Raw genomic sequence first — 72,089 nt, forward strand, 5'->3', positions numbered from 1 at the left:
CGCTAACTGTTTAGCACACCCGTGCTAAACAGTTTGCACCGCTTTGTGAATCAGGCCCATAGGCTTGCGTGACTTACCAAGGGTGAAAAGGAATAATTTGCATATTTAGTAGCGGTGCATTGTGGGTAACCACAAATGTTCACTTATAGCTGAATTATTGCAGATTTTCTTCTGTTTTAAGAAGCCAAATTACACCAAGCTTTGATTTTTTTAGTAGAAGGTCTTTTTTGGTCCCTTTTATCCCCCTATACATTCCGAGTGGTTTGGGTCGCCCTGAGCTGCTTGGTTACTCTGTTGTACTGGTCCAAGCCCTATCTCATACAGCCATATCAATCCCTGCCATGTGCTGATGAGGGCCAAAAGCAGGGCCGGATTTCGGCCAAGGCCACCTAGGCCATGGCCTAGGGCACCAAAGGAACAAGGGCACCAAATCAGCAGGCTAAACTAGTGCAGCATTTGCAAGCTTGCAAATGTTGCAGTGCAGGAAGATTAGGCAAGTGCCTGATCGCGGTATTCTGCTGCCAGCCACCTGTGCAGTGGCCGCCCGGCTCTCTCTGCACATTGGAGCTGTGGCCGGCGGCTATGGACTTGGGCAGCATTGCAGAGTTACAAGGGGAAGAGGTGGAATAGCAGCCACCAGTCGCTCACATCTATGCTCGTCTCCAACGTAGAAGCTTCCTCTTTCCGTCTGGCTCGATGGTAACATGCCGGCAAGTCACAAGTGAGAGATGCTGGTTGGAGGGACAGATGTACAGCAACGGCTGATAGAGACAGAGGGGGAGGGGAAGAGGAAGCTTCTGTGCTGGAGACGAGTGGAGAGGTGACACTGATGGCTACTGCGGTGTGGAGGCAAGCTGGCTACCTATACTGAAAGGTGGGAGTGGGAAAGGGAGGGATTAAGGGAGTCCTCTAGCTACCTATACTGGAGGGGAGGGGTCATCGGGCTACTTACACTAGAGGGAAAGGGGGAGGGGTCATCTGGCTACCTATACTGAAGGGGGGCGGCTGGTGACAGTGGCCTTGGGCGGTAAAAAGTACAAATCCGGCACTGGCCAAAAGTCTGAAACAGGCTGTCACATGTGAGTTTGATATGGCTATGTCAAATTTAAAGCTTTATGCTTGCTATACACCAATGGTTCTGGATGCTTGCTTGGGTTACTAAGGGTGAAAAGGAATAATTGGCATATTTAGTAGCAGTGCATTTTGGGTAACCACAAATGTTCGCTTATAGCTGAATTATTGCAGATTTCCTTCTGTTTTAAAAAGGCAAATTACACCAATACAGTGGGCGATATTGCAGGAAGAGACAGTGGAAAGCATGCTGGAACATGGAGGAGGTGAGGCATCCCCGCCCGCTGCCTCTTACTAATAGTGGCAGCTGCTACTGTGCTTAAAGGGATACTGTAGGGGGGTCAGGGGAAAATGAGTTGAAGTTACCCGGGGCTTCTAATGGTTAGAGTTGGGCCGAACGGTTCGCCGGCGAACCTGGTTCGCGCGAACCTAGGTGGTTCGCGTGCGGGTACCGCACGCGAACTTTATTGCGGAAAAGTTCGCCCCATTGCGGTTCGCCCCATAATGCACTGAGGGTCAACTTTGACCCTCTACATCACAGTCAGCAGGCCCAGTGTAGCCAATTAGGCTACACTAGCCCCTGGAGCCCCACCCCCCCTTATATAGGCAGGCAGCGGCGGCCGTGGCCACTCGTGTGCCTGCATTAGTTAGAGTAGGGCGAGCTACTGCAGTCTCTCATAGGGAAAGATTAGTTAGCCTTAGCTTGTCCCTGGCTGCATACCTGTTCATTGATCCTGCCACTGCATACCTGTTCATTGATCCTGCCACTGCATACCTGTTCATTGATCCTGCCACTGCATACCTGTTCATTGATCCTGCCACTGCATACCTGTTCATTGATCCTGCCACTGCATACCTGTTCAGTGATCCTGCCACTGCATACCTGTTCATTGATCCTGCCACTGCATACCTGTTCATTGATCCTGCCACTGCATACCTGTTCATTGATCCTGCCACTGCATACCTGTTCATTGATCCTGCCACTGCATACCTGTTAATTGATCCTGCCACTGCATACCTGTTCAGTGATCCTGCCACTGCATACCTGTTCATTGATCCTGCCACTGCATACCTGTTCTGTGAACCCACCACTGCATACCTGTTCTGTTCAGTGGACCCGCCACTGTATACCTGTTTAGTGAACCCGTCACTGCATACCTGTTCTGTTCAGTGGACCCGCCACTGTATACCTGTTCAGTGGACCCGCCACTGCATACCTGTTCTGTTCAGTGAACCCGCCACTGCATACCTGTTCTGTTCAGTGGAGTTTGGTGTGTCAGTGTGAAGCAGTACCTTAATTACACTCCCTGATTGATGTATACACATGCAAGATGTTTTAAAGCACTTTAGGCCTGTCATTTAGCATTCAATGTGATTTCTGCCCTTAAAACGCTGCTTTGCGTCAAATCCAGATTTTTCCCGGTGACTTTTGGCGTGTATCCCACTCCGCCATGCCCCCCTCCAGGTGTTAGACCCCTTGAAACATCTTTTCCATCACTTTTGTGGCCAGCATAATTTTTTTTTTTTTTCAAAGTTCGCATCCCCATTGAAGTCTATTGCGGTTCGCGAACTTTAACGCGAACCGAACCTTCCGCGAAAGTTCGCGAACCCGGTTCGCGAACCTAAAATCGGAGGTTCGGCCCAACTCTACTAATGGTCCCCCGCAGACATCCTGTGCCCGCGCAGCCACTCACTGATGCTCCGGCCCCGCCTCCAGTTCACTTCTGGAATTTCAGACTTTACAGTCTGAAAACCACTGCGCCTGCGTTGCCATGTCCTCAATACCGCTGATGTCACCAGGAGCGTACGGCGCAGACACAGACCATACTGGGCCTGTGCATTATGCTTCTGGTGACATCAGCGGGATCGAGGACACGGCAACGCAGGCGCAGTGGTTTTCAGACTTTAAAGTCTGAAATTCCAGAAGTGAACCGGAGGCGGGGCCGGAGCATCGGTGAGTGGCTGCGCGGGCACAGGATGTCTGCGGGGGACCATTAGAAGCCCCGGGTAAGTTCAACTCATTTTCCCCCGACTCCCCTACAGTGTCCCTTTAAGCAGGAGGGGGAGCGCACATGGGGGACCCAGGTGAGGGAGGGGGGTTCCTGCTGAGCTTAAGCTGGAGGGGGAGCACACATGGGGACCCAGTTGAGGGTGGGGTCCGACCCCCTCCCTGCCCCTGTGCCCAATACCCGCTTCCTGCCCTCTACCCCCTTATGCGGCGTATGCTACGCCGGGGGTCAGCTAGTATTGTTTATAACGATGATATAAATATAACTACATTCGTAATAAGTGTTGTAAAACATTAGTAAGTATTACTAAAATTTTACTAAAACTATACCTAACCCTACTCTCACATTAAGACCCCCCCTGGTGGGGCCTAACCCTAAGACCCCCCTGGTGGTGCCTAACCCTAACCACCCCCCTGGTGGTGCCTAACCCTAACCACTCCCCTGGTGGTACCTAACCCTAACCACCCCCCTCTCTGATCGCTTTATTATGTGGATAATAATGTTTTACAAATAGTGACTGTAAAAAATATATTGCAATTTACGTTTCGTACTAATTACTTTATTTTGTGAATAACCATGTTTTACAAACAGTAAGGGATAACATTTTAAATAATGTTTTAGTTTAATACGATAAATATGTTTAGTATTATTATAAACGTTATTTGTCACGGGCGCATTTTCTAAACTTAAATCATCACAAGCACAGTTATAAAACATTAAAAATCTCCGGGCGCCGTTTGTAAAACGTTAATAATCTCCGGCGCCCTTTTTTCCTGTTCTGCGGCCATTAAACATTATTTATTATGGGAGTGAATGGCAGCGCCCTTTTTGTCCACTAGCTGTTGACGCCCTTTTTCCTGTTACCTCCTGTGACAGTCAGGGATGCAGAGTGACATTTCCTGGTGTTGGTGTTGTGGTCAGTGTTGAGTTTTTATGTTTCATAAGAAATATCTTCTCCACCACAGCAAGGATGAGAAAAAACAAAACAAAAAATGTAGCAATGACCAACATGTAAATCACCATCCTCTGGAAAAGAGAAAACAAAGAAAACAATTAGTTGGCAGAATTAGGAATTGCCCTTTTTTTTCCTCTGTGATTCCCTAGCAGATGTATTATAGTGCTGCAGAATGGAGGACGGGCACTGCCAGATAGTGGTCCCAACCCTACATGTCTACAGTTAGTGATCCTCAAGTCCATAACTACGTCTCATGGGACCTCCATCTACATGCAGACCCCCTTCTGTGCCCACTCCCTCACTGTGATTTATTCTTCTGTCCCCTTCACCAGAACCCCCCTGTCAAGCTCCCCTGGCTGTGTCCATTTATTCAGACCATCGGATAAGCATGGTGGTAGTGATGCCCATGGCTTATCTCTTCCACTTATCAATTTCCAGCTGCACTCACCATCAGAAAGTACAGTTCCTACAAAAGGCAAAAACACTAATATAGCATGATTTTGTATTTAAAAAAAAGTCCAACATGCAGGGAGAAAGCCACAGTGTGGAGTATCCCAGATTCTCATAAGTAAAGCACCACACATGTAAACTGATACAGGGGACTCCCTCACCAACAGTGAAGGGCAGTGGTGCTCATCTGGATTCTGGCTATCCGGGTAACCCGGATATCCGAACTTTTTTCAGCTATCCGATTCGGATTTGGATTCCGGATTTCTGTGCAAATCCGGAAAGCAATCCGCGGATATTTGGTCGCATACCCGGATATCTGCGGATATCCGGCAGATATCTGAATCCGAATACTGTAACTAAGGAGATTACATCATTGAGCCAATCAGAGGGCTCCCTGCCGAAGCCCTAGCAACCAATCACAGAAGGGAACCTTGGCCAGCCCCACCTGATCTCATTGAGCAAATCAGAGGGCTCCCAGGCTAAGCCCTAGCACCCAATCACAGAAAGGAACACTGGCCAGGCCCCCCTGTATAATAAGGGGGCTGCCATGATGAGAAATCTGGTACTTGCTTGTGAATGCTCACTGAGAGACATGCTCCAGTGCTGCTGGCCTAGCAAGTGCTGCATACAGTGATAAACCTAAAGCTGTTCAGTGATTAACCCCTTCACTATCACTACACTATTGTTATATTGTTAATTAGGTAGCAGCCAGCTAGCTTGATTTCATTCAGAGACGTGACAGTCAGAGTGTGTGCTGCAGGGCTGCTGCAGCTGCTATGTGTCTGTGTGTTTGCTGTGCCTGTGCACAGACCAGTCCAGCTGCTGCCTGTTGGCCAGCTAGCCTTAGCTACAGTATAGGTTAAGTTAGGTTAGGGAATAGGATTACTGTGTTATTGTGTAGTTAGTACTGTAGTACTGCAGTCAGTGCTAGTAGTTGTTAGAGTAGTAGTACTACTGTGTTAGCTTACTACAGAACTGCTGTGCTATGAGCAGTGCCAGTGTGACAGTTAGTGTGCACTAGTGTCTTCTCCTCTGCTGTCGGACTGTCACTCGACACTTGGCAATTTGCATTTGGCACTTTGCACATGGCACTTTGCACTTTGCACATGGCACTTTGCACTTTGCACGTGTCGCTTTGCACTTTTCACGTGACACTTTGCACTTTGCTCGTGGCACTTTGCACATGGCACATGGCACTTTGCACGTGGCACTTTGGACTTTGCACATGGCACTTTGCATGTGGCACTTTGGACTTTGCACATGGCACTTGGCACTTTGCACGTGGCACTTGGCACTTTGCACGTGGCACTTGGCACTTTGCACTTGGCGCTTTGCACGTGGCACTTTGCACGTGACACTTTGCACGTGCCAAGTGCCACGTGCAAAGAGCAAAGTGCCATGTGCCATGTGCCAAGTGCAAAGTGCCAAGTGCCACTGCCAAGTGCCACGTCCGGCATGCTCCTGGCAGACGTTACACCTGCTGCTGCTGCATTGCCCTGCATTTGCTGCTCACACCACCAGGGTGCCACAGGCCACTTCTGCTGTGCTGATACCAGCTATATTTAACCCAAAACACAATTGCTCTATAATTTTTTGGAGGTGTCTTGGCTGAAAACTGCCATGTCCCAGTTGTGCGGTTGGACTTTGGACGCAATGTGGGCTGCATGACCGCTGTCTGGAACCTAGTCCTGATGTTAACTGACAGCCATTTTTTTTTGGGGGGGGGGGGATTTTAAGTCCCCACATCATCAATTAGTGTTTCCCTTAAAAAAAACATGATTCTACATGCCTCATTTACCCTTAAAAACATTTTAAAAGCAATTTAAAGGCCACTTCCGGTTTCCCTATCCAGATATCCGAATCTGCCCGGATATCCCGGATACTAGGGTCGGATATCCGATTCTATTCGGATACCCAAAAGTTCAGATCCGGATATCCAATCCGGATCAATTTGAATTTTGAAAAGGGGTATCCGAGCATCCCTAGTGAAGGGGCATACTGGATCGTTGCCACCTCACCAGGTGGATCTAGCCTGTGTTTCAATATGGTTGGGAATGAGTCCCAGGTTACAGAAAAGGAACTCTTGTTAGTATAATGATCCACATTTGAGCACACCACTATGCTCATATAGTACCAGGTTTCTTTATAGGAGGATCGATTTAAATCAAGTGAAGCCACAAAATAGCGATCTGCTTCCAAAATTTTAGTTTCACACTTTATTATGTTCACAAAAAAATATTTTTCTTCTTCAAAAAGGTAGAAAAATTATTTGTAAAGCAGCAGAAGAATTTGTGGTACAGACATATAAAAAGCAATACAAAAAGCAGATCATAGACACTGTGTGCTTTGTTTGATGAAAAAATGTAATTTTAGTTCAGGCGAGGACACTAGTCCGTTTCGGGTTATTGACCCTTTGTCAGGCCTTTACAAAGCATAGAGAATTATCTTGTTTGCAGCTGAGTTTCCCTATGTCAGCCATCAGTCAGGTGCCGGGTTGTGTCTGGTTGGAACAGATACCTCTTTACTAATCAAATTCATTTTTGGTCTTTTATGACTGTACATATTCTCTGGTCAAGATAATTCTCTATGCTTTGTAAAGGCCTGACGAAGGGTCAATAACCCGAAACGGACTAGTGTCGTCGCCTGAACTAAAATTATCTTTTTTCATCAAACAAAGCACACAGTGTCTATGATCTGCTTTTTGTATTGCTTTTTTTTATGTCTGTACCACAAATTCTTCTGCTGCTTTACAAATAATTTTTCTACCTTTTTGAAGAAGAAAAATAATTTTTTTGTGAATATAATCAAGTGGGAAACTAAAATTTTGGAAACAGATCGCTATTTTGTGGCTTCACTTGATTTAAATCGATCCTCCTATAAAGAAACCTGGATCTAGTCTGTGTGCATATATATCACATTCAGGTTTTCCAACAACAAATGAATCAACTCCTCTTCATTGTATTAAATTTCTATTTAGTCCAAAAGCATGCATGAACATGATAAAAACAAACACCATCATGTAATTCAATGTTACTGAGCTCCTCGCGCTAAATTAAATTGCACTTTCACGACAGGTTGTTGTCAGCGCTTGTAATAAATTTCTCCGCCGTCCAACTGGGCACTACTGGGGGGATTAGCATGCTGCATCCCGTTTAGTTCTCCCGCTCCCACTCCTGCTCTTCTCTTACTTCAAACTTAAAACGTTCACATTATATCCACCTGGGAACTTTTTACTGTCAATGCCACCATGCTGACCTTGGGGTCTTGATGAATGGAGACGGCCAAGGAAGCCAAGGAGAAAAGCCCTGGTGGAACAGGAAGGAAGAAGTCTAGGCCCCTCCTCCCTGCCACACCCATATGATTACGTTGTTGGCTGCTACCCCATAGTTATGCCACTGGTGACCCCATGTTCGATTCTTTGTTTATGGTAATTATACTGCTGAATTATGATAAAGCTGAGCATACCTGTTGGACAGTGATTCTGGCCACTGGGTACAAAACATACAATATGAGGGAGTATTGTAAAGTTTTAATTATCACCCGGAATTTATTATGCTATGTGGATGAAATTTTGTCAGTACCATCATGGGTTCCTAAGTGCATGATGTAGAGTAGTGGTGCTCGGATACGGCCGATCACGGATTCGAGTAAATCCGGCAAAGGTGGAATCGAAATCCAGATCAGCTGTGATTTTGATCCGGATTTGAAATGGACTTACAAATTCGATGTGTATTTTCCCCGTGCTTGCCTGTAAAATCCGCGATCACAGCCGTGATCACGGATTAGACTTTAACGTTAATAGAAAGCCCCCATGCATGCTACAACCCCCAAAATTGAATGGATTATAAGGGTGAGAAGGGGCTACAACTTAAAAAAAAAATTCAAGAAATTTTCGTTTTTGAGAAAAATCGATTTTGAAGTTACTGTAAATTAACACCTTAAATGTGGATATTAATTGGTAATAATTGGTTTTAAACACAGAAATATACTTTAAAGGGAGTATCCAAGCAAAATAAAAAAAAAGATCCACTTATCTGGGGCTTCCTCCAGCCCGTGGCAGCCGTCCTGTGCCCTCGCCGCAGCTCCGGAGGCTCCCGGTCTTCTCCGCTGCAGAACCCGACCTCGCTAGATTGGGTTCCGGGTAGGCGTCTTCTGTGTTCCACTGCGCGGGTCACGTGGTCCAGGCGACGTCATCAGGAGGGTACTGCGCAGGCGCAGAAGACTATCGCACTGTCACTGGTGGTACCACAGCATAATAATGCTGCCCAAAAATTATATGCATCTGTGGACCCTGGCGGTGGGAACACAGACTGCAGTAGAGAAACTCAGCGGAAGCAAGAGGAGGACTAAGCAGTCAGTGGGGCAGCACAGAACGACCTTGGCACCTCACTGGTGATACCACAGCATGGTAATGCTGCCCAAAAATTGTATGCATCTGTTGACCCTGGCGGTGGGAACACAGACTGCAGTAGGAAAAATGCAGCAGTAAGAGGAGCAGCGTGTCAGCAGCAGCAGCATATGAGGCCATGGGTTCAAAAGATTCCTCCGCACACCTTCCATAGGATAAAAGCAAATTATTTTATTGAATCTTCATAAAAAAGAGCAAAAACAGGACAACATACAAGCTGACTCATTTCTGACCCTACCGGGTCCTTAGTCGCAGCTATCGTAATATACTTCAAACCGTCTTAAATACCTAGAGACCACACCCCCTTACCTTACCTAGGAGGCCATAGGAATTGACGGGTGTCACCACAGCAAGAAAAATGAAATGAACCAGGCCAAGCAGTGCTGCTCGGATACCCCTTTTCAAAATCCGGATCCGATTCGGATCCGGATACCCAGATATCCGATCCGGGTCAGATATCCGATTTCAAAAATTTCCAATCCGAATCGGATATCCGACCCTAGTATCTGGGAGATCCGGGCAAATTCGAATATCCGAATAGAAAACCGGAAGTGGCCTTTAAATTGCTTTAAAAATGTTTTTTAAGGTAAATGAGGCATGTAGCATTTTTAAGGGGAACACTTATTGATGATGTGGGGACTTAAAATCCCCCCCACCCCCTCAAAAAAAAAATTGGCTGTCAATTAACATCAGGCCTAGGTTCCAGGCAGCGGTCGTGCAACCCACATTTGTCTCAATTCACTAAGCTTATCTCCTGTCTTTAATAACTCTTCTGAGCTGTTTCTACGGTTATCACCATGGTGATAACTGTAGAAACAGCTCAGAAGAGTTATTAAAGACAGGAGATAAGCTAAGTGAATTGAGGCCATTTTGTGTCCAAAGTCCAACTGCACAGCTGGAACATGGCAGTTTTCAGCCCAGACACCTCCAAACAATTACGCAGCAATTGTGTTTTGGGCTAAATATAGGTGGTATCAGCACAGCAGCAGTGGCCTGTGGCACCCTGGCGGTGGGAGCAGCAAAGACAGCAGGAGCAGGGCAATGCAGCAGCTTTGGCACTTGGCACGTGGCACTTGGCACTTTGCATTTGGCACTTTGCACGTGCCACCTGCCACGTGCAAAGTGCCACGTGCAAAGTGCCACGTGCAAAGTGCCACATCACGTGCAAAGTGCTAAGTGAAAAGTGCCACGTGCTAAGTACACTTTGCACATTGCACGTGATGTGGCACTTTGCACTTTGCACGTGGCACTTTGCACGTGACCTGGCACTTTGCACGTGACCTGGCACTTTGCACTTTGCACGTGGCACTTTGCACGAGATGTGGCACTGTGCACTTTGCACGTGACGTGGCACCTGGCACGTGGCACGTGCCGAGTGACAGTCAGACAGCAGAGGAGAAGACACTAACTGTCACACTGGCACTGCTCACAGCACAGCAGTTCTGTAGTAAGCTAACACAGTAGTACTACTACTCTAACAGCTACTAGCACTGACTGCAGTACTACAGTACTAACTACACAATAACACAGTAATCCTATTCCCTAATTCCTAACTTAACCTATACCTAACCTAAGGCTAATAGCTGGCCAGCAGGCAGCAGCTGGCCTGCTGGTCTGTGCACAGCACACACAGACACGTAGCAGCTGCCTGCAGCACACACTCTGACTGTCACACAATAACATTAAGCTAATTAATGATTTAACAATAGTGTAGTGATAGTGAAGGGGTTAATCACTGACCAGCTTTCAGTTTATCACTGTGTACAGCACTTGGTAGGCCAGCAGGCCTGCAGCACACACTCTGACTGTCACACAATGACATCAAGCTAATTAATGATTTTACAATAGTGTAGTGATAGTGAAGGGGCTAATCACTGAACAGCTTTAGGTTTATTACTGTGTACAGCCCTTGCTAGGCCAGCAGCACTGGAGCGTGTCTCTCAGTGAGCATTCAGCAAGCTAGGACGATATGTCTCATCATGGCAGCCCTCCTTAAAATACAGGGGGTCTGGACAGTGTTCCTTTCTGTGAATGGGTGCCAGGGTTTAGGCTGGGAGCCCTCTGATTGGCTCAATGAGGTCAGGTGGGGCTGGCCAGGGTTCCCCTCTGTGATTGGTTACTAGGGCTTCTGCTGGGAGTCCTCTGATTGGCTCCAGGACGTCATCTCCTTAGTTACAGTATTTCGGATCCGGATATCCACGTTATGCGCCCAAATATCTGCAGATAGCTATCCGGATTTGGGCCCAGGTATCCTGAATCCGAATCCGGTCGGATAGCTGAAAAAAGTTTGGATATCCGGGTTACCCGGATATCTGGAATCCTGATGAGCAGCACTGATTAGGTGTACTAGGTTCTATGTTGCGTTGGAAAGGCAGGCATTATAAAAATTCCTAGGCAGCCACTTCATGTCCCCCTGTGGCTGACAGCAGGGGCCAGAAACTCACCTTCCACCCAAGCCTGGTTAATTTTGAGGAAGAAGAGTTTGCCCAAAGACTCGTTGGACAGGCAAGAGCGCTTCTCGGTGACCACGCCACCAGCCGCACTGAAGCATCTCTCTGAGAGGACACTGAAAGGGGACCAGGACAGAACTTCCAGAGCGTACTGGGCAAGCTCCCTCCAGATCTCCAGTCTCTTGACCCAGTACTCCATGGGGTCCACAGGGCTGTCCATGTCAAGCCCCCTGAATGACTCCATGTCATCAGACACCATGCTGGTCAGTCGCTGGTGCTGGATGGAGGAGGATGCTGTGGCTGGCACCTCTGCTCTGGGCAGATCACCTGCATACAGGCTCTTCGTCAGGCTCAGCAGGTCTCTGTGCCAGCTGCTGCTGGTGGCTGTAGGCACCTGTTGCTGTGTTGGCAGAACAGCAACAGTAGGGGTGAAAGGCTGGGGGAATGCTTCCTGCAGTCTGTGCACAAGGGCCTCCTGCAACTCCCGAGCAAGCGCTCGGTGGTGGATGGCAACATGAACTGTCCCAGCTTCCCCTTCAGACCTGGGTCCAAGATCAAGGTGATCCATATGTCCTCCCTTTCACACATCTGGATCAACCGGGGGTCCCTGCAAAGGCAGCGCAACATGTGTGAGCCATGTGGAGAGGCAGGCATTGGCAGGCACATCTTCGTCTTTGTCCCCCCTCGAGAGGACATGCCTGTTCTCCTCTTCCTGCGCCATGTCGTCCTGAAACCGCCACCCCCGCACAACGGCAGTGGCACTCTGCTGCTCCCTCGTAGCATTCAGGTTAGGGACCCCCAACTCCTCCACTACCTGTAAGTCGTCGTCCTCATCCTCCTGTGAGGTGGACTGTGCTGCTTGCTCTTGATCCAACTAGCTCAGGGCTGCCTCCCCCTCTGCCATCAGATCACACATTGCCCTGTCCAGCAGGCAACCCAGGGGCACCCACTCACAGATGGATGCCCGCTCCCGGCTCACCATCTTGGTTCCCTGCAGGAAGGGAGTCAAAACCAGGCACACTTGCTGCATGCCTGTCCACTGAGCTATGGTGATTAGCGGCAGCGGGTTGGTGGAGCCGTAGACGTTTTGGTCATGGATGTACCACTTAAGAGGCATCCTGTGCTGCCACAGCCGATCTAACATCACCAGAGTTGAGTTCCAGTGAGTTGGGACATCAATGATTGGTCGGTGTGATGGCAGGCCCGCGCGCTGCTGTAGGTCGGCCAGGGTTGCAGAGGTAGTGGTGGAGTGGTGGCAGGGCAGTTTCTAGGCTAAATTTCACCCAGGGCGAGAGTGTAAAAATCGCCCCCCCCCCCCCCACCATGGAGCCAGGTATAGGTGCCCACAGTATAGGTTAGCTACGTAGGTGCCACCAGTATGTGTTAATTAGCCAGGTGCCTGCAGTATAGGTTAGATAGGTAGATGCCCCCAGTATAGGTTAGATAGGTAGGTGTCTGCTGCATAGGTTAGGTAGGTAAGTGACTGCAGTATAGGTTAGATAGGTAGGTGACTGCAGTATAAGTTATATAGGTAGGTGACTGCAGTATAGTTTAGGTAGGTAAGTGACTGCAGTATAGGTTAGATCGGTAGGTGACTGCAGTATAGGTTAGGTAGGTAAGTGACTGCTGTATATGTTAGATAGGTAGGTGCCAGTATAGGTTAGGTAGGTAAGTGACTGCTGTACAGGTTAGATAGGTAGGTGACTGCAGTACAGCTTAGATAGGTAGGTGCCAGTATAGGTTAGGTAAATGACTGCAGTATAGGTTAGGTAAGTAAGTGACTGCGGTATAGGTAAGGTAGGTAAGTGATTGCAGTATAGGTTAGGAAGGTAAGTGACTGCAGTATAGGTTAGGTAGGTAAGTGATTGCAGTATAGCTTATTAGGAAGGTGACTGCAGTATAGCTTAGATAGGTAGGTGCCAGTATAGGTTAGAAAGGTAGGTGCCTGCAGTATATCTTAGATAGGTAGGTGACTGCAGTATAGGTTAGGTAGGTAAGTGACTGCTGTATAGGTTAGGTAGGTAAGTAATTGCAGTATAGGTTAGGTAGGTAAGTGATTGCAGTATAGCTTATTAGGAAGGTGACTGCAGTATAGCTTAGATAGGTAGGTGCCAGTATAGGTTAGAACGGTAGGTGCCTGCAGTATATCTTAGATAGGTAGGTGACTGCAGTATAGGTTAGGTAGGTAAGTGACTGCTGTATAGGTTAGGTAGGTAAGTAATTGCAGTATAGGTTAGGTAGGTAAGTGATTGCAGTATAGGTTAGGTAGGTAAGTAACTGCTGTATAGGTTAGGTAGGTAAGTGACTGCAGTATAGGTTAGGTAAGTAGGTGCTGCAGTATAGGTTAGGTAGGTGCTGCAGTATAGGTTAGGTAGGTAGGTGCTGCAGTATAGGTTAGGTAGGTGCTGCAGTATAGATTAGGTAGGTAGGTGCTGCAGTATAGGTTAGGTAGGTAGGTGCTGCAGTATATGTTAGGAAGGTAGGTGCTGCAGAATAGATTAGGTAGGTACTGCAGTATAGGTTAGGTAGGTACTGCAGTGTAGATTAGGTAGGTAGGTGCTGCAGTATAGATTAGGTAGGTAGGTGCTGCAGTATAGATTAGGTGGGTGGGTAGGAGCTGCAGTATAGATTAGGTAGGTAGGTAAGTGCTGCAGTACAGATTAGGTAGGTAGGTAGGTGCTGCAGTATAGATTAGGTAGGTAGGTGCTGCAGTATAGATTAGGTAGGTAGGTGCTGCAGTATAGATTAGGTAGGTAGGTGCTGCAGTATAGATTAGGTAGGTAGGTGCTGCAGTATAGATAGGTAGGTAGGTAGGTGCTGCAGACTAGATTAGGTAGGTAGGTGCTGCAGTATAGATTAGGTAGGTAGGTGCTGCAGTATAGATTAGGTAGGTAGGAGCTGCAGTATAGATTAGGTAGGTAGGTAGGTGCTGTAGTATAGATTAGGTAGGTAGGTAGGTGCTGCAGTATAGATTAGGTAGGTAGGTGCTGCAGTATAGATTAGGTAGGTAGGAGCTGCAGTATAGATTAGGTAGGTAGGTAGGTGCTGCAGTATAGATTAGGTAGGTAGGTAGGTGCTGCAGTATAGATTAGGTAGGTAGGAAGGTGCTGCAGTATAGATTTGGTAGGTAGGTGCTGCAGTATAGATTAGGTAGGTAGGTGCTGCAGTATAGATTAGGTAGGTAGGTGCTGCAGTATAGATTAGGTGGGTGGGTAGGAGCTGCAGTATAGATTAGGTAGGTAGGTAGGTAAGTGCTGCAGTATAGATTAGGTAGGTAGGAGCTGCAGTATAGATTAGGTAGGTAGGTAAATGCTGCAGTATAGATAAGGTAGGTAGGTAGGTAGGTTCTGCAGTATAGATTAGGTAGGTAGGTGCTGCAGCGTGGTGGGAGCGGGCATAATAGTAATAACTCACCTTTTACTTTAGCAGAATAGCCGATCTCATGCTGCTTCAATGTACTTCCTTTCCCGACATCTGTCTCAGTAACAGCGCCCCCTGTGTTGACATGGGGAACATCAACACAGGGGGCGCTGTTACTGAGACAGATGCCAGGAAAGGAAGTACATTGAAGCAGCGTGGGACGAGATCGGCTATTCTGCTGCACGAAGGTGAGTTATTACTATTATACCGGCTCCCACCGCCACAGCGCCCCCCTCGGGCCACAACAATACAGCGCCCCGGGCGATTGCACGTATCGCACGCCCATAGAAACGGGGCTGAGTGGCGGAAATGGTGCACCAGCGTCTGCACAGCTTCCAGCAGCTTGTCCATCCCCGGGTAGGTGTACAGGAAGTGCTGCAACACCAAATTGAGGACGTGGCCAACTGACTTTGAGGCCTCTAGGGGTCAGCCACCTCTGCTCCTGCTCCCTGAGGGTGGCCAGGGTGTGGGCGGCTGTAAGCTTATCCTTCCCCAGCCTGACCAATTTCAGAAGCCCTTGGCAGTGATGAGGCTTTGTGCTGCTGCTGATGAGACAGGCTTTCTTGCTGCAGGGTGTGGAGGGAATGGGACCAGAGGAGCCTGCTGCATCCACCCTGATCCCGCGTGGTGGTGGCACCACCAGCTGGCCTGCTCCCTTGTCAGTTACCACTGCTGCATTCTTCTCATCTCCCCTTCAACCAATGTCACCAATGTCAATGTGTGCGGTAAAGGACAGGTAGCGGCCTGTCCCAAGTCGGCTGCTTCAGGAGTCCATGGTGATATGGACCCACTCGTCCATGACGTGGTCAAGCAAATGGGCCACGTTTTCCACCACAAACTCATGCAGCACTGGGATGGCGGTCCTTGAAAAGTAGTGGCGTCTGGGAATTCGCCACTCTGGGATCCCAAACTGGAGCAGCGCGCACATATCACCCCCCTCCTGCACCAGGGAGTACGGAAGGAGCTGGGAACACATGGCCCGGGCCAGCAAGCCATTCAGCTTCTGGATCTACCTGTAACCAGGAGGCAGAGGCTTGGTCAAACCCTGAAAGCTGTCACTCAGCAGGGTCTGTCGATGTCCTGCAGGGGAAGTCGAGGAGGCCAATGAGGACTGGCTGGCCTCACCAGCCTCAATGGGCTTGATTCACAAAAGGGTGCTAAGTGTTAGCACGCCAGTGAAAAGCCGCTTAGCACATGCAAAGTGCCTTTGCATGCGGTAATATGCGCGCGTTAAGTTGGTGCGCCCGAAACGTTGCACCGGTGCGCGCGAAACGTCGCAACGTCCGCATGTAGAGTAGCCTGATAAGCTCGCACCGGTGCGACGTTTCGGGCACAACAACTTAATGCACGATCAGTAACAGCTTTGCCCATGCAAACTACTTAGCACCCTAGTTTGCACGTGCAAAGCTTTTAGTCGTGCTAACTATGTTAGCACCCTTTTGTGAATCAAGCCCTATGTCTGTGGCATGAGCTGCCAAAGGCGCACTGGAGGGAGAAGTGCGTTTTCGTGCTGCTGCAGGGGCTTGAAGACCATGAGGGAGGGATGATGCTGCTGATGATCCTGAATGCCGCATGGTGGGTCTCCTGCTCTGACCACCCCCTTCCTGGTCCTTCAGCCTCTTAAACTCTACAAAATCATTACAGTGATAGCCCTTCAGGTGGGCCTGGAGGGATGAGGTACTGATCTTGGCCGCGTTGCGCCCATGGCCCAAGTTTTTTTTTGCAGGAGTTACGCACTGCATAGCTTGCATCCAGGGTGGACACATGGAAAAAAATCCATATTGGGGATGTAAACTGCCCCCTACATTGTGAAGAGGGTGTGGTGGCTCTCTCTGTGGTTGGGGGTTGCATGGTGGTGGTGGTGCTGCTGCTGCTGCTGATGCCGGCTGAAGCAGCGGCCTGTGGTTCCTGGCTTCCACGCCCATTGCTAGACCTGCCTCTGCCTGACATGTGGCGATACAATTGCCTACGCCCCTGTGCCTCATCTCTGAGCTGCCTTCAGAGACCTCAGGCTCATAAGGACGGTCCTCCTGCCAATCATCCTTGTCGTCAGATTGAAACACCTCGTCTCCTGATCCCCCCACCACCTCTTCTGCCCCAACATCCCCAGACACAGACCCTCCTCATCCTCAAAATCTGCTTGTGCTGGCCCGTGCACAACCTCCTCCACATCAGGCCCCATCATGACCTCATCATAGGTAGACGCTCTGAGCCGGACTGAGGGACAGAACACTCTCGTCCAGGGAGGGCTGACCAATGGCTGCTGGGGTGGATGTCACAGCTAGTGGGGGGCATTGGCTGCTGCTGCTGCTGGGAGTGCTGGTAACAGGGTAGGTCTGGAAACAAGTAAAAATGGGCTGCTTCTCCGTCACCATCTCCATCAATGCCTGTGGCTGCGAGTGACTCTCCTGAATGACCACACGCAGGGGCATAACTAGAAGTCCCTGGGCCCCCCTGCAAGAATTTGAGCAGGCGGGCCTCCCCCCCACCCTGGGGCCCGCTCATGGCCGTTTTAGGGGGCAGGAGGGGTCGCAGCATGAGGGGAGAGCTTGGTAGCACCTCGGGCTCTCCCTCTGCGCTCCCCTCCTGCCTCTATGTAAGTGTTAGCAGCGGCGACGGCAGCAGCTATAATTACCTCCATTCACCACTGGAGGTCGCCGATCTGCAAGGGCTTCACATTACTTTCACATTACTTCCTGTTACAGGAAGTAATGTGAAGCCCTTGCAGATCGGCAACCTTCATGGTGGATGGAGGTAATTATAGCTGCTGCTGCCGCCGCTGCTGCTAACGCTTACATAGAGGCAGGAGTGGAGCGCAGAGGGGAGAGCCCGAGGTGAGGGGTGGGGGACCGTCCCCCCTCCCCACCTCCCCACCGACGTGCTACCAAGCTCTCCCCTCATGCTGCGACCCCTCCTGCCCCCCCCAAACGACCATGAGCAGGCCCCAGGGGGCAGGGGCTGCTTCCCCTATTGTTACGCCAGTGACCACACGGCGATCCAAGGTGCTGAAAATAAGTGCCACTGCCAACGGCATCGGCTTTGCTGCTGATGGACGCCTCTCTGCTGCATCCCCTGCAGCAGAGCACCCTCTCCCTGGCCAGGGACCAGTCCCAGAAGCAGCGAAGGTGATGCCACTCCATCTCCTGCCACGCCCACAACCCCTGCCAGATATTCTCTGTGCACAAGATTTGAAGGTGGAAAGTTTGCTGCTTTTTACTGTCAATAATATGTTTGTTACCCTGAGGACAGATGGAATATAACAGGGGGCTTTCTTTATTGATTTCTTTTTTTAAACAGAAAAGAAAAAAAATGCAGAGAGCGCAAATACTGAATACAGTAATAGAGCAGTAAAATCAGTGAACACTTACCTGCCTGCTCTACGCACAGCAAAGTAACTGCACTGTTTTTTTTCCGAAGTTACCCACTGCATAGCTTGCATCCAGGGTGGACACTTGGAAAAAATTCCATATTGGGGTTGCAAACTGCCCCTATGGTGTGAAGCGGCTCTCCCTGTGGTTGCGAGTTGCATGGTGGTGGTGGTGGTGCTGCTGATGCAGGCTGAAGCAGCGGCCTGTGGCCCCTGGCTTCCACACCCACTGCTAGACCTGCCCCTGCCTGACATGTGGCGATACAAGTGCCTAGGCTTCTGTACCTCATCTCCGAGCTGCCTTCGGAGACCTCAGCCACATAAGGACGGTCCTCCTGCCAACACGTACCTGCCTACTCTATGCACAGCTAAGTAACTGCACATTAGCACTATACAATGCCACTGGCTATGCTGAGTGACAACACAACTAACTTTAGTTGATCACTGGCTAGCTAATACAAGTATCAAATACAGTAATAGAGCATAAAAATCAGTGAACATGTGCCTCTGGCACAGTACACTGTCACTGATTACCAGGCCCGGATTTACATCATAGGAGCCTATAGGCACAGATGTCCTGGCACCATAAACTATGTCCTCCATGAATCTACAAACCCCCACTGAAGCTCACCACAAGTGTGCAGGCTGGCCTTGTCACTTCTCCCTTACTTCCCTTACTTATCATAGGTAGCTACAGGTGTCCCATAGCATTAGCTAGCTAGAAATACCCTCAATATTAAGTAACTAGAGGTGCCTCCTACTGAAGTGAGATCTCATCAGTGGAATGCCGAGAGCTGGGTGAGTAACCTCATTTACAATCAACTTGAGATTTTGCATAAGGAAGGAGGGAAGCACTAGAGGAGGGGATTGAGTCACCTTTCCATCATCAGGTGCCTGTAGGCACGTGCCTATGTGCCTTATGGTAAATCCGGCCCTGCTGACTACACTGAGTGACTGAGTGACTACAACTAACTGAAGTTCATCACACCTGGCTGGCTAGCTAATTACAGTAATACAGCAGTAAAATTGTAAAATTATTGAACCTGCCTGCCTGCACTAAGCACAGTACTTAGTACACTGTCACTGACGAGTCTACACTGACTACCACTGGCTAGTTAGCTAAATACAAGTATAATATACAGTAATAGAGCAATGAAATGAGTGAAAACACTGGTTTTACACCAAACAAATGCTCTTGCTTTGGAACAATATAGACTGGAGATGCTCTCAGTCCACAGAATCTTGCAGGGACGGATATTTTAACATGGCAGCTGCTTTATATACAGGAGGGGAGGGCAGAGCCTATCCTCATATGACTGGTTGCTCAGGGCCTATGCTTGGGGCTTCTGATTGGCCCAGGGACACCATTTCCACCAATCACGACTTTCCGTTGTGGAATTTCATTTGTGATGATGGGCCGAATACACATAACCATGGCGGAATCCGTGATGGATACCTGTGATCGTCATCCGATCACGTATTCAGATCACGGTGTCCAATAGAGGAAAAATGGTCATGAATCACGGCGCCATGGAGAGCACCACTGATGCAGAGAAAATCAGCTTACTGTATCCTTTATTTCTTTTGCCAAAAGTGACTTAAAGAGAAACTCCGACCAAGAATTGAACTTTATCCCAATCAGTAGCTGATATACCCCCTTTTACATGACAAATCTATTGCATTTCACAAACAGACCATCAGGGGGCACTGTATGACTGATTTTGTGACGAAACCCCTCCCACATGAAACTCTGGTACCGCGGTACTCTGGGCAAACTGCCACAATGTAACAATGTTCAAAGACAGGAATTAGCTGTTTACAGCTGTCTCTAACAGCCAGAACAGCTAGCAGCAGCTACATAACCTGCCCACAGTAACAATGTCACCATGTAATAAATGTCAGAATGTAAATCTGGGAGAGGAAAGATTTTACAATGAGCAAACACTGACTAAATCATTTATACATAATTATTGTAAAAATGAAGCACTTTTTTATTACATTATTTTCACTGGAGTTCCTCTTTAAGGTGTACCTGAGATAGGAATAAAATATATATACATACATGTCACGGACGATTGCGGGGGCGCAGGCGCGTCCTGGAACCGCCCGTGAAGAAAAGAACGATCGCACTCGATTCCTGCGTCGATTGCGCTTCAAATCGGTACAATCTGGATTTATTGTGTAGGAGGTCTGCAGTCCCTTCTTAGCAGAGGAATAGCATCACCTTAACTGCAGGATGGCTCTTTTGATATGCTAATGAGCCTGGGCCCAGAGAGTCCCTGGCTTCAAGCTGTGCTGATGGCCCATCCATCAGGTATAAGGTGACAAACACCATGTCTGAACCAGCCCTTAGAGTGAGGGAACTCAGACACTCCGACTCCTTTTCCCAGCAGGGAGCCGACATGTGGCTTGCTGCTGCCAACTTCAAAGAACCTTTGCCTGGGAATGACCTGGTATAAATCCCAGGGGTCTCTCATATTCCATAAATTGCTATATGTATCATATTTTCTGTGTTGCCAGGCTGGCAGACCCTCCAAACTAACAGAGCAGGTAGGGCCCTGCCTGGCGTTGGTTCTGAGCACATTTCAGAACCTTCTGAGGTAAAGACTGCCCGTTAGGCAGTCCAACAGTGCCCTAATGGTACCACAGGGGTCCCACCCCTCATGTTTGGTATCAGACTGCTGGGTACATCGAGGCAGATCTGGAAATATTAGTAAATCTGCCCTGACCTGTACGGTTCTGTGAGATAGAGCCCATATATGGGTAGATATGATTTCTAGCCCCAGTACAAGAGGAGGGCTCATCTCATCTTTGAAGGAGGTGTATAGCTCCCCGCCCTCACTCCCTCCTACTGAAGCAGGGGCATAAGAATGGCTGAGGACTAAAACTCAGTGTCCTCCACACTGAAACATCTTGCACTCATCAGATGCCAGCTTGAGGATATGCTGGCATCCACCTGGTCTGAACTCTGGACTTTGAAACCAAGGACTTTATGATTCTTCCCACAATAAGGACATCTTTCCAGAACTAAGTATTTTTTCTCCCTTCTTTTATTTTTCATACTGGCTATCACTGTTTTCATAATTGTTGATTTTAAATAATTGTCTGTATATATTAATTATTTATATTGCGTGAATAAACGACTTTCCTAAGTCATTCACTGTTCCGCTACTCTGCTTATCAGCACACACAGAATTGATCCCGGGTCTCTGAAGATACGCTACTGTTTGTTTGTTGTTGGCTAGACAGAATATCGTGTGTTTAACCGTTTTATTCGCAGGACTAGTCAGTTAGTGAGTTCCTCTGTCTCAGGAAACAGAGGTGGTGGCAGATCCCATGAACTAGTGTGTGAGTTGTAATCACCCGTGTCTCACAGGCTCCCTTCGGAGTTGTCTGCGGCTAATTCTTAACGGTTCCTTGCGCATTGACTGCGACCAGAGTTCGCACGATCTGTGCGCTGGCACCGTTTAGAAGGCTAAGTGCGGTCAGCCACTGAGGGCTCCTGTGACAGTGCGGTCAGCCACTGAGGGCTCCTGTGACAGTGTTAGGCAGCGGTTGGGACCTGTGTTGTGCTGAAAGTATCTGCGATAGCGCTAGCGCTATCGAGAAACGAACTAATTCGTTGGTGTAGCTGGAAGGCAATATTTTTTTTATATATACAGAGAGACTGTGTAGCCAGTACCCCTCCCCAAAAGTTTTATTTTATTTGGCGTGGAAATGTCCGGGAACTACAAGAAAATGTGCCTGGCGGACCTGCAAAATCTTTGCCAAGAGAGAGGCATTGATGTCGGCCGCAAGAAACAAGGGGACCTGGTAACGGAATTGTTTCAATGGGATACCCAGCAACTGCAGGAGCTGGATGTGTCTGCTGAGGTAGACGCTGACCCATCTGACTCAAGGCAAGGGGAACCAGAGACTGAGACTCCTGACCGTACAGAGGTTGTGCATCCTGAGGGCCCTGCATCAACAGTTACGCAGGAGAATGTCAGTGTGGACCCCAACCCCAGAGTTTCTGAAAGTACTCGCCTGGAACCGGCCAGTACTGGACTGTCCGTTTGTACTGATCCGCTAATGCAGCAGGCATTACAAAAGCTGATGGACACTGACCTGGACAAGTACCTGCAGTACATGCGTGAGGAGCGGGAACGCCAACGACAGCATGAGCTAAACATGGCAAAAGTGCAACAGGCCAGCCGGAGTTCACCGCCCAGCCTCCCTGCTGAAGGAGCTGCACCACCCGTAAGTGCAAAATTTAAATTTGCTAATATTGAAAAAGACACAGACATTGACTTGTTTTTGCGGTCTTTTGAAAAAGCATGCCGTCAGTATCGTCTGTCCCAAGACCAGTGGGCCAGACATCTGACACCGTTGCTGCGCTACAAAGCGCTTGATGCCTTCGCAGAATTGCCTGCGGAGAAGGATAATGATTATGCTGCTATAAAAGACGCTATCATTACTAAGTACCAGCTGACGCCAGAAGCCTATCGGAAAAAGTTCAGGGCCTGGCAGAAAAAGTCTTCTGATTCGTACCGAGATGTGGTCAGCAGCTTGCTCACCACACTCCGCCAGTGGACACTAGGCCTCACCAAAGGGTCTTATGGCGTCCTGGAGGACTTGATAGTCCTGGAACAATTTCTGAACATTTGCCCTGCTGATGTACGACAGTTTGTGTTAGAACGCAGGCCGGCTTCAGCCACTGTCGCTGCAGACCTTGCTGAGACTTTTGCAACTACCCGGGTGGCTGATACACGCAGAACTGTCCCATCCAGCTGGAGAGGAGGTCAGCCCAATACCTCGGCAGACCCTCCTGCCCCTGTGAGCCGTCCGCCACAGAGGCCACCCAGCGCAGCTGCTGCACCCAGGCCTGCAGCGCCTGGAGAGGTCATCTGTCACTACTGCCGCCAGCCCGGACACATGAAGTTCGACTGCCCGGAGCGGAGACAGACACCACCAGCACCTGGATCATCTGCATCACCTGCACCTCACCCACAGCAGAGGCATCCCGCCAGCGAACCACAGCCTGGATCATCAGATTTTGTCCTGTTTGCCCGCGGAAAGGAAATCCGCGACCGAACCGACCAGCAGCAACTTGTTAGAGTGAACGGCAAAGTTGTCACCGGATTCCGAGACACCGGAGCTGACATCACGTTAGTTCACTCACACCTTGTGCCAAAGGAGAGCATCAACTCCAGCCGATCCCTTGCCCTTACTGGAGTAGAAGGCACCCTTTTTCACATAGCCCACGCCAGGGTGAAGCTGGATTGGGGAGTGGGAGGGGTCCAAGAAAGGGTTGTTGGGGTTATGAAGGATCTCCCAGTCCCTGTGTTGCTAGGGACTGATTTGGGCAAGCTTGTGTCCTACTATGAACCTGCCACGACCGCCTTGTCGCTCACGGAAGGAGACGGACTCTCCACCCACCACCAGGTACTTTATACACTTGGGGGAGCACCAGGGGGAGGCGGGTTGAATGTGCCCAGTTCAAGGGTACCAGGTTCAATAGTGCCTGCTTCAAAGGCACCTGAGTTTGATGTACAGACTGTCTGTTGTGAGGATGCTGTAACTGTACCTGAGTTTACTGTACAAACTGTCCGTGATGAAAATGTTCCTGTTACTGTTATAAATGCTTGTGACAATGATGTAGGTAATGCCAATATGTGCCATTCTGACAGTGTACCTGTGCTAGCAATACCGCGCAGCTGCACTGCTCAGAACCCGAGCTCAGAACAGGTGGAGGGGGTTCCGGCCTCCTCCCCCTCCTCTGACCGCAGGGATGAGACCTTTCAGCCGCTGGCCTCGTGTGACATGAGCCAGTTGGCTGAAACTGACAGCGCCGTATTCTCAGCCGCACTACAAAGTGACCCAAGCCTGGAGGTGCTCATGCAGCAAGCCGCTGAGCCCCTCGCAGACGGGGCCGCTTTCAAGGTGTACTGGGAAGGTGGGAGACTGTACAGTGAGTCTGCACAGCCCCCTACAGGTAGATCCCACGCGAATACCAAATGGCTTGTGGTCCCGAGTGCGTTCAGGGGACATGTGCTGAAATCCGCACATGGTAATCCTCTGACCGGGCACTCGGGTGTCCGCAAGACACTCGCCGGTATTCGGAAACAGTTTTATTGGCCCCGGATGAACAGGGATGTAGCCAACTACTGCAGGGCATGTGCCGTCTGTCAGGAGCTGGGAAGGTCCAGGGATTCCCGCGGGGTTCCCTTAGGTCCACAGCCACTCAGCAGGGGAACCCTGCGTGGGCTGGCTGTTGACCTAACCAACCCACTGCCCGTTGTCCGCAGTCCCGGCAGACACCACGTCCGACTGCAGTGGCGCAAACGCCCTGTCCAGAACGGTCCATGTTGGGTCAACCCTGAGGGTAGCCGACCGCGACCGGTCCAGGGGAACCGAGCCACAGGCTCCAATAGGTTTTCCCGCCGTACCGGCAACTCGAGACCCGTCAGCCAGGCTAGCGGCGCCGCCACACATCTTGCGGATGAGTGGCTAAGCCACGGACAAGGGGGGGGGCTGTCACGGACGATTGCGGGGGCGCAGGCGCGTCCTGGAACCGCCCGTGAAGAAAAGAACGATCGCACTCGATTCCTGCGTCAATTGCGCTTCAAATCGGTACAATCTGGATTTATTGTGTAGGAGGTCTGCAGTCCCTTCTTAGCAGAGGAATAGCATCACCTTAACTGCAGGATGGCTCTTTTGATATGCTAATGAGCCTGGGCCCAGAGAGTCCCTGGCTTCAAGCTGTGCTGATGGCCCATCCATCAGGTATAAGGTGACAAACACCATGTCTGAACCAGCCCTTAGAGTGAGGGAACTCAGACACTCCGACTCCTTTTCCCAGCAGGGAGCCGACATGTGGCTTGCTGCTGCCAACTTCAAAGAACCTTTGCCTGGGAATGACCTGGTATAAATCCCAGGGGTCTCTCATATTCCATAAATTGCTATATGTATCATATTTTCTGTGTTGCCAGGCTGGCAGACCCTCCAAACTAACAGAGCAGGTAGGGCCCTGCCTGGCGTTGGTTCTGAGCACATTTCAGAACCTTCTGAGGTAAAGACTGCCCGTTAGGCAGTCCAACAGTGCCCTAATGGTACCACAGGGGTCCCACCCCTCATGTTTGGTATCAGACTGCTGGGTACATCGAGGCAGATCTGGAAATATTAGTAAATCTGCCCTGACCTGTACGGTTCTGTGAGATAGAGCCCATATATGGGTAGATATGATTTCTAGCCCCAGTACAAGAGGAGGGCTCATCTCATCTTTGAAGGAGGTGTATAGCTCCCTGCCCTCACTCCCTCCTACTGAAGCAGGGGCATAAGAATGGCTGAGGACTAAAACTCAGTGTCCTCCACACTGAAACATCTTGCACTCATCAGATGCCAGCTTGAGGATATGCTGGCATCCACCTGGTCTGAACTCTGGACTTTGAAACCAAGGACTTTATGATTCTTCCCACAATAAGGACATCTTTCCAGAACTAAGTATTTTTTCTCCCTTCTTTTATTTTTCATACTGGCTATCACTGTTTTCATAATTGTTGATTTTAAATAATTGTCTGTATATATTAATTATTTATATTGCGTGAATAAACGACTTTCCTAAGTCATTCACTGTTCCGCTACTCTGCTTATCAGCACACACAGAATTGATCCCGGGTCTCTGAAGATACGCTACTGTTTGTTTGTTGTTGGCTAGACAGAATATCGTGTGTTTAACCGTTTTATTCGCAGGACTAGTCAGTTAGTGAGTTCCTCTGTCTCAGGAAACAGAGGTGGTGGCAGATCCCATGAACTAGTGTGTGAGTTGTAATCACCCGTGTCTCACAGGCTCCCTTCGGAGTTGTCTGCGGCTAATTCTTAACGGTTCCTTGCGCATTGACTGCGACCAGAGTTCGCACGATCTGTGCGCTGGCACCGTTTAGAAGGCTAAGTGCGGTCAGCCACTGAGGGCTCCTGTGACAATACATACCTGGGGCTTACTGCAGCCACTTCCAGGCTCATAGGTAAACACAGGGGGAGGGGGGTTACAGCTGCCCAGAATTCCCCCTCAGACCAGGGCTGGTGCAGTATCTAGGGACACCCACAGGCTGAGACACCAGAATATCTGCAGGCAACCGGCAGCTCACAGCACTGCCCCCTTTCTTTCCCTGCTACAGATGACTTTGTGTGGAGCAGCAGTGTGTGTACAGAGCATAGAGCAGCAGCGTGTGTACAGAGCATGGAGCAGCAGTGTGTGTACAGAGCATGGAGCAGCAGTGTGTGAACAGAACATGGAGCAGCAGTGTGTGTACAGAGCATGGAGCAGCAGTGTGTGTACAGAGCATGGAGCAGCAGTGTGTGTGTACAGAGCATGGAGCAGCAGCGTGTGTGTACAGAGTATGGAGCAGCAGCGTGTGTACAGAGCATGGAGCAGCAGCCTGTGTACAGAGCATGGAGCAGCAGTGTGTGTACAGAGCATGGATCAACAGCGTGTGTACAGAGCATGGAGCAGCAGTGTGTGTACAGAGCATGGAGAAGCAGCGTGAGTACAGAGCATGGAGCAGCAGTGTGTGTACAGAGCATGGAGCAGCAGTGTGTGTACAGAGCATGGAGCAGCAGTGTGTGTACAGAGCATGGAGAAGCAGCGTGAGTACAGAGCATTTAGCAGCTCTGGGGAACTTAACAGAGTCAGATATGAGCACAGCCCTGTGCCCCTGTTGGGTGAATGCTTTACTTTCCCCCTCAATACAAATGTCAGCTGTCCTCATTATTATCTGTATCCAAACTGCTCCTGACCGATCCTGTTGTTGAACAGCAGCAGATTGGATATTTAGGAAATAATTGTCAGATCCTGTCAGTCAGGTTGGAAATTGCATTATGTGTACCCAGCTTGATGTCCTTACATATTATTATACTGTATTTTGCATGGCTGAGGGAGACCTTTCAGGAATCCTCCTCTTGAAAATCCTGGGTTTGCCCCTGATGGCTGATCACTCCCATGCCATCCTCCTCCCCCTCCTGATTTATCCGCAACTGGTTACAGAAAATCCTCCAATCAAGGCCATCGGTAAAGACACAGCCCAGCAATGTGCATTTATCTGTTGCGCTCCCATCGGGCGCAGAATACTCCCAGTAACAAGAGTGTGGCTGGCCGCACATGCGCAGTTGGCCATGGATGGGAGGACTTTTAATCGCAGAAGAACCAGGAGGCGGAGAAGTAAGGCAAGGGAGTGATCAGCCTAGAGGGGGCTGGAGGAAGCCTCAGGTATGTATATTTTTTATTTCCTGCCCCATCTCAGGTTTACTTTAAGTGTGCGACGGAAAGGATTGAGGCTCGCAGCGTGATAAAGTTCCTGCATTTAGAATAGTGAGGCAGCTTCATAGCTCAATTTTTTTCTGATTAAGGCTCAATACTTGTCAGCACCCCATCATAGCTTTATTGTTGGGTTGATCCCTTTCCTACTGTTATAACACCATTACATTAGTTGTGCCTTACACGTATCACCTGGAAAACGTTTTACTTACCCATAATAATCTTCGGTGGCGAGCTGTGGAAAAAAAATGACATGTTATATAAATTGAACAAGAAAACAACATAAAGGCAATATTCATAATAATCATAATTCATAATAACTGAAATACTAAAATCTGAAGTGAAAAAGAAACTGATTGTATCTATAGTCCTAATCCTAAATAGGACTTTCCTGAAATCCCATAGTCTTATTTTGAATTTAAAGGACAAAAAAAGTGTAGATTTGACAGGCAGCGGCCTATTGGACCAATCAAAATACAGGGTTGACGCGCGGCTGATGTGACATCATGGAAGCGGAAATAGAGCCAGGCGGAGACCCAGGAAGAAGAGATCACGCTGGAACGCAAGCGGCAGACGCCGAGAGGTGAGTAGTAACAGCCCAATTAGCATGTGGATAAGTAAAGAGGCAGGCAGAAATGAAACAAAATAGAGGTAGTTGGCAGCCACCAAAAGGAGACAACAATACATCTACACATACTGTAATACCATAATTCAGCGCAGAAGTGTATACACTACAATATATATTTCTATAGATCTAAATAAGCAATTTAAATTAGAAATGAATAATTACAATGGCAAATAATATATATATATATATATATATATATATATATATATATATATATATATATATATATATATATATATATATATACAGTGGCTTGCAAAAGTATTTGGCCCCCTTGAAGTTTTCCACATTTTGTCACATTGCGGCCACAAACGTGAATCAATTTTATTGGAATTCCACGTGAAAGACCAATACAAAGTGGTGTACACGTGAGAAGTGGAACGAAAATCATACATTATTCCAAACATTTTTTACAAATCAATAACTGCAAAGTGGGCTGTGCGTAATTATTCAGCCCCCTTTGGTCTGAGTGCAGTCTGTTGCCCATAGACATTGCCTGATAAGTGCTAATGACTAAATAGAGTGCACCTGTGTGTAATCTAATGTCAGTACAAATACAGCTGCTCTGTGACGGCCTCAGAGGTTGTCTAAGAGAATATCGGGAGCAACAACACTATGAAGTCCAAAGAACACACAAGACAGAACAGTGATCAAGTTATTGAGAAATTTAAAGCAAGCTTAGGCTACAAAAATATTTCCAAAGCCTTGAACATCCCATGGAGCACTGTTCAAGCAATCATTCAGAAATGGAAGGAGTATGGCACAACTGTAAACCTACCAAGACAAGGCCGTACACCTAAACTCACAGGCAGAACAAGGAGAGCGCTGATCAGAAATGCAATCAAGAGGCCCATGGTGACTCTGGATGAGCTGCAGAGATCTACAGCTCAGGTGGGGGAAGCTGTCCATAGGACAACTATTAGTCATGCACTGCACAAAGTTGGCCTTTATGGAAAAATGGCAAGAAGAAAGCCATTGTTAACAGAAAAGCATAAGACGTCCCGTTTACAGTTTGCCACAAGCCATGTGGGGACACAGCAAACATGTGGAAGAAGGTGCTCTGGCCAAAACGCTATGTGTGGCAGAAAACTAACACTGCACATCACTCTGAACACACCATCCCCAGTGTCAAATATGGTGGTGGCAGCATCATGCTCTGGGGGTGTATCTCTTCATCAGGGACAGGGAAGCTGGTCAGAGTTGATGGGAAGATGGATGGAGTCAAATACAGGGCAAACTTGGAAGAAAACCTCTTGGAGTCTGCAAAAGACTTGAGACTGGGCTGGAGGTTCACCTTCCAGTAGGACAATGACCCTAAACATAAAGCCAGGGCAACAATGGAATGGTTTAAAACAAAACATATTCATGTGTTAGAATGGCCCCTCAAAGTCCAGATCTAAATCCAATCGAGAATTTGTGGCAAGATCTGAAAACTGCTGTTCACAAACGCTGTCCATCTAATCTGACTAAGCTGGAGCACTTTTGCAAAGAAGAATGGGCATGGATTTCAGTCTCTAGATGTGCAAAGCTGGTAGAGACATACCCTAAAAGACTGGCAGCTGTAATTGCAGCAAAAGGTGGTTCTGCAAAGTGTTGACTCAGGGGGCTGAATAATTACGCACACCCCACTTTGCAGTTATTGATTTGTAAAAAATGTTTGGAATCATGTATGATTTTCGTTCCACTTCTCACGTGTACACCACTTTGTATTGGTCTTTCACATGGAATTCCAATAAAATTGATTCATGTTTGTGGCAGTAATGTGACAAAATGTGGAAAACTTCAAGGGGGCCGAATACTTTTGCAACCCACTGTATATACATATACCTATATATCACATCAATTGACCAGTAACCAAACAAGATAGGGGGTGATGTCACATCCGGTTGAGGCGCGGTGACTCCTGGGGCGCCTGCCCGCTCTCTAGCCTTCTTATTTAAACGCCGATCTGGCGTCTACCAGCACGGTATCCCTCTCCTCTCCTTCCAAAGCGGGGTGACGCACGCGGAGCTTGCGGGACTGTCTTGAAGGGACTCCCATTGATCTTCAGCTGCACTGTTCCAGCCTCCCTGGTCTTCCCGGGCTAAGTATCTCCTTTTCTAGCACTCTTCATTTCACTTTATTCAAATGCTGCTCCTAGGTTTTGCAGTTTAGCAGCCCTGGCTGGTTTGCACAATACACTTATATATTGAAATAGCATTTTTGGCACATTTTTTATACTGTGTTTGTATATATTTATGTTTGTCACTTTGTTGAACACGGGTTCAACCTTGAGTGTGCTCTGAATAGATGCACACTGAGGTGGTTATTTAGGCATATATTCCCACAATTGTGATTATATATATATATATATATATATACCATATATGACATATGGTCGGTTTTAATTGATTTTAACCTTTGAAACTCAAAGATGTCAAATCATTTTTGTATTAGTATTATTTTTGAATAAAATGTTATATTATCATATTTGAGTAATGCAATCTATATGGGCTTTCTTTCTCTTAATTGTGGTATGTATTATTTTAAAGCTGTAATGGCCGAAAACTGAAAAATAATGATTTTTTTTCCATTTTTTCTTAATTTTCTTGTTAAAATGCATTTAGAAAAAAATAATTCTTAGCAAGATGTACCATCCAAAGAAAGCCTAATTAGTGGTGGAAAAAAACAAGATATAGATCAATTCATAGTGATAATTAGTGATAAAGTTATTAGCTAATAAATGGGAGGTGAAAATTGCTCTGTAGCTAGAATTAACATGCTTTAACGATCGGTGTAACACAGAGAGGGTCTGATTACCGGTGAACTGCAGTATCACCGAGAATGCAGAATATACCCGATTATTGATGATCTGCAGTATCACCGATAATCATATATATTTACTAACCTCCGGACATCTGAGATATGAGAGTGTTGGTGCAACAGTAATACTTTGAGGAACGCACCCGAAATAGGTGCTAGACAGTAAGAGAAACAACAATGGAACAGATTCCTTCCACAGGTCTGGAGCTCCCCAAGGGGCGGAGCAAGGCTGAGAGGGGGAAGGACAGAAGGTGAATGACACCAATGGTGCAGTGTCACTGACCGATGAGCGAACTATCTCCTAACTGGGAAGATGGTTCTCAAGGTCAGACAGGCCAGGTCGGCAACAGATAGACAGATACGGTACAGAGACAAAAGGCAGAAGCAGATTCCAGGGACTAGCCGAGGTCAGCAACAGAGTATCAGAAATGACAAAGTACAAAATCAGAGATCAGAAGAATGGTCAGGAAAGCAGAAGGTCATAACAAATAATCAACAATGCCTAAGCTTGAGTGTGAGTGCCAAGTTACTCACACTCCAGGAGCTCGTCTAAAATATGATAATCTACAGATGATACTGAATTCCTAGACTAAGGTGTGAGTTCCTTGGCCATCAACACCTTGGAAACTGTACTAAGAATACACAAATAATAACAGATTTCCTAGACTAAGGTGTGAGATCCTTGGCCATCAACACCTTGGAAACTGGTCTAAAGAACACAGAAACTGACAAGGTCTGAGTGCTACCACATAGTGATCGCAACGCCAGACACCAGATGAATGACCAGCACCCAGTATATATACACTAGCGGTCTCCAGCGCCTCCCCTAAGTGCTGGACCAATGATGTTTGCTGAAATTGTCAGCTGACCGGCCTGGTCAGCTGACCCCCTAATGACTGCCATAAAGTCCCTGCCTCTCTGCGCGTGCGCGCGTCCTCCTAAACCAATGTGGACTATCAGTCCCAGCCACACCAGTCAAGCGTTGTAATGTTTCTGCTGAGTTGGATGCGGAATCCGCCGCACCACTGTCTGTGCTTGCGGCGTTCATTCCGCATCCCACATTACTGAGAACCGCAGGGTCATGCGTGCAACTAGCCGCATCGGACGCGGAATCCGCCGCTCTGCTGTCAGAGCATGCGGCGGTTTCTCCGCACTCCGACTGCGCGTCAGCCGCCACGTTAAACGCGGAATCAGCCACCTCACCTTGAGTATTGGCGGTGGCTTTTCCGCGTTTTCTCACAGTACCCCCCCCCTCCTGAGGAGTGGACTCCGGACAACTCCTACCAGGCTTCTCGGGATATCGAATGTGGAATTCCATCCTCAATTCGACCGCATGCATGCGACCCTCAGGTACCCATGTTCTCTCCTCTATACCATACCCTTTTCCAGTGAACCAGATATTGTAGTGAGTTCTGCACTACTCGTGAATCTAAAATTTTCTCTACTTCATACTCAGGTTGGTCGTCTACCATCACCGGAGGAGGAGGATTGGTACCCACATGAACTGCTGGCTTAAGCAGAGATACATGAAAAGATCTTACACCACGCATGCTAGCAGGAAGATCGACGGCATAAGTAACATTGTTGATGTTCCTTGTCACAGAAAAAGGGCCCACAAACCTGGGACCTAACTTGGCCGAGGGTTGTTTCAGGGTCAAGTGACGAGTGGAGACCCAGACCAGATCTCCTGGTCGCAACTTCCACTCCAAGGATCGTTTCTTGTCAGCTTGACTTTTCTGACTTTGAAAAGCCTTTTCCACATTGCTTTTCACGATCCCCCAAATGGTCTTGAACGATTTTTGCCAAGCCTCCAGAGCTGAAAACGGAGTGGAGGCTACTGGCAATGGGAAAAACTTGGGCAACTTTCCAGTGACCACCGGAAACGTAGAGAACCCGGAAGAAGCGCTTTTCAGATTATTGTGCGCAAATTCCGCATATGGCAAGAACTTAACCCAATCAGTTTGCGCTTCTGCAACATAACTCCTCAAGAATTGTTCCAATGACTGATTAACCCTCTCCATCTGACCATTGGTCTGTGGGTGGTAGCCTGACGAGAACGACAATTCCATGCCCATTTGATGGCAAAATGGCCTCCAAAATCTAGAGACAAATTGGACTCCCCGATCTGCCATTTTACTGAAACGGTCGATTACCACCCAAATGACCGACATGCCTTCAGACCTGGGAAGTTCCCCTACAAAATCCATGGACAGATGGGTCCATGGTTCACTCGGGGTGGGTAAGGGCTGCAAGGTTCCCACAGGTGCCAGACAGGGGGGTTTACTTTTAGCATACTCTGCACACTCTCTGACATACTCCTTGCAATCTGTTGCCAAAGAAGGCCACCAAGCACATCTAGCAATCAAGTCTTGTGTTCTGGAGGCCCCTGGATGTCCAGCATTCTTGTGTGAATGAAACATCTGTAACACCTGGAGACAAAAAGGCAGTGGCACAAACATAACCCCTTCAGGCTTTCCCTCAGGGACATCCTGCTGGAAGGGACCTAAAGTCTCTGTCCAGTCTTTCCAAGCCTCTGTAGCTCCCAATACTACCTTATGGGGAAAAATGGGTTCAGGTTTTGAGGGCTGAGCTGTCTCTGGCTCAAAACATCTAGACAAGGCATCTGCCTTAATGTTTTTACTACCAGGAGTGTACGTAATTACAAATCTAAATCTCGAGAAAAACAGTGACCACCGAGCCTGACGAGGACTCAATCTCTTAGCCCCCTCAATGTATTCCAAATTCTTGTGATCCGTGTAGACTGTAATCGTATGTTCAGCTCCTTCTAACCAATGACGCCATTCCTCAAAGGCCAATTTAATGGCCAGAAGCTCCCTGTTCCCAATGTCGTAGTTTTTCTCTGCTGGAGAGAACCTCCGAGAAAAATAGGCACACGGGTGCAGTCTTCCCTGAAGCCCAGAGCGTTGAGACAGCACAGCCCCTACTCCAACCTCTGAGGTGTCAACCTCTACAATAAATGGATAGGAGGTGTCCACGTGTCTCAATATGGGCGCAGAACAAAACAGTTCTTTCAGAGTGGAGAAAGCGGCCAGAGCTTCGGAAGACCAATGGTGGGTATCTGCCCCCTTTTTAGTGAGACTGGAGAGGGGTGCTATGACTATGGAGTACCCCTTTATAAACCTTCTATAGTAATTTGCAAACCCTAGAAATCTCTGAAGAGATTTGAGACCTACTGGTTGGGGCCATTCCAAGACAGCAGAGACTTTGGCAGGATCCATAGAAAGGCCTGAGGTGGAAATTATGTATCCCAGAAAAGCGACAGATGTCACCTCAAAAATGCACTTCTCCAACTTAGCGTACAGCCTGTTTTGTCTGAGCCTGTGCAACACAAATCTGACATGAGCCCTGTGCTCAGAGAGGTTGTCTGAGAAGATCAATATATCATCCAGGTAAATTAGGACGAATTTACCCAACACCTCCCTGAACACCTCATTGATGAGTTCCTGGAAGATGGCCGGGGCATTACACAACCCGAAGGGCATCACCAGATACTCGTAATGCCCGTCGGGTGTGTTAAAGGCCATCTTCCATTCATCGCCCTCCCTGATCCGCACCAGGTTGTATGCACCTCGTAAATCCAATTTTGAAAAAAATTTAGCCTTGGTGACCTGAGTGAACAAATCGTCTATCAAGGGTAACGGATAGCGATTTTTGACTGTGATCTTATTCAGTCCCCGGTAATCAATGCACGGCCGAAGGCCTCCGTCCTTTTTCTTTACAAAAAAAAACCCCGCTCCAGCAGGTGACCGGGAAGGACAAATGAACCCTTTGGCTAAGTTTTCACGGATATATTCTTGCATTGCCACCTTTTCTGGCCCCGACAGGTTGTAGAGGTGATCTCTGGGAGGCATACAACCCGATCGGAGATCAATCGGGCAATCGAAAGGGCGATGTGGAGGTAATTCATCGGCAGCTTTGGGACAAAACACGTCCGAAAACTCCGCATATTGTTCTGGAACACCTTCCACATGAATCCTGGTTTGGCCTAAGGTCACCTTCGCTAAACAGTGATGAAAACAGTGGGCTGACCAGCTGGCTAGCTGACCGGTAGCCCTGTTTATCTGAGGTGAGTGAAGGTGTAACCACGGCATGCCAAGGATGATTGTGGAGGTTGTCATACGTAATACAAAAAACTGCAATCTCTCTCTATGCAGCACCCCTATAGTGACTTCCACCTCTGGTGTCTGAGACAGAGGATGGTTATGCTGTAGTGGGGAATCATCCACTGCCGTAACCTGTAGAGGTGGTTTTACCGGGGTGAACGGAATACCTAATTTCTTAGCAAATTCGTAATCCATGAAATTAGCTGCTGAGCCTGAATCAATAAAGGCCTCAGAAACTTCAGATTTATACTCCCATGTGATCATACAAGGAAGGAGTAACCGTTTATCCTCTAGGGGTAAGAGCTGTACGCCTAGGGTATTACCCCCAACTACTCCTAGGCATTGGCGTCTCCCGACTTTTTAGGGCAATTTCGTACTCTATGACCCCCCTCTGCACAATAAAGACACAACTGTTCAGAAATTCTGCGTCTCCGCTCCACCTGAGACAGTTTTGACCGACCAATCTGCATTGGCTCGGGGGGAGGAGAAACGGGCGGAGATGGAGTCACCGGGGTGTAGCGTAGGTCAACATTTTAACATGGTCTTTGCCCCTGGTCTGCTTTTGATACCGTAACCTGCAATCAATCCTGATTGCCGATGAAATGGCCTCATCGATAGTTTTAGGTTCAGGCAGACTCAAAATTAGATCTGAAACCTCATCTGATAACCCCGATAAGAAACAGTCTAAAAGGGCGTAAGTGTCCCACCTGGCTGAAACTGACCATCTCCTAAACTCTGCCGCATACTCCTCGACAGGACCCTTGCCTTGACGCAATAACTTGAGCTTCCGCTCAGAAGTCGAGGCAATGTCTGGATCGTCGTAAATAATTGCCATGGCCTTAAAAAATTCATCAACCGAGGTTAAAGCTACATCTCCAGTAGGCAGGCTGTATGCCCAGGTCTGGGAATCGCCTGATAACAGAGTCTTGATAAATGTAACCCTTTGGGTCATGGTTCCTGAAGATCTGGGTCTCAACTCAAAATATGACAACACTCTACTCCTAAAATTTCGAAAGTCAGATCTGTGACCAGAAAATTTTTCAGGTACAGGCATACGTATGTCTGTGCTAGGAGGGGATCGCACCTCATCCACTGCCGTCTGAAGGGTACTTAGAGAACCGGACAAAGCGTCAATCATAGCTTTGTGATTACCCAGCACTTGGTTGATAGAAGCCACCGAAGTGGTAAGTGCGCCCAGGCGGTCAGTGTGTGCGTCCATTTGCATTTTAGGTCTGGCGTTCTGTAACGATCGGTGTAACACAGAGAGGGTCTGATTACCGGTGAACTGCAGTATCACCGAGAATGCAGAATATACCCGATTATTGATGATCTGCAGTATCACCGATAATCAGATATATTTACTAACCTCTGGACACCTGAGATATGAGAGTGTTGGTGCAACAGTAATACTTTGAGGAACGCACCCGAAATAGGTGCTAGACAGTAAGAGAAACAACAATGGAACAGATTCCTTCCACAGGTCTGGAGCTCCCCAAGGGGCGGAGCAAGGCTGAGAGGGGGAAGGACAGAAGGTGAGTGACACCAATGGTGCAGTGTCACTGACAGATGAGCAAACTACCTCCTAACTGGGAAGATAGTTCTCAAGGTCAGACAGGTCAGGTCGGCAACAGATAGACAGATACGGTACAGAGACAAAAAGCAGAAGCAGATTCCAGGGACTAGCCGAGGTCAGCAACAGAGTATCAGAAATGACCATGTACAAAATCAGAGATCAGAAGAATGGTCAGGAAAGCAGAAGGTCATAACAAATAATCAACAATGCCTAAGCTTGAGTGTGAGTGCCAAGTTACTCACACTCCAGGAGCTAGTCTAGAATATGATAATCTACAGATGATACTGAATTCCTAGACTATGGAGTGAGTTCCTTGGCCATCAAAACCTTGGAAACTGTACTAAGAATACACAAATAATAACAGATTTCCTAGACTAAGGTGTGAGATCCTTGGCCATCAACACCTTGGAAACTGGTCTAAAGAACACAGAAACTGACAAGGTCTGAGTGCTACCACATAGTGATCGCAACGCCAGACACCAGATGAATGACCAGCACCCAGTATATATACACTAGCGGTCTCCAGCGCCTCCCCTAAGTGCTGGACCAATGATGTTTGCTGAAATTGTCGGCTGACCGGCCTGGTCAGCTGACCCCCTTCTGACTGCCATAAAGTCCCTGCCTCTCTGCGCGTGCGCGCGTCCTCCTAAACCAATGTGGACTATCAGTCCCAGCCACACCAGTCAAGCGTTGTAATGTTTCGGCTGAGTTGGATGTGGAATCCGCCGCACCACTGTCTGTGCTTGCGGCGTTCATTCCGCATCCCACATTACTGAGAACCGCAGGGTCATGCGTGCAACTAGCCGCATCGGACGCGGAATCCGCCGCTCTGCTGTCAGAGCATGCGGCGGTTTCTCCGCACTCCGACTGCGCGTCAGCCGCCATGTTAAACACGGAATCAGCTGCCTCACCTTGAGTATTGGCGGCGGCTTTTACGCATTTTCTCACACATGCACAATAAGATTGAACTCCCGCTGTTTCAGCGAGAAATGCTTAATTAATCAAGCTACAAGTCTCAAGCAACTAGAAAGCACACTTATGCCGTCATCAGCCGATCCCCGCCGGTGTCAGATAATAGAGACTCCTACTGTGTTGAGTATTTTATGATTCTGATATTTGCATTCATATCATGGTTATAAAAAAAGTAACTGGATCATTTTGAATAGGATAGAAAATGTAACAGAAACCTATATAAAGTCACATTTTTACCTTGAATTATTCTGAGAATCCCCTCCAAATTATCTGAGTGAATTAGAGGGACATTTGCATCATCCCCCATGTTCTCTATCCTTTCATTTGTCTCCTCAAACAGGAATAGGTCCCGGGTCAGTTCCTTAATTCTTGGCTGATCCTTCAGGATTTTCTCCTTCTTCTGGTCACTGCTGTCCTGTAGGTTATCAACCACCACAATCACATTGTCCTTCCCTGAAGATAAATAAAAGAGATAACTGAGTTGTTTTATCTAATGGTGCAATATCAGGGGGTGTCAAACTCAAAGACACAGTGGGACAAAATTGAAAACTGTAACAAAATCCCAGGCCAACCTCAATGTCTACTGGCCACCTCCATCCCTTATACAGTTTCTTGGTGTCTAATGACCCCCTCCCTCCTCTATGCACTTTGCTGGTGTCTATTAATGCCTCCCCCCCTTTCCCTCCCCTATATAGTTCCCAGGTGTATAGTGCCCCTTTCCCTCCCCTATACAATTCCCTATTGTCTTATGCCCCCCCCCCCCTCACTTCCATATACAGTTGTGTGTAGTGGCCCCCTCCCTCTCCTATGCAATGTATTATGTAGTGGCCCCCTCCCTCCCCCATACAGTTCCCTGGTGCTTTACATTCCCTATCCCCAATTCAGTTGCCTGGTGTCTAATTCTCCCCCTTTCCTTTACAGCCCCCTGCTGTCAGGGGCCCCATCCCTCCCCTATACTGTTCCCTGGTGTCTAATACCCCCTGCCCCCCTCCCCATACAGTTCTTTGGAGCCTAATGGTCTCCCTCCCACCCCTATACAGTTATGTGGTGTCAGGTGCCCACCCCTCCTTGATACTATTCCCTGGTGTCTAATGCCCCTGCTTCCTATACAGTTCTCTAGTGACTCCCCCGCCCCACCCCTACACAGTTTCCTGGAGTCTTATGGCTCCCTCCCTTATACAGTTCCCTTGTGGCTTGCGCTCCACCATACAGTTCCCTGGTGTCTAGTGACCCCTCTCCATCCCTTAACCTCCCTACAGATAACCCAGAGTCAGGCTCGGGGTGGGAAAAAGAAGCCAGGAGTAGTTCTCCCGAGCCTGACTTGGAGGAGACACATGGAGGTTTGTGCAGGGCCTGCAGCGCAGCGGGCATTTCAACTCACCTCCCCTGGGATTCAGACACTGGTAGACATTCTTCTTCCGATCCTAGAAGGATATGGATCTCTATTCATTGTCATGACGACAGATGGTGATCTCACTGTAGGGGTACAGAGGAGAATTGCAGTGCTGGATCCCAGGGAGGTGAGTTAGTGCAGGGGCTGCCGCAGATCTCACTTCAGTATGATTTTTTCCTGCTATTAAGGTCTAAAAAGTGTGTGAAAAAATGGTACCGCTTTTAGACCCTAAAATTCAGAACTAATCAGTTCCCTAGTATTTAGTGAACCCCTCCCCATACGGTTCCCTGGTGTATAGTAGCCCCTCTTCCTTTGCCATGTGGCTTTATAGTTCCAGTGCTTAGCCATATAGGCTTAGGGAGGTCGGGAAACCACTTGTGGACCCATTTTGATGGCACTGCAGGCCAGATTTTGCTCCTGGACCAGAGTCTGACATGTATGTACTTTATCAATGTCTACAATTTCTTTATTTTTCCTTTTGAGGACTTATACAGACAATTCAGCCAAAATCAAACATTCTACAGAGTGTCCTTTCTCTATCTGAGGCACCATTTTTCTACAAGGGGGTGGGCTATGCCCCAGAAGACAGCAGACAGAGAACTCAGAAATTGAGTTGGAGGAACTGGACCCAGCAAATACCTTTATCTGAGAGAAGAATGCAATGTACAAAATCTATTAGACTGAAAGTCTCTCAAGCTAGCCACACATCTAGCGATTGATGGGCAGTTTAGACCAGGAGACAAATCTCTCTCTAATTGAATCTGATTAGAAAGAGATCTGTCAGCTGCCCATACACCGCAGGCTGATTCCTGATCAATTTCATGCTGAAATTGATCTGGAATCAGCCTTGTGTGCCGCCTCGCCAACCCCCCTAATGTGTGTGTCGCCCCACACTACACTATACATGCACTATACATTACCTGTCCACTGTTTGTCATATGTGGACTGCCATATGTGGTTGCCTAGTAACACGGGCACGTGTGTGACGTCACACATGCACCCCGTTACTTCGGCAACCACATGGGGTGCATGTATGAAGCAAAAACTGTGCTCAGAGCAGGCGAAGGACAAGCGGGCACCTCTGACAGGTAATGCGTAGTGCACTGGGCACCGGGGGGCTGAACTTACCCATTAGGAGGAGCAGATTGACTAATGCGACCAATTTTGGCCCAAAATTGGTCGCATTGTCGATTGGGCATGCACTTAGCGGATTTTCTTTCGATTCTGATTATAATAAGTCATCTGATGTATGGTCAGATTAAGGCTTGTACACATGGTTAAATGTGTTTCTGCCCTAACAATTGCTGCTTGATTGTTCGGCTGTATACAAGTACTCTACAGTCATTTACAGCTGATCTCTGTGTGCGTTTCAGTGGAGGGGGTGGAGTAATGATGGGTGGAGTAATGATGAGCACAAGTGAGTGAGCAGTTTTAAGTTGGTAGGAATACAAAGTGCTCATTCATTGCATAATCATCAGTATTGTTAGGGAATTCAGCGTGTTGGACCATAAATGTCATGAGACTCCTGTGGACTCAGTGAAACAGCATCAAACTAACCCCATGGACTGAGTTTTCTTTAGCATGTGCAACAGCTTTTTAGCCTACAGCAGCCAAATTAATGTGTTCGTATTCTCGTGTTGCCAGTGAGTTGGGCCCAGTATGAGTAAATGATGGCTCGCACAGTTGGCGCTTTAATTCCTGGCGGTGTTAAATACTATTCCCCTATTAAGCCGTAGCAACTCAAATGGAAAAGTAATTTGGGGTTTGACGACCGCTGAAACCCCCAATTACCCATGTGCGGGCTGCAGATTATAGCATTAGTGCTATAACGGTGCCCAACTCATGGCACCAAGATGACCTGCTTATTAAAGCGGAATCTAACCCTGCATTTCAACTTTGCTCTAAAATATTATTTACAGAATATTATATGCAACCAGCATTTTTTTTTTTACTAGACCAGCATTGGAAGGGCTACACACAAAGCTTTAAAGTTCATGGAGAGACATGCTGCCGGCAGCCGAAGCTTAGATAGATACATTTAAGTAAACAGAATGTAACACGTAAGGAATTTGACTCACTCTCTCTGACTGTGCAGGAGCTGGAGGACAGCCAAAGAGTGTGTAACATTCACCACTTGTTACATTCTGTTTACTTAAATGTATCTATCTAAACTTCGGCTGCCGGCAGCATGTCTCAGTCTCCACTGAACTTTAAAGCTGTGCGTGTAACCCTTCCAATGCTGGTCTAGTAAAAAAAAATGCTGGTTGAATATAATATGCTGTAAATAATGTTTTAGAGCAAAGTTGAAATGCAGGGTTATATTCCGCTTTAACTGTTTAAGTTGAGGATTGTCTTTCTATCACTCGCTTTGTTAAGGACAATGCATAGGAGAGCATTAAATTGTTGTACAGTTTACACTGTCAAATATATTGATGAAGTTTCCATCTTACCTATCTTGACATGGAGATATTCTATTTGTTCATCATACAAGGAGTCAGTGACATTGGTGACATTCACTCTTCCTCGGTTCGTGGTATGGTATATGATGGCTAAGGTGCATTTGTTGATCTTATCACGGTATTCCAGAGAGTCATTTGATGATATGTAGATAGGGTGCACAGCTTTCACTACAGGAGAACGTCTGAGGACATTAGTCAACCAGTTGTAGCAGATCATAGAATCTCGGCTCAAGATTCCTACCACTTCCTTCTTCAAAAACATCTTCAAACACACCAAAGGAGACCAGCTGTGGCACAGAGCTCACAATCAACCCCAGTGATATTCACTACTATTACTTTATGCCCATTTGGCATTTCTGTTTCTATTGACAGCATCCAAACATGAAGTTTACACATTAGAAAACAGTTCAGGTGTGAATGGTTAAAGTGGCTTGAAACTTAAAGTCCATCTAATGGTCTAAGGCATTAAACACAGCAATAAATAAATAATTAAATACACAAAAATAAATCAATTAGAAAACAGTTCAGGTATGAATGGTTAAAGTGGCTTGAAACTTAAAGTTCATCTATGGTCTAAAGCAATAAATACAGCAAAAGAAAATAAATACAAATGAATCAATAATAGGTGAATGTAGCATGTGTACAGCTCACTTCCCCACGATGCTCCCTGAATTCTTGGCCAGTTCTCAGCCTGGCAGATCAATTCAACTGAACACCGCTTGAAAGCATCGTTCTCCCTTCTCAACCCTGCCATCTGTGTGACATCACTCTCAATCCACTCTGTCACTCTATGCCTCCCAACATAGCAACAGTACAGATATGGCCCTGCAGTGTTGCCCAAGGAATCAGGTCCTGATCCTTACCAGGCAGCGATATGCCTCATTTGTGCTATATTTTCTCAGCAATTACTTCATTACAAGACAATCTGATCATTTGTTTTGCAACTGGTAATGTTATTAGTTAGGTTTACAGTAGTTGAAGTTGTCTTCCAGTGTGACTCAATGCCAGCCTTCCTCTGTCTTTTGTGAGTTTTATGCATTGATTTTCCTCAAGGCTCAGTTCTTGGGCATGTGCTCTTCTCTCTTTATATCACTCTATACTCTATATTGAGGGACTAAGCATCAGTGACAGATATCCCATCCACACAAGTGTTACGGAAAAGAAGAAAGATGGAATCCCAGTTGGCTTTTTGTCTACAGATGGCCCTTGCCACTGCTGTAGATAATGTCTCTACACTGCAATGTCTGCTGAGAAGCTGATTTTTCCTGTGTTAGTATCTTCACTTATAACCCACCACCCAGAATTATCTCATCTCCCAATGCTTTGCAGTATTTTACTAATTCTGTACTATACTGACGATCCAAACCCCCCCCCCCCCCCCCCCTCCACCAGTAAGAATTATCCCCCCATCACTTACAGACTTGAATCTTCCAGATGGGACTTGTGGCTGTTTGTAACGTAGTTTCTTCTTTCTGAATAATACAGATTCAACTACTTCAACTATACAAAGAGGAAGTAAAAGGAGGTCTGACATTTCAAGGCATGTTTACAGAACAGACCAGCATCTTCTGCACCAACTGGTTCCCAACCTGTTTGTTGTATTCATAGCTTTCAAGTTGGCTCTATATATAGCAAGGACTCATGATATTTTGTTATTTCAACTTGCTTGTTTTGTTCTTATGAGAAAACAAAACACAATCTTAGCACAATGTTTCTCACAGAAGCTAGCCAAAAGGATTGTCAGAGTTTGCTGCCAGGATTTGTTCAGATGTTGAAAGCAAGTAGCAAGGATTCCTGCACTGTGCAGATTAGGACTACTACATTCAATTGGGAGTTTATAATGGCATCAGTACTCCAAACAGATTATACAAAGTACCGTTGCCATGATTGTCAAAGGAGCATTTTGGCCTTCCTTTCGGTTTTAATTATTTTTAGAATCCTCAGTGGGAGCTATAATAAGATGAAAAGCATTGCAGCAAACATTGACTAAATTAAAGTTTGAATGTGTTATTTCAATGTAGAGAGCAGTATAAGTTTGTACTGTTCTGTTAATATCTGTTAATTTAAACATTGAAGTGACAAATAACACCAATAAACAATAATAACTAATAAATAAAATAACTACAAACTGGTTAAAAAGAAGATAAGTGTGGTCTTACCATCAAAAATTCCACTGCACAAAAGATTCAGCCTTTTTATCAATATTGCACAATGAATGACAATACGTTTCGTGGGCTACAGTGGCTTGCAAAAGTATTCACCCCCTTTGAAGTTTTCCACATTTTGTCACATTACTGCCACAAACATGAATCAATTTTATTGCACGTGAAAGACCAATACAAAGTGGTGTACACGTGAGAAGTGGAATGAAAATCATACATGATTCCAAACACTTTTTATGAATAAATAATATTTATTCAGCCCCCTGAGTCAATACTTTGTAGAACCACCTTTTGCTGCAATTACAGCTGCCAGTCTTTTAGGGTATGTCTCTACCAGCTTTGCACATCTAGAGAATGAAATCCTTGCCCATTCTTCTTTGCAAAACAGCTCCAGCTCAGTCAGATTAGATGGACAGCGTTTGTGAACAGTAGTTTTCAGATCTTGCCACAGATTCTCGATTGGATTTAGATCTGGACTTTTACTGGGCCATTCTAACACATGGATATGTTTTGTTTTAAACCATTCCATTGTTGCCCTGGCTTTATGTTTAGGGTCATTGTCCTACTGGTAGGTGAACCTCTGCCCCAGTCTCCAGTCTTTTGCAGGCTCTAAGAGGTTTTCTTCCAAGATTGCCCTGTATTTGGCTCCATCCATCTTCCCATCAACTCTGACCAACTTCCCTGTCCCTGCTGAAGAGAAGCACCCCCAGAGCATGATGCTGCCACCACCATATTTGACAGTGGGGATGGTGTGTTCAGAGTGATGTGCAGTGTTAGTTTTCCGCCACACATAGCGTTTTGCATGTTGGTCAAAAAGTTCCATTTTGGTCTCATCTGACCAGAGCACTTTCTTCCACATGGTTGCTGTGTCCCCCACATGGCTTGTGGCAAACTGCAAACAGGACTTCTTATGCTTTTCTGTTAACAATGCCTTTCTTCTTGCCACTCTTCCATAAAGGCCAACTTTGTGCAGTGCATGACTAATAGTTGTCCTATGGACAGATTCCCCCACCTGAGCTGTAGATCTCTGCAGCTCGTCCAGAGTCACCATGGGCCTCTTGACTGCATTTCTGATCAGCGCTCTCCTTGTTCGGTCTGTGAGTTTAAGTGGACGGCCTTGTCTTGGTAGGTTTACAGTTGTGCCATACTCCTTCCATTTCTGAATGATCGCTTGAACAGTGCTCCGTGGGATGTTCAAGGCTTTGGAAATCTTTTTGTAGCCTAAGCTTGCTTTAAATTTCTTAATAACTTTATCCCTGACCTGTCTGGTGTGTTCTTTGGACTTCATGGTGTTGTAGCTCCTAATATTCTCTTAGACAACCTCTGAGGCCGTCACAGAGCAGCTGTATTTGTACTGACATTAGATTACACACAGGTGCACTCTATTTAGTCATTAGCACTCATCAGGCAATGTCTATGGGCAACTGACTTCACTCAGACCAAAGGGGGCTGAATAATTATGCACACACCACTTTGCAGTTATTTATTTGTAAAAAAGGTTTGCAATCATTTCTGATTTTCGTTCCACTTCTCACGTGTACACCACTTTGTATTGGTCTTTCATGTGGAATTCCAATAAAATTGATTCATGTTTGTGGCTGTAATGTGACAAAATGGGGAAAACTTTAAGGGGGCTGAATACTTTTGCAAGCCACCGTATAGCCGTTTCCTCAGGTCAATGACAAAGTGCTGAGTCCATAGTGCTATAGAGCTCTGTGTCTGAGCTCACACTTATCTTCCTTTTAACCAGTTTTCAATTATTTTATATTTTTTCGGGGGCACCCCCCATGTTATTCTTAAAGGGAACCTGAAGCGAGGAAAATGATTTAAAATAAGCACATGACGTAGCTGCAAATCAATATTACATACCACCCTCACCGTCAGTTCCTCTCAGAAGCTCACCATTTTCTTCTTACAGTAATCCCTTCCAGTTCTGACAATATTTTGTCAGAACTGAAATATACCAGTTGCTGTCAGTTATATATCAGCAGCTGTCAGCTACAACTGAAAATGCAAGGTAATGTCCATGTTTCCCTATAGCTCAAGTGGGTGATATTACAGTTTAACAGTGTGCTAACCAGAAAGCTGCTATGGGGTAATGGCCATTTTTAAAATGGAGGACAAAGAATTCCATTAATCACAGTGGACAAATGGGACAGGAGAGGAGAAAGAGATTGAGGAGTAGACTACACAGATGGTAAGTATGACCTGTGTATGGTTATTTTGACTTTTTATTTTCAGCTCAGGTTCTCTTTAACTTCATAGTTTTTTTTTATTTTGGGAGCTGTAGCCATTGTAGAATATTAAACCTGAGTGGTGACGGTACTTACCAACCTCATGCTATCTAAAGTGGTTGCCTTATGTAGTAGCAACCCACATGTGTGCATGTACAAAGGACACTGGGAAATTTAGGCGCAGGGCCGGCTCCCCCCGTGGCAAATTTGCTGCTGGTGTGGAATATTGTTCTTCCTCTAAGGCATCGTACAAAAGGGAAAAACACAATTCAGTTTGCAGCTATTGCTGATGGACGAAAATGCACTGTTTAATTGTAATTTGGGCTCCGTCTTTTGCCGGCACCCAAATTACTCATTGAGCACTGCTATAGCCATAATTCACATTATGGACTATGGCGGTGCCCAAATGTCCTCAACCGCATGGCACCCTTTTTACCTGTTCCCACACTTGTGAGTATACAGCTCACCTGTGTTTGTCCATCACATCTGATATACAGTACCCAACTAGGCTCCCTCTGTCTCTGTATTTTTTCCCTTGTTCTCGAATTAAAGATAATCATTGCCCTCTAGAATCTCTCTGCCTGGTCACTCTGCTTCCCCTCCCTCCTCTGCTGAATTGACTCGGCCCTTTCCATGACTGTGACTCAAGAGGCTGAGTTGTAGGGGGAGGAAGGGAGAGAACATAAAGCTCATTTGAGTGGGTAAAGAGAGGAGATGAGCCTCAGTCACGAAGAAGATAAGATTCAGTGACCTGGACGACACTAATGGTGAGGTTGTTATAGGAACACCAGTGGCCTTATTAAGCAATTGTAGATTTGAATATCATCGTTAAAGAGAAACCGTAATCCCAATCCCAATCACCAGCTGATACCCCCTCTCCCATGAGAAAGCTTTCCTTTTTCTCAAACGGATCATCAGGGGGGTCTGTATGGCTGATTTTGTGGTGAAACCCCTCCCACACTGTGATGTCAGCGCCTCACAGTACTGAGGTACTGACATCACACTGTGGGAGCCTTGTTGCATTGTGTTTAAAAACAGCTGTTTCCAACTGCCAAAATGCAAGCAGCATCTCCTTCCAGTGAGATCACCTGACAGCAGGAAAAATGTCACCATGTGATAAATGTCAGAATGTAAATCAGGGTGAGGAAAGATTTTACAATGGGAAAACACTGACTAAATACTTTTTACATAACTATTGTAAAAATTAAGCACTTTTTTCTTACATTATTTTCACTGGAATTCCTCTTTAAGGCCAATGACATTCACAAATGAATTAAGTAACCTTCCTGGCGGTAACCCCAAACGTAGTTCGGGGTAAGCCGCTCAGCAGGATTTCTCAGGCCCTGCTGGGCCGATTTGATTTTGCCACGCCGCCCCCCCCCCCCCCCCCCCGGACCCCTTGTGCAGCCTGGCCTATCAGCGGCAGGCAGCGCTGAGGGGTGGATCGGGACTCCTGATGACGTCACAACATCGATGACGTCGATGACGTCATCACGACCATCGCCATGGCGACGGGAAAAGCCCTCCAGGAAATCCCGTTCTTTGCAGATCGGAGGCGATCGGAGCGGGTGGGGGGATGCTGCTGCATAGCGGCTATCATGTAGCGGGCCCTAGGCGGTTGCGCTGCCCCCTGGTGGTTTTTAATAGACCGCCAGGAGGGTTAAAGAGAATCTGTAGTGTCCGATTAGTACAGTAAAAAAAACATACCAATCAAGTCACTGTGATCTCCTGGGTCCCTCTTTGTTGTTTCCCCCGCTCCCCGTCACGATCCTGGCTTTTAATCGCCAGTTTTAGGCAGTGTTTACAAACAAAAAAACATGAACCAGGAAGTGATGTATGTGAGTGTATATGTAACCAGGAAGTGATGTATGTGAGTATAGATGTAATATATATATATACATACACATGTGTGTGTGTGCGCGCGCGTGTGTGTGTGTGTGCATATATATATATATATATATATATATATATATATATATATATATATATATATATATTATCTCATGTTACAGTATACTACAAGTTTTTATTACATAGTGAATTATCTGCACTCCAGTCTGGGATTAGTCACAGTCTCTCAGCATGTGAGAGGCAGCTCCCTCCCCTCTCAGCCTCACAAACAAGCTGAAACTGAGAGCAAGGAAGGCTGTGAAAAAATAAATAAAGCACACACAGCCTGAAGGGGGAATGCATAACTTGACCCAATTACAGCAGAGGCAGCACATTCCTCCCTGGGTGGGCAAAGCTTGACAAAGAAAAGAAGGTACAATATATTACAGAGTGCAACTAGAAAAGGCTGCAGTAATCTAGAACACATTAGAACAGGTATAGGAACTTATAAGATAGAAGAAATAAGGCTGAATATTTTGTTACAGAGTCTCTATAAGTAAACAATATGCATTCATTTAATTGTCACTGAAAAGGTGCAACCTGCCTAATCAAAAAGCTACTAGAAGGTAAATAGGCTTTTGGGTGCACCCCGAAATGTATATTCATAATAGATGAATAAGCACAATTAATGTATATGTGAAATCAATAAATGCTTTATTAAACATTAACCCTGAGTGTAACGATCGGTGTCAGCATGCAGAGAGAATCAGATTATTGGTGATCTGCAGTATCACCAAGAATGCAGATATATACCTAATTTTTGATGATCTGCAGAATCACAGATAATACAGATATATTGCTAACCTCTGGACACCTATAGGCATGTGAGTGTTTGGTGTAACAGTAGTACTTTGAGTAATGCACCTGATGAGCAGGTGATCATAGGCAGTATGGGAATACTGCTCTTGAGAGTACAGAAACCTTCCAGTAGCCTGAGACTCTCCAAGGGGTGGAGTCAGGCTGGAAGTAGGAAGGACCAGAGAGTGAGTGACACCTGAAGGTGGATGTCACTGAGCGATCTGGAGACTATCTCCTAATAGGAGAGATAGCTCTCAAGGTTGGGCAAGCCAGGTCGGCAACACACGGACAAACAAAGTACAAAGACAGAAGACTGATTCGGTATCCAAGGCAAGCAGGGTTTGGCAACGGAGTATCAGATATGCGAGGTACCGAATCAGAGGACAGAAGAGTAGTCAGAAAAGCAATAAGTCATAACAGATATCGAACAATGCCTAGTCTTGGGTGTGAGGTCCGTGGTCTCTACACCCTGGAACTAGTCTGAAGTATAAGCAGAATGATAACACAAGTTCCCTAGTCTGGGTGTGAGGTCCGTGGTCTCTACACCCTGGAACTAGTCTAAAGTATAAGCAGAATGATAACACAAGTTCCCTAGTCTGGGTGTGAGGTCCGTGGTCTCTACATCCTGGAACTAGCCTAATGCATAAACAGAATGATAACACAAGTTCCCTAGTCTGGGTGTGAGGTCCGTGGTCTCTACACCCTGGAACTGGCTTAAAGCATAAACAGAATAATATACAAGTAATCTGGCTCAGTGTGAATTCCCAGGTCCTCCTGGTTCAAACTCACTGTAGGATCTGACTAAGGTCTGAGTGCTTCCACGTAGTGTTCGCAACGGCAGACAACTTGTGACTGGCCAGCAGCAACTATATATGGAGTAGCGCTCTCTGGCGCCACCCCTAAGTGATCAACCAATAGTTACCAGCACTGGGGTCAGCTAATCGGCTTGGTCAGCTGATCCCCCTTGACCATCATAAAAGTTCTGCCTCTCAGCGCGCGCGCGCATATTCCTAAGCCTGTGTGAACTAACAGACTCAGCCACACCAGACGCACGCTGCTGCGTGCAATGCACCGCGCTGGACGCGGAACCCCTTCCAGTGAACCAAATACTGCACGGAGTTCTGCACAAGCCGTGAGTCCAGAATCTTCTCAATTTCATACTCAGGTTGGTCATCGATCAACACGGGGGGGGGGGGGGGGAATCAACGTGCACTGCCGGCTTGAGCAAGGACACATGAAATGATCTCACACCTCGCATGCTGGTAGGGAGATCAATGGCATAAGTGACATTATTGATTTTCCTGGTCACTGGAAAGGGACCCACAAATCTGGGACCTAACTTGGGTGACAGTTGCTTCAGAGCCAAATGTTGTGTGGACACCCAGACCAAGTCTCCTGGAAGAAATTCCCACTCTACGGAATGTCTCTTGTCAGCCTGTTTCTTCTGACTCTGAAAAGCCCTCCCCAGATTCCTTTCAACCATTCCCCAAATCTGCTTCAAAGACCTTTGCCACTTCTCCAGGGCTGGAAACGGAGTAGAAGCCACTGGCAATGGAGTGAACTTAGGTGATCTTCCCGTCACCACCTGAAATGGGGAAAATCCTGAGGAGGAGCTTTTTAGATTGTTGTGTGCAAATTCTGCAAACGGCAAGAATTTGACCCAATCGGTTTGTGCATCTGCAACATAACACCTCAGAAATTGTTCCAGAGACTGATTGGTTCTCTCGGTCTGGCCATTCGTCTGTGGGTGGTAGCCTGATGAAAAAGAAAGCTCCATGTCTAACTGATGGCAGAATGCCCTCCAAAACTTGGAAACAAATTGGACTCCCCGATCTGACACTATATTTTACGGAATGCCATGCAGCCGGAAAATATGCTGGATGAAGAGATCAGCTAGTTCCTGGGCCTAGGGGAGTCCTTTCAGGGGGACAAAATGGGCCATCTTACTGAATCGATCGACTACCACCCAAATGACCGTCATGCCCTCAGACCTGGGGAGTTCGCCCACAAAATCCATGGACAAATGGGTCCATGGTTCACTCGGGACTGGTAAAGGCTGTAATGTCCCAACAGGTGCCTGATGGGAGGGTTTGCTCCTAGCACACACTGCACATTCTCTCACATACTCCTTGCAGTCAGTTGCCAATGACGGCCACCAAGCACATCTAGCAATGAGGTCCTGAGTTCTGGTGGCCCCAGGATGCCCAGCATTCTTGTGGGAATGGAACAGCTGCAGTATTTGTAGACGAAAAGGCAGTGGTACAAACATGACCCCCTCAGGCTTCCCCTCTGGCACATCCTGTTGGAAATGACTCAACGTCTCTGTCCAGTCCCTCCAGGTCTCAGTGGCTGCCAGAACCACTTTCTGAAGGAGAATGGTTTCTGGGTCTGAGGGCTGTGCTGTCTCGGGCTCAAAACATCTGGATAAGGCATCAGCCTTGATGTTCTTACTGCCAGAGGTATACGTGATTACAAATCTGAATCTTGAGAAAAATAATGACCACCGGGCCTGCCGGGGGCTAAGTCTCTTAGCACCCTCAATGTATACCAAATTCTTGTGGTCAGGGTAAACAGTAATGGTATGTTCTGCCCCTTCTAGCCAATGTCGCCATTCCTCAAAGGCCAACTTGATGGCTAGGAGTTCCCTATTGCCTATGTCGTAGTTTTTCTCTGCGGGTGAAAACCTACGAGAGAAATAGGCATAAGGGTGCAATTTTCCCTGCAACCCGGAATGCTGAGACAGCACAGCCCCTACCCCTACTTCTGAGGCATCTACCTCCACGATAAAGGGAAAGGTGATGTCAACATGTCTCAATATGGGTGCAGAACAGAACAATTTCTTCAGAGTGGAGAAAGCAGCATGGGCCTCAGGGGACCAGTGGTGAGTATCTGCCCCTTTTTTGGTGAGACTGGTGAGAGGTGATATCACCGTAGAGTACCCCTTTATGAACCTCCTATAGTAGTTGGCGAACCCCAGGAATCTTGGGAGAGCCTTCAATCCTACAGGTTGGGGCCACTCCAAGACAGCTGAAACTTTTCCAGGGTCCATAGAGAGGCCAGAGGTCGAAATTATGTACCCCAGAAAGGCGATAGAGGTCACTTCGAAAATGCACTTCTCCAATTTAGCATACAGCATATTTTGTCTTAATTTCCATAACCCAAACTTAACATGTTTCCTGTGTTCTGAGAGGTTGGACGAGAAAATTAGTATGTCGTCTAAATACACCAAGACGAATTTGCCCAATACCTCTCTGAAGACCTCATTAATCAGCTCCTGAAAGACGGCCAGGGCGTTACACAACCCGAAGGGCATCACTAGGTACTCGTAGTGCCCGTCGGGCGTGTTAAAGGCCGTCTTCCATTCATCACCATCCCTGATACGCACAAGGTTGTATGCACCCCTTAAATTCAGTTTCGAGAAAATCTTAGCATTGGTGACCTGGGTAAATAAATCGTCTATTAAAGGCAAAGGATAACGATTTTTTACTGTCATTTTATTTAAGCCTCGTTAATCAATGCATGGACGGAGGCCTCCATCCTTCTTTTTCACAAAAAAGAAACCTGCCCCTGCGGGGAGCGAGAAGGTCGAATAAGACCCTTAGCTAAATTTTCTCGGATGTATTCTTGCATGGCTAATTTCTCTGGTCCAGATAGATTATAGAGATGACCTCTAGGGGGCATACAACCAGATCTGAGATCAATGGGGCAATCAAAAGGGCGGTGTGGAGGAAGTTTATCGGCTGATTTGGGACAAAATACGTCTGCAAATTCTGAATACTGATCTGGCAATCCCTCCATGTGAATCTTGGTTTTACCCAAGGATACCTTCGCTAGACAATGATGATCACAATGGGTAGACCAGCTCGTTAGCTGACCTGTAGCCCAATTGATCTGAGGCGAGTGAAGTTGTAACCATGGCATGCCAAGAATGATCGTGGAGGTTGTCATTCGCAACACCAGAAATAGTAAACTCTCTTTATGTAACACCCCTATAGTGACCCTTAACTCTGGGGTCTGAGACAGAGAATGGTTACTCTGCAGGGGGGAATCATCCACTGCAGTGACCCGAATCTGTTGTTTTAATGGGGAGATCGGGATCCCCAATTTCTTAGCAAATTCATAATCCATAAAGTTGGCTGCTGAGCCAGAGTCAATGAAGGCTTCAGTATTCTCTGTCTTATCCTTCCAAGATATCGCACAAGGGAGGAGCAAACGTTTATCATCTAGAGGTAACGACTGTGCGCCTAGGGTATTACCTCCGACTACACCTACACCTCCGACTAAACCTACAGCGTTTCCCGACTTCTTGGGACAATTCTGCACTCTATGACCCCCATCTGCACAGTATAGACAGAGCTGCTCTGTTTCTCTGCGCCTCCGTTCCACCCAAGACAATCTTAACCGACCAATCTGCATTGGTTCTGGTGGAGGTGAAGCGGGTGGAGATGGAACAGATGGAGGTGCAGCGTAGGACACATATCTCACATTGTTCCTACCCCGGGTCTGCCTTTGATAACGTAGACGACGATCAATTCTGACTGCTAACAAAATAGCCTCATCGATGGACTTCGGCTCAGGATGACCCAACATTAGCTCTGAGACTGCGTCTGACAACCCTGACAAAAAACAGTCTAGAAGTGCAAATGAACCCCATCTAGCTGAAACTGCCCATTTTCTAAACTCAGCTGCATAAATTTCAACCGGATCCCTGCCCTGCCGCAAAGTTTTGAGCTTCTGCTGAGCGGTAGAGGCAATGTCCGGATCATCATAAATTATAGCCATGGCTTTAAAAAAGGCCTCAACCGAGGCTAAAGCCCCATCCTCTGGCTGGAGATTATATGCCCAGGTCTGGGAATCCCCTGACAATAGCGTCTTAATAAACGTAATTATTTGTGCTACGGTTCCTGAAGAATTAGGTCTCAGCTCAAAGTACGATAACACTCGATTTCTAAAGTTCTGAAAGTCAGATCTGTAACCAGAAAACCTTTCAGGTACAGACATGCGTATGTCTGTGCTAGGAGGAGATCACACTGTATCCACAGCCGTCTGTAGGGCTTGTGCAGACCCAGACAAGGCATTGATCTGGGTCTGATGATTGTCCAGCACTTGGATGAAATTTTCCACCGAGGTGGTGAGTGCATTCAGACGGCTGTTGAGTGGGTCCATTTGGGTTTGGTCTGCCGTTCTTTAACGATCGGTGTCAGCACGCAGAGAGAATCTGATTATTGGTGATCTGCAGTATCACCAAGAATGCAGATATATACCTGATTATTGATGATCTGCAGAATCACCGATAATACAGATATATTGCTAACCTCTGGACACCTATAGGTATGTGAGTGTTTGGTGTAACAGTAGTACTTTGAGTAATGCACCTGATGAGCAGGTGATCATAGGCAGTATGGGAATACTGCTCTTGAGAGTACAGAAACCTTCCAGTAGCCTGAGACTCTCCAAGGGGTGGAGTCAGGCTGGAAGTAGGAAGGACCAGAGAGTGAGTGACACCTGAAGGTGGATGTCACTGACCGATCTGGAGACTATCTCCTAATAGGAGAGATAGCTCTCGAGGTCGGGCAAGCCAGGTCGGCAACACACGGACAAACAAAGTACAAAGACAGAAGACTGATTCGGTATCCAAGGCAAGCAGGGTTTGGCAACGGAGTATCAGATATGCGAGGTACCGAATCAGAGGACAGAAGAGTAGTCAGGAAAGCAATAAGTCATAACAGATATCAAACAATGCCTAGTCTTGGGTGTGAGGTCCGTGGTCTCTACACTCTGGAACTAGTCTGAAGTATAAGCAGAATGATAACACAAGTTCCCTAGTCTGGGTGTGAGGTCCGTGGTCTCTACATCCTGGAACTAGCCTAATGCATAAACAGAATGATAACACAAGTTCCCTAGTCTGGGTGTGAGGTCCGTGGTCTCTACATCCTGGAACTAGCCTAATGCATAAACAGAATGATAACACAAGTTCCCTAGTCTGGGTGTGAGGTCCGTGGTCTCTACACCCCGGAACTAGCCTAATGCATAAACAGAATGATAACACAAGTTCCCTAGTCTGGGTGTGAGGTCCGTGGTCTCTACACCCTGGAACTGGTCTAAAGCATAAACAGAATAATATACAAGTAATCTGGCTCAGTGTGAATTCCCAGGTCCTCCTGGTTCAAACACACTGTAGGATCTGACTAAGGTCTGAGTGCTTCCACGTAGTGTTCGCAACGGCAGACAACTTGTGACTGGCCAGCAGCAACTATATATGGAGTAGCGCTCTCTGGCGCCACCCCTAAGTAATCAACCAATAGTTACCAGCACTGGGGTCAGCTGATCGACTTGGTCAGCTGATCCCCCCTTGACCATCATAAAAGTTCTGCCTCTCAGCGCGTGCGTATTCCTAAGCCTGTGTGAACTAACAGACTCAGCCACACCAGACGCACGCTGCTGCGTGCAATCCGCCGTGCTGGACGCGGAACCAGCCGCCTTGCTGTCAGTACATGCGGCGGCTTTTCTGCGTTCTGCCATGTTACCAGACGCACGCTTCTGCGTGCAAACCGCCGCGTGGGACGCGGAATCAGCTGCCTTGCTGTCAGCACACGCGGCGGCTTTTCCGCGTTCTCTCACACTGAGCCTAATAGGAGGCATTGAAATCATCACATCTCATGGCCCAAGAATCCATATATTGATGTGCACAGATACACCTAGCTGGCTCCTGTATCAAAATCATAGCATTCATTATCCTATTCAGAGACTTTACTATTTCCATGCACAATGCGCACTGCCTGGGAATCCTTCACAGCTCTCAAAGACACTAACGGGCAGCATGGTAGTGTAGTGGATAGCTCGCTCGCCTTGCAGCTCTGTGTCTCTGGTTTGAATCCAAGCCAGGGCACTATCTGCACAGAGTTTGTATGTTCCCCCTGTGTCTGTGTGGGTTTCCTTCAAGCACTCTGGCTTCCTCCCACATGCCAAAATCACACTGATAAGTTCATTGGCTTTCCCCTAAATTGTCCCTAGACTACTATACACACATAGGTAGACATACAGCATACCTCTTAACTTTTTGAGATGAGAAAAAAGGGACACTTAAGCCACGCCCCTGCCACACCCCTGATCACACCCTCATTACGCCCCTAGTCACGCACACGATAAAGATTTCATAAAAAAAATATGTTGTTTTATAATTCAAGCCACACTGGTCCTTTCTATCCTTTTCCTTTATATTAACATTTTAAAATTAGTAATATATCAATTTAAAGAATGGGAATAAAGTTTAGAGTCAATCAAACACATTGTTTAGTAGAGAAATATACATATTTACATAGAAAGAGGGGCAAACTCCTGAAAGAGGGACTAATGAGGAGGAAAGAGGGACAGGGCTCCCAAACAGGGACTGTCCCTCCGAAAGAGAGACAGCTGTGAGCAGGGCCGGCGCTACCATAGAGGCAAAGGAGGCAGCTGCCCCAGGGCCCCAGAGCCTGTAGGGGCCCCCAGTGGCTACAAGAGGAAAAAACAATTTTTGAAATCGGCCTTATAGTTTTTGAGAAAATCGATTTTAAAGTTTCAAAGGAAAAAAAATACACATTTAAAAACCTGCCGACTTTAATGGTTAATAGCAAATCCACCTTAAATGCTAGAAACCCTAAATTTGCAGGACATGTTAAGGAGATCATTAGGAATAAGAGGAAAAAACAATTTTTCAAAAAGAAGTTATAGTTTTTGAGAAAATCGATTTTAAAGTTTCGAAGGAAAAAAGTATACTCTTAAATGCGGTAAATGTCACTTTTAGTAGCAAACCTAACGGTAGTGTAATTTTACATGCATCAAACTAAAGCGCAATAAATTTCCTGACGGGGTTTCCAGGGGGTCCATACGCAGCCGCAGCGCTTTGGCCAGGGATCGCTATACAGCCGCAATATGGCTGTATGAAGATCCCTGGCATTTTTTTCTATTTTCCCAATTTTTTTTTATGTTTAGAGTGTGGGAATTGTTTTTTTTTTAAATTATGTGGGGTCCCCCCTCCTGAAACTTTTTAACCCCTTGTCCCCCATGCAGGCTGGGATAGCCAGAATGTGGAGCTCCGACCGATTGGGACTTCACACCCTGACTATACCAGCTGCAAAAAAGGTCCCCTAATGCCGATTTTTGTTCCGGGGTATATGTTGGGGGGGCCCCCCAGGTTTATTTTGCCCTGGGGCCCCATTGTTGCTTAAACCGGCCCTGGTTGTGAGCTATGCATACAGTATAGCAGTGTGGATGAGATTGAGAGCCCCTCTGAGGGACAGTTAAGTGACTAGACAATATACGCTGTACAGCACTGCGGAAGATGTCACCACTATAAAAATACTAAATAATAAAAAGTTCAAGAGTTCCACAGTTGCGGTGTAGGTGACAGCAATTCCAAGCTGAAACACTAGATGGCAGTGATGCTAGACTGTAATTCCCATACTGAATATACACAAGAAATTGACATAAGCAGCTGCTGATCAATGAGGAAATCATGGTAACTGTCTTGCTGGAGTTTGTCAATTTAAAATGCACCCAACCTTTTCTCACAGAGGTTATGAAACATATGAAATGTTCTCACCTATCCGGAGTCATTGTGGGTAAGGCCCGGTTCACATTAGCGTTTGCTGTCCGGATTTGCCTGATCGGATCCGGACCGTATACTGTACAAACGGACCGGAGCCGGATCGGATCCGGACTCCGGACACTTTTCCAACATGCTCTATTTTTGGGTCCGGATCATCCGGCTGACGCACCCGGACTGGAGCCGGACTGGAGCCTGACTGCACCATGCGTTCATAGAAACCAATGGGAAACGGAAAGCACAGAACACACTGGCTATAAAAACCTGACGTTCTAACCCACTTCTGTCAGAAAGCGTGGAAGCGCAGCCGCTCGCTCTCAGAGCGGGGCGGCTGCTTCCACATCCAGCGTGGCAGAGCACGGGGAGTCAGCCGCCTCCACTCAGTCTGAGGCGGCTGTCCCCGTGCAGGGCTTGGCGGAGCGCGGAAAAACCGCCGCGTTGGACGCGGTGGTTAGCGCGCATGGCCCTCTGGCTGTTACACCGCAGAGCGGTGTTGGGGTGGCTGGGACACGTAGTCCCTCTAGGTTAAGAATGACGTGCGCGCACTGAGGCAGAGCATATATGCCAGCCAGAAATGAGTCAGCTGACCAGGTTGGTCAGCTGACCCTGGCTCCCCTCCTGATTGGTCCAGCACTTAGGGAGGTGCTGGAGAGGTCTCCGTGTATATATACTGCCAGCTGTTCAGTTGTTGGGTGTCTGGCGTTGCGATCACATATGTGGGAGCACCCAGATCCGTAGTCAGATCCGCAAGTGTGCCGGGACCAGCTGGAGCTGTAATCCTACACTTAGCTACATTCTGTTGATAGCTAAAGTACTAGTTTGATTGTGATTATCTGTTATGACCCTTTGCCTGCCTAACTATCCTCCTGAACTCTGATCTTGTACCTCAATATTTCTGATACTCTGTTGCCGAACCCCGGCTCGTCCTAAGACCCTGCTTCTGCCTCCTGATCTTGTACCTCGATATATCTGATACCCTGTTGCCGAACCCGGCCTGTACTTTGACTCCGCCTTTGCCTCCTGATCTTGTACTTTATCTGTCCGTGTGTGTACGACCTGGCTTGTCCGACCTCGAGAACCGACCTTACTGTTAGAGGCGGTTCCCCGTTCTGTCAGTGACACTTCCTCCTGAGGGTTACTTTCAGACAATCCTTCCTATTGTCAGCCTGACCCCTCCTGTCTTGGAGAGTCCAGGCCTGTGGAAGGAATCCGTGCAGTACTCCTGACTGCGCTGAGGCTTTGTCCTCAAGTTGTTACTGTTACACCAAAACACTACACTCTACTCAGGTGAACAGAGGTTAGCTGGTATATCGGATTATCGGTGATACTGCAGATCACTTATAATCGGGTATACATCTGTATTCCCAGTGATACTGCAGATCACCGGTAATCATATCCTCTCTGTGCTTCACCGATCGTTACAGAACTCCAGACCAAAAAACAGATGGACGCACGCGCTGACCCTCTGAATGTGCTTGCCAATTCGGTGGATAACATCCATCAAGCACTGGGCCAGCACAGAGCCTTAATTGATGCCCTAACAGGCTCTGTGCAAACCCTTCAGACGTCAGTTGATTCGGTGCGATCCCCTCCTAGTGATGACATACGTATGCCCGTACCTGATAAATTTTCCGGCCACAAATCTGACTTTCGGAATTTTAAGAGTAGAGTGTTATCATATTTCGAGTTGAGACCCCGATCCTCGGGAACTGAGACCCAACGGGTCATTTTTATAAAGACTTTGTTAACTGGCGACTCCCAGTCCTGGGCATACAACCTGCCCTCCACAGATACAGCTCTGACCTCAGTAGAGGAATTCTTTAAAGCCATGGCAGCAATATACGACGATCCAGACCTTGCTGCGACCTCTGAGCGGAAGCTCAAGCTTTTGCGGCAAGGCAAAGGCTCAGTCGAAGATTACGCGGCAGAATTTTGTAGATGGTCAGTTACGGCCAGGTTTGATACCTATGCTTTACTGGATTATTTCCTGTCTGGGCTGTCGGATGAGGTCTCCGACCTAATGTTAAGCCAACCCGAGCCCAAAACGGTCGATGAGGCCATTCGTATCGACCGTAGGCTACGCTATCAAAAACAGACTAGGGGCAGTCATCGGGTCAGGGTAACATCTTACACAGCATCTCCCGCAGCACCCCTGGTATCCCCGTCTCCTTCGGTCTCATCATCTCCAGTCATGCCTCCACCTGAACCGATGCAGACCGGTCGGTCTAAGCTGACCCAAGTGGAGAGAAGACGGAGAATGACATAACAGTTATGTTTGTATTGTGGTGAAGGAGGGCATAGGGTACGAGACTGTCCCATTAAGCCAGGAAACGCTACCGCCTAGGAGTTGTAAGGGGTGACACCCTGGGCGCCCAACTCGCACCCCTAAAGGAAAAAACGTTTGCTCCTTCCTTGTACGATTACGTGGGGGGACAAATCTGAAGCCACGGAGGCCTTTGTTGACTCAGGCTCCGCGGCTAACTTTATGAGTTCAGAGTTTGCAGAGAAGTTGAGCATTCCTCTCACCCCAGTAAAACCACCTATTCAGGTTACTGCTGTGGACGACTCCCCACTACAAAGGGACCGTCCACTGTCTCAGACACCAGAGGTGGAGGTCATTATTGGGGTCCTGCACAAGGAGGGTTTAAGTTTTTTTGTGTTACACATGTCTACCTCCACTATTGTCCTAGGCATGCCCTGGCTGCAGCTCCATTCACCACAGATTAATTGGGCTACAGGACAATTAACCAGTTGGTCGGACTTTTGTTCCCAGCAGTGTCTAGACAAAGAAGCAGCGCATGCTCTGGCCACTCACGCTCCCTGCCACCTGTCTGTGGCTCTGACCGCAGCCAGTCACACAGAGGACAAAGAAGCAGCGCATGCTCTGGCCACTCGCACTCCCTGTCACCTGTATGTGGCTCTGACTGCAGCCAGTCGCACAGAGGACAAAGAAGCAGCACATGCTCTGGCCACTCGCGCTCCCTGTCACCTGTATGTGGCTCTGACTGCAGCCAGTCGCACAGAGGACAAAGAAGTAGAGATGGGCCGAACCTCCGATTTTAGGTTCGCGAACTTCCGCGAAAGGTTCGGTTCGCGAAAAAGTTCGCGAACCACAATAGATTTCAATGGGGAGGCGAACTTTGAAAGTTTTAAAAAATTCTATCAGCTGGAAAAATGATAGAAAACATGTTTCAAAAGGTCTAATACCTGGAGCTACACCTAATTGAGTGAAATACACATCACTGCTAGAGGACCCGCCCACCCTCTCTCCTCCAAGCAAGGTCCTTTATACCATTTGCCTACCTACACTAATTAGTTATGGGACAGCTGCTACACACTCTGCTAGGGAGATTGTGCCATTCGCTACATTGTGTAGCGGTTCTTGCAGAACCGCTAGCGGTTTGCCGTGAGCGGGAATCGTGCGATTCCCGCTCAAGTGTGAATGGGCCCTTAAGGTTCCCTTTAAAGGAGAACTGTAGTGAAAGGTATATGGAGGCTACCATATTGATTTCCTTTTAAGCAATACCAGTTACCTGGCTATCCTGCAGATCCTCTGCCTCCAATACTTTTAGCCCTAGACCCTGAACAAGCATGCAGCAGATCTGGTGTTTGACATTTTTGTAAGATCTGACAAGATTAGCTGCATGCTTGTTTCTGGTGTGATTCACACTACAGTGGCTGGATAGTGTACTGGTTAAGGGCTCTGCCTTTGATATGGGAGACCAGGGTTTGAATCCTGGCTAGGTCAAGTACCTATTCAGTAAGGAGTTCAAGGCAAGACTCCCTAACACTGCAGGGTGGCCTCTTGAGCGCATCCCTGTGGCTGCAGCTCTTGAGCGCTTTGAGTCTGACAGGAGAAAAGCACTATACAAATGTTTGGATTATTATTATTATTATTACTGCAGCCAAATAGATCAGCAGGGCTGCCAGGCAACTGGTATAGCTTAAAAGGAAATCAATATGGCAGCCTCCATATACCTCTCACTACAGTTCTCCTTTAAGCAACCTAATGGTTCTATTGCGTTGAGCATAAATGGTACATTTTAGGCTAGCTTCACTTACTACTGTAGTGGTACAGTGCTTAGGGTGACATGCCCACCACACAGTGAGATCTGGGTTCGATTCCCAGCTATGGTATGATGTATACTGGTTTTTAAAATAGTATAATTCCCTGGCAGAAGAGACCCTCCTCCCTCCAGTAGGAGGTAGAAGGGTGGGAGGCCAATTAACATCTCCCTAGCAGAGTGTGTAGCAGCTGTCCCATAACTAATTAGTGTAGGCAGACAACTGAGTCAAATGGTATAAAGGACCTAGCTTGAAGGGAGGGTGGGCAGATTCTCTAGCACTGAAAGCAGTGTGTTTGACAATAACATGTCTGCTGACAGTGAAATGGAGGCTAAACATTTTGCTCAATACAGCATTATGGGGCGAATCGAACTTCCGCAAAAGTTCGCCTGATGCAGGCGAAAGCGAACCCCCAAAGTTCGCCTGGAACCGTTCGGCGGCGAACCGTTCGGCCCATCTCTACAAAGAAGCAGCGCATGCTCTGGCCACTCACGCTCCCTGTCACCTGTTTGTGGCTCTGACTGCAGCCAGTCGCACAGAGGACAAAGAAGCAGCGCATGCTCTGGCCACTTGCGCTCCCTGTAATTTCCTGCTCCTGCCCAGATGTGCACAGCAACCGACGCCAGTATAGTGTTATGCATTCTTGACAAGTACCGATCATACATCACCGTAATTTCTCAAGTATGCATGCCCAGAACACTATTGGCTGCTATGCACATTCGGGCAGGAGCGCAAATTTCCATCGTGAGAGGACAGAGCATCCACTGATTAGCATCCACTGATTCTTTGTTCAATGAGGGGCACAGCAGCACAACTGAAATAAGCCCATTCAAACCAGTGATCGCTAGTCAGATAGTTGGCCAGAATGTTTTTTGGTGGTGGCGGGGGGGGGGGGGGGGGCGCTTGGTGACAGCCGGCCTAGGGCACTGGTAAGTACAAATCCGGCCCTGGGGCTAAGAGACTAAGTCCCCGTCAGGCCCGGTGGTCTTTATTTTTTACGAGGTTCAGGTTTATAATCACGTACACTCCAGGCAGCAAAAACGTCAAGGCAGATGCCCTCTCCAGGTGTTTTGAACCAGAGACAGCACTGCCCCCCGCTCCTGAGTCCATCATCCCGCAGAGGCTAGTGTTAGCCGCCACGAAGACCTGGGAGGATTGGACAGAGGTTTTGGGTCCCTTTCAGCAGGATGTTCCTGAGGGAAAACCTGAAGGGGTCTTGTTTATCCCACTGCCATTTCGTTTACAAATCCTGCAACTCTTTCATGCCCATAAGAATGCTGGTCATCCTGGAGCTGCCAGAACGCAGGATCTGATTGCCAGGTGTGCTTGGTGGCCTTCTTTGGCAACAGATTGCAAGGAGTATGTCAGGGAGTGTGCGGTATGCGCCAAGAGTAAACCCTCCCGGCTGGCACCTGTAGGAAGGTTGCAGCCTTTGCCCACCCCGAGTGAGCCATGGACCCACTTGTCCATGGATTTTGTGGGGGAATTGCCCAGGTCTGAAGGCATGTCGGTCATTTGGGTGGTAGTCGACCGTTTTAGCAAGAGAGTAAGAGGTGAAGCGCTCAACAACACTAACACGTGAATGAATGTTAGTTCTAACAAACCAATATGTACTTGCTAGCACTGCACTAATCCAGTACGTATCGCAGTGTTAAACCAGCACCATTGCATAAAGACATACAATAGGGCATATAGTGGAACAGATGATAACAATATAAAGTTAAAATAAAGTCCCAATTAGTAATTCGTTCTCTGAACCATTGACTGCCAACTAAATGCACAATCTACTTGAATGGGGTCCATGAAAAAAGTTCCACAGCATATATAAGTTCACAGTACTTGACTTTAAAATCCCCCTAATTCTGCTGATCCATACAAGTAGGCTGAAGTACTCTTACCATCCACAATGGCTGATTGTATTACAGATCAGCAGACAGGGCATGCGTGTATTTGTAGTCCCTTGAACTGGACTCCCCTTCTTCCTAAGTGGAGCTCAAACAAAAGGACAACATAGCGTAATCCCGTTTCAACATGCGGATCAGAAACCACCACCAGTGCTCACAGCGTGCCTCCTCTAGTTTTAACACCACAGTGAACAATGGGAGAAATGCACGCTCACCTATTACACTGGCTGATCCTGTGTTGACCAGCTATGCACGCTTTTTAATCAGAAGATTCTTCAGAACTGCATCCGGACCTTTAAAAACTCAAAGGACAGTGCTCCCATAGCAAAATTCCATTTAATAATTAAAAAGAGTTTAAAATATTGCACTCACAAGTGTAAAAATACTATGCGCATGTAAAACAATTAGGACGTCCTCACCGCCGCAGCCTTCATTGAGCGTCTCCTCACACCGCAGCTGAGACCCCGCCCTACCGGTTTCGTCAAACGACTCATCAGGGGCATGTCCTCAGTCAGGTGAGGGGATGCTATATGCACGCTCTATGTAAATTACTTCCTGGCTTGGCGGCTCACAATGCTCCGTTTCCTAGACTTCGGCATCATGGCGTCCTATTACGGACGTCTTATTGGTTAGTTTATATACATCTCTGCCTTTCCGCATGAGCTCCCACCAAAGCCCATCTGCAGTGGCAATTGTATAGAACTATTACTCCGCAATCCATACGGAACATAGTCAATGGCACAATCATCTGCCGAATCCAGGAACACTGATATGAAACCATTCATATTACAATACAATTAATTAGGATCGGCTAATAAATATTAATGTTAAAATAAAATAATAATAATAATAACAATTGCAAATGAAAAATCACTTTGTACCATATAGCTTATGCAATCTCCCTTAACCATGAAATGCAACCCCCCCTATCCGCCCCCTATCTAAAATGTGTCTTATCATCAATTCTACATATAATATGTTTATAGTGCAAATACATCCATATACATACGACTCTTCCATAATAACCACTATTCGGTATCATCATTGAACATTGGTCAAAGTGACACACACTCCCCGCGTTCATCATCCCAATTTTTATATCCCAATTTTTTACTAAATCAATTATGCCCTACCCAAACCCTTAATACCCCAATTGTCAATCACTGACCCAAAAAATCAAAACCAAGAACATCTTTAGGGCCCGTGTGTCACCCTCACCAATCCCCCATCTAAGTGTTCCATCACTATATCCATATCGATAACCTTTTATTAATTATTCATCATTTAGTCATCCACCAGACCTAAAAATACAATCAGAGTTACGTTCCCCACCCTCAATTTATAGTGAGCCCAATTTGCCCCCCAATACCCCTATACTCCTAAAGCAGAGAGTACCAAGTACCTGCAATATACTCCACTAGTGACCCCCATCCTAGCCCTATCAGTACATTACTATAACCCATTAGTCATCTGCTATAAAACAATTAAGATCAAGTTCTATATTGAGCCCATTAGGCCTCATGGTTTTCATTTGAAAGATCCATTTTGTCTCTAGTTTGGAAATTTCACGTATCTTGTGGCATCCCCGCCACCTGTCGGTTAGTTTTTGAATTGCACTGAAATGCATGTGCGCCGGATTTGACCCATGTACCTCTGCAAAGTGTCTTGAAACACTATGACTGAGCAGGCCTTTTTCAATATTTTTAACGTGTTCATTTATTCTTGTCTTTAACATCCTTTTTGTCCGTCCAATATATTGGAGCCCACGTGGGCACCAAATCAGGTATACAACATGGGTGCTCCCACATGTAATGAATTCCCTGATGGGGAAACTGTCGCCGGTGGTGGTAGATATATTACGCTGTGACCTGTTAGCCTGAGCAACCAGCCATGGATTGCACTGTTTGCATGGATAGAAACCTTTCTGGCCCCAGATTCCCGTCTGATTCTTAGTTTTCGGCTCATCAATGCATGTCTTCACAAGACTTCTTTGGAGGTTCCCTGCCTTCCTGTAAATAAACTTCGGACTCTTGGGAATTCTCTTCCCCAAGATTGGGTCATTTCAGAGCAGGCCCCAATATCTTTTTATTATCCGTTCAACTTCCCTATGCTGTGCATTATATTCAAGAAACAGAGCAAAATCAAATCGGTCACCTGTTGATTTCTTGGGGTGATCCATTAGCATATTATTCCTATCACAATCTTTGATCTTCTCAACTTCCTGTCTTAGTGGAACCTCTTGATAGCCTTTATCAATAAATCGTTGCATTAACATCCCAGCCTGCTCCTCATAGTCTGTCAGCTCCGTACAGTTCCTTCTTATTCTGGTGAACTGGCTTCTAGGTATACCTCTAAGCCAGTTTCTATGATGGCAACTTGTAGCTGGGATATACGCATTACGGTCTGTTTTCTTGAAAAAGGTTCTAGTTCCCAACTTATTTCCCCTTTTGTATATGACCACATCCAAGAAGTCTATCTGCCCCTTATCCCATTTGGTTGATAACACAATCCCCCTGTCGTTGCCATTAAGCCAATCCACGTATATCTCCAGTTCTTCCATGCTCCCCCTCCATACCCAAACCAGGTCGTCAATATACCTCCTCCAAGTTTTGACTGGATCGCTTTGTGGCTGGGACAGAATCCACAACTCCCAGTCATCCATAAAGATATTTGCCACACTAGGTGCATATTTTGCCCCCATGGCACATCCCAGTGTCTGAAGGTAATACTGACCCCCATACCAGAAATAGTTATGGGTAAGGGAAAACTGTAGTAATTTTAAAATAAAAGCGATTTGCTCCTTCTTCAAATCCGTATACACATTCAGTGCCTGCTCTACAGTTCTAATAGCTTCCTCATGTGGAATAATGGTATATAAAGCACTTACATCAGCTGTGACTAACAGGTCATCCTCCTCCACCACCATTGTGCTAATCGGTTGTAATAATTGTTTGGTATCTCTCAATAATAATGTTAACTTCCTTGTAACTGGTTGTAAGTATGAGTCAATATACTCCCCAACCCTTTGATTTAACAATCCAATCCCACTGACAATGGGACGTCCTGGAGGATCCGTCAAACTTTTGTGAATTTTCGGGTTATGATACATTACTGGGACTCTTGGAGCATCAATAACTAGATATTTAAATTCAGCATCATTTAGGATCTCTTGTTGTAAACCTTCCTTTAGTATATTTCTTAGTTCATTCATATATGTAACTAGCTGATTGCCCGGCGTTGCCCGGGTATGTATTTGGTTGTTGTTGGTCCGCCCACTTTTCTAACCCTATTGGCCTCAATTCACTAAGCTTAACTCCTGTCTTTAATAACTCCTCTGAGCTGTTTTAAGGTTATTACAATTATATCACCATGTTGATAACTGTAAAACAGCTCGGAAGAGTTATTAAAGACAGGAGTTAAGCTTAGTGAATTGAGGCCAATGACTCAATGACCTGGTTTGTGAGCTTTGCATTGTTTGGCATCAATAATTTGCATTGAAATGAAACAAATCTGATTGGCTGTGGCTCCACCCTCTTTTCTGATTTTGAACCCCAGTCACCAAATGACCAACTGTACCAGGTTTTAAGCTTGTGTCCTTAACAGTGCAAGAATGGCAGCAATCGAATATGCCCCTTGAAAAGCAATAAATGAATTTGGATTGGCTTTTGCAGGCTCCACCCTCTTTTATGAATATTAATCCCAGTCATCCAGTGACCAACTGTGCAAAGTTTGAGATCCCTACCGTTAACAGTGTAAGAATGGCTACAGTTTACATTTTCCCAGTGAAATTTCTATTTGTCTCCACCCACTGATGACCCAGCATTGCCCGTGTATGTATTTGGCTGGTGTTGGCTAATCCCACTTTTTGTAATAGTAACAGACAATTACTTAATTACTTAGTGACCAAATTTGTGAGCTTTGCAGTCTTTGGCATCAATAATTTGCATTGAAATGAAACAAATCTGATGGGCTGTTTGTGTCTCCACCCCTTTTCTGCATTTGAACCCCAGTCACCCAATAAATAACTGTACCCAGTTTGGGGCTTGTGCCATTAACAGTGCAAGAATGGCAGTAATGAAATACTTCCCTTGAAAATCAATAGATGAATTTTGATTGGCTTTTGTAGGCTCCATCCACTTTTATGAATAATAGCTGATGAATCGGCGTTGCCCAGGTATGTATTTGGCTGGTGTTAGCTCTGGCCACTTTTTCCAACCCTAACAATGACCAAGTTTGTGAGCTTTGGGGTCTTTGTCATCAATAATTTGTATATTCCCATAGAAATTAAGCAAATCAGATTGACTGTTTGTGGCTCTGCATCTCTCCGGGATTTGAACCCCAGTCACCCAATGATCAACTGTAGCAGGTTTGAGGCATCTGCTATTAATAGAGCAAAAATGAAAGCAATTTAAATATTCCCCTTGAAAATCAACAGGTGAATTTTGATTGGCTATTATAGGCTCCACCCACTTCTCATAATATTAATCTCAGTCACCCAGTGACCATCTGGGCAAAGTTTGAGAACCTTTGCCATTAACAGTGTAAGAATGGCTGCAGTTTATATTTCCCTAGTGAAATTTGTTTTTGGCTCCGCCCAATTTTTGTAACCTTGACACACAGTCACTCAATGACCAAGTTTGTAAGCTCTGGGGTCCTTGGCATCAATAATTTGTAATTTACCAGTGAGATGAAATGAATCTGATTGGCTGTTTGTAGCTCCACCCCTTTTCTGAATTTGAACCCCAGTGACCCAATGATCAACTGTACCAGGTTTGAGGCTTGTGCTATTAACAGTGCAAGAATGGCAGCAATTTAAATATTCCCCTTGAAAATCAACAGGTGAATTTTGATTTTCTTTTTAGGCTCCACCCACTTTTTTGAATATTAATCCCAGTAAATCCCAGTGACCAAGTTTTAAGCTTTTGGGTTTCTGCCATCAAAATTGTGTGAATGGAAGCAGTTTATCCAGTAAAGTAATCTGATTGGCTGTTTGTGGCTCTACCCCTTTAGTGCATTTGAACCCCAGCCACTTTATGACTGACTGTAGCTGGTTTGAGGCTTCTGCCATTATTAGTGTAAAAGTGGCAGCAGTTTCAATATTTCCCTTAAAAATCGATAGGTGAATTTTGATTGGCTGTTGTAGGTTCCACCCACTTTCCTGAATATTAATACCATTCATCCATTGACCAACTGTGTCACGTTTGAGAACCCTGCCAATAACAGAATGGCTGAAATCAATCTAACAAATCTGATTAGCTGTTTGTGGCTCCGCCCCCTTTAGTGAATTTGGACCCCAGTCACCTATCAGCTAAGAGGCCTCTGCCATTAACAGTGTAAGAATGGTAGCAATGTGGGGCGTGGCTTGACGCGCGATGAAGATGGCCGCCTGAGAGAGCTGCTCCGCACCCAGACACAGCTATCTCTAGCCATAGGACCTCCGTGGGGACACTATCTTTGAAATGAGCCGCAGACCCAAGTCCCTAAATAACCCACGCTCGCAAAAACCGCTTCAAACTGCACTTCGAGGCAATATATCGGAGATATTTCGTTCTCAAATATCCAAGAAGGCCGCAACGCCGAGATCCAACATGGCGCCGACGAGAGCTGCCTCCCCGGCTGACTCACAATCCTCCAGAGACTCCTTTGAACAGGACTATGGCCGACCTGCAAAGAGGCAAGATACAGTCACGTATGCCGACATGAAAGAATTCATGGCAGAGATAAAGTCCACCTTCGCCGCTGCAATAACGGAGGTAAGAGAGGATGTTGCCACCATTGCTAATAGACTTTCCTCTATTGAAAGAGTCGGCGCCAAAAGAGATAACACTATTAAAGCGCTGACTAAAACTTCGAACCTACATAATACTAAACTGATCGATCACCAACGCTACCTGGAGGATCTTGACAATCGGGGTAGACGCTGCAACATTCGGGTGAGAGGCGTACCTGAATCCTTGGCGGCAGACCAGATCCCCTCAGCCCTTATGGCAATCTTCAACGATCTCCTGCAAAAGCCGAAGGATCACCACATTGAGTTTGTTAGAGCACACAGAGCTCTCAAGCCGCCTGGAGGAGATGCGGATCCACCGCGAGATATTATCTGCTGCCTACAATCTTTCCCCCTAAAGGAGGACATAATGAAGGCCGCACGTGGACAAGACGACATAACTTTCAATGACCAAACTATAGCTATATATCAAGATCTCTCCCCAATAACCTTGGCAAATCGAAGAGCCCTGCGGCCTTTGTTGAAGCTCCTCACCGAGAAAGGTATACGCTATAGATGGAAGTTTCCCTTTGCCCTCTCGGCCACGATGGATGGAACCGAACACCTCCTGAAATCGCCAGCAGGCCTTGAAGACTTTTGCTCAGCGATGGGTCTAGTGGAACCGGCTCTGCCACTTTGGTACGCGGACTACCGTATTAACACGGAAAGTCACTTTTCCAACTGCGACACTACTCCATTGAAGCAACGCCTCAACACTCCAAGGAAAACAAGATCTGCTCGCAAACACTCTAACAGAGATGACCACGATCGTAATGAGAACCCCGAATTGGCGGACACTCAGGAGTGAACTGGACATTTACGTGATGTATCATCTTTTTTCTCTCTTTTTGTATGGGGACTAACTCACATTGTGAGGCTTAAGGTTTACCATAACAATGATACAGCATTGCATTTCTTATAGTAAATATGAAGGTTCTGTTATACACCTGTTCAGGTTATATACACACTTTAACAATACATGTTGGTTCCCGGGTTAGACATGAGATACTAACACCTATGTTAAGGTCCTGATAGCTGTGAAATAAGATTAGTTAGATTTTGAGACTGACCTATCATGCCTCTGTTAGCTACAATATAGAGCGACTACTGAAGGGACATTCCTCTCCCTGGAGCTGGGCAGAGGAGCTTATTTTGCACATATACCATCTCCTTAACTACCCCTCTGCCCGATCTCAGGGAGAAATCCCCCGGCTCCATATAGCTTTCTCTCACCCCACGGAGAGACTCCTTATATTAACATGCAATAATCCAGGTCTGGGTGCTTCCAGCTGTTCAGCTAGTTAACCCTACTCCACATATAACGTGTGACTAGTAGACTCACATTAGTAGTGACATAGGCTGTTTTACTGGCGCGCATTTCTAGTCCCACAACAGAGGCCTCTCCTAGTCCTCTGATCAAACCTCACTCTCAAGAGTGTGAACTCTGATAAACTCAGAGCTCACACGTGAGAATAATTTCTCTTTCTCTAAGAGTGCATTGACTTTATTAGATCAGTTCTATTAGAGTTCGAACTGTGACTTAAAACATACTAAACCTTAACGACAGTCACAAAATATAAATATAACCCTACTTAATTTCTTGCTGATAGGCTAACCTTTTTCTCTTTTTGATATACGCATCTAGGATTCTCCCTCCCCCCTACTCAACTATACTCAATATATAAAAATCTGCCTAGAAACGCTTTATTTTCTGGGATGCTTGTGGGTGTTGGAGTGGATCTCCTACATTTTTCTTTTGTTTTTACCTTTTTTCTCTATTTTTTCTACTGCACCTACACTCCCCACATAATGGGTACTCCCAAATCGCCGAGCTGGAAATTTATTTCCATAAATGCCAATGGTTTAAACATACCAGAAAAAAGATCCAAATTTCTAGAATACTTGAAAAAGGAGGGTGCAACCTTCAGTTTTCTGCAGGAGACCCACTTCCGCACCTCTTCCATCCCCAAGCTGTACTCGAAACACTTTCCTACTTCATACCACGCCACTTCTCCCCTGGTAAGGGCAAAAGGCGTCTCTATACTAGTACATAAATCTATTGACTTCCAGGATGTTCAAGTAATGAAAGACCCAGAGGGTCGCTATCTCTTTTTGCAAGGGAAAATACAAAACCAGATTGTTACCTTAGCTAACATCTACGCTCCTAACAACAAACAGGTGAATTTTTTCCAACACATTATCAGTCGCCTTTTGTCCTTCACCAAGGGAGTATTAATCCTAGGGGGAGACTTTAATCTTCCTCTTAACCCACTCTTGGACACATCCACTGGCACCTCCTCAATTAGATACCAGGCTCTAAAAAAAGTTAAGGAACTCCTGAACAGGTTGATGCTGATTGACGTTTGGAGACTCCTACACCCAGACGAAAAAGACTTCTCTTTTTTCTCCTCAGTGCACAAACGATACTCTAGACTTGACTACTTTTGTATTCAGCAGAGAGACGCTGTCTTACTTCAAACCTCAGAGATTGGGATACAAACCTTAGCCGATCATGCACCCATAGCTTTTGTAATGAGAGCTCCAATAGCTCTACCCAAATCCTACTCCTGGAAACTTAACCCGTTTCTTCTTGCAGATAAGACTGCTATAGCTGGAGTAAAACACCGACTCTCTGACTACTTTATAACTAATTCTAACACTGAAACAACGCCTTTAACAGTGTGGGAAGCCCATAAGCCAGTTATCAGGGGCACATTCATTGCCTTAGGGGCAAAAGCCAAGAAGGAGAGAGAGGCGGGTATGAACACGTTGCATGCCAAGATTCGTGTCCTTGAAGCAAAGCACAAAGCCTCATTAGCAGCCCAATCCTTCCAAGAGCTCACACTCCTAAGAAAGCAACTGCATAATATGCTCTCACATAGACTGAAACGCAAATTCTTACTTTCAAAAGGCATTTTCTATGAACACGGCAACAAGAGTGGTTCACTTTTAGCGAAAGCCTTAAGAATCCAAAAATCAAAGACCAATATCCACTCTCTGATAGACTCTACCCAGACTAAAAAAGTAAAAATTCCCGAAATAGCCAAGGAATTTAAAACCTTTTATCAATCTCTCTACAACCTTCCAACACCTTCCAGGACAGACAACACTAAAAACCTTAGATCTCAGAAAATGACTAAATTCTTAGAGTCTTATGGCCTTGACAAGCTCTCTGAAGATGAAAGGAAGCAATTAAACGACCCCATCTCTTTAGATGAATTTCTTAGTGCTACCAACTCCCTAAAACCAAATAAATCCCCAGGCCCAGATGGTCTAACAGCACAGTACTACAAGCTCTTTGCCGACATT

General features: G+C 46.7%; 1 protein-coding gene across 1 annotated transcript; it reads right to left on the reverse strand.

The window, feature by feature from the left end:
* Window positions 1-3,676: 3,676 nt before the first annotated feature.
* On the reverse strand, window positions 3,677-42,945 carry LOC137525533 (uncharacterized). The gene is made up of 5 exons (XM_068246664.1): window positions 42,791-42,945; window positions 41,365-41,660; window positions 37,759-37,974; window positions 27,635-27,657; window positions 3,677-4,106 (listed from the first exon to the last, which is right to left on the reverse strand). Exons 2-5 carry the CDS (start codon window positions 41,633-41,635, stop codon window positions 3,957-3,959), a joined length of 660 nt encoding a protein of 219 aa, XP_068102765.1. The 5' UTR covers window positions 41,636-41,660; window positions 42,791-42,945; the 3' UTR covers window positions 3,677-3,956.
* Between the last annotated feature and the right edge of the window lie 29,144 nt (window positions 42,946-72,089).

Source organism: Hyperolius riggenbachi, chromosome 7 (assembly GCF_040937935.1).
Source record: "Hyperolius riggenbachi isolate aHypRig1 chromosome 7, aHypRig1.pri, whole genome shotgun sequence".
NCBI classification, from domain to species: Eukaryota; Metazoa; Chordata; class Amphibia; order Anura; family Hyperoliidae; genus Hyperolius; species Hyperolius riggenbachi.

Coding starts and splice junctions, on each gene's coding strand:
- LOC137525533 (XM_068246664.1), bottom strand. CDS start 41,635: ATGTTTTTGAAGAAGGAAGTGGTAGGAATCTTGAGCCGAGATTCTATG. Junction 27,658..37,758: donor GATTCTCAGAATAATTCAAG/GTAAAAATGTGA, acceptor TTTTTTCCACAG/CTCGCCACCGAAGATTATTA. Junction 4,107..27,634: donor GCCACCGAAGATTATTATGG/GTAAGTAAAACG, acceptor TCTCTTTTCCAG/AGGATGGTGATTTACATGTT.